Source organism: Strigops habroptila, chromosome 3, assembly GCF_004027225.2.
Source record: "Strigops habroptila isolate Jane chromosome 3, bStrHab1.2.pri, whole genome shotgun sequence".
In the NCBI taxonomy this organism is placed as follows: domain Eukaryota; kingdom Metazoa; phylum Chordata; class Aves; order Psittaciformes; family Psittacidae; genus Strigops; species Strigops habroptila.
Genome location: NC_044279.2, coordinates 82,839,769 through 82,911,857, shown reverse-complemented (window position 1 = coordinate 82,911,857; position 72,089 = coordinate 82,839,769). Strand labels below are relative to the sequence as shown.

The following is a 72,089-nucleotide window of genomic DNA, read 5'->3' as shown; positions in this document are numbered from 1 at the left end:
TTGCTGGCACATGGCAATTCCAAACCAAGTCAGCCATTTAGAGAGACAATATTTGTCAGGAATAATACTTGGTGCACGCAGCCATGAAAATTGGAACCAGATCTGGAGCTCATGTGCTGGAAAAATAACTGTGATTACAGAAAGAATACTCTTACAGGCTACAACGTTGACTCGGGATTACAAATAAGGATTTGCTGTGCGCAAAACTCCAGTGCTGTGATTGCTCAGTTATGGAAGTGAACTGCACAGTTGTACCTCCATATGCAAATATAAGCTTACTACCACTGCATCTGTTTTGCAAAGTGTACTGAATTACAATTGTTCTACCTTTTTCATCTTTTAATATATCACATACAAAAAAATGACTTACAAGAATATTTTCTCTTGCAGTTCTCTTTTGCAGACCATTTTAATTTCATTAATTCACTTAGCAAAAGATCTGCCTCAGATATGAGGAGGCCAAGGAAGACATCAGAAGCTAAAGGCTTAACACACTTTATTGCACATGGTAGCATTACGTTCTGGAAGAGTTCACATTCTTTTCTTAATAGTTTTTCCATTAATTTCAGTCTCACTACAGCTAAGTTATAAACTGGTACTTGTCAGAGTCATTCTTACTATATATCTGAGGTATATAATGATTTATTCTATAAATTTAACAAATCATTATATATCTAATATATTATTAGCTTTTTAAAATTATTGTAGCCTTCCCACCTTTCAGTATGCTGCTGTTCTAATTCAGTTCATAGTGATATAAACAATACTGCCTAACAACTACTGCTAAAGAGGTCATGGAGCTTGCTCAGATAATTTTTCTTGGTGCTGCTAATGAAAAACTCGAGTTCAGAGGTGAGCAAGAGTCATTCCTAACTTTGTTATTTTAAATGTATTCTGGTTGGCATTGTCTTCCACCATATTTACACAACAGTTTTCCTGATTCGTGTTTTGCCTACCCGTATTGCTAGAATTCTTGTTTTGAATGACTAAGAAGATACAATTGACATGATTGTTTTAGATGCTGCGATACTGAAAAGAAACATCTGACTTCTTCAGTTTTCTCCTTGCACTGAACTGCAGCAATATTTTTATTAAATAATTTTCTAATTGAATCCATGCAGCATTTGTTCCCTTTTAAGAGAAGGGAAGATGGCAGCTAATTGTATGCTTCATACCAGGATGGGAGTGATTAGATAATTGTATATTTTTAATAGCAGACTCTTCTAGAGCAGTTGTTTCCGTGGGGGTACTTTATATGTTGTCCCTTTCTTTTCAGAGCTTTTGCTTTGTAGAAATATATCCTTGGGCTTTTCTTTCTCAGGCTGCCTGAATATTGCTATTGAAAAGTTGTGCTCCACGCATACCAAGGAGAAATTAAATATAAACAAAAACACTAGGAAGAAAGCATAGAAAAAGATTGCACACGATGATAAAACAGTGGCACTTTTGCATAGATAGTACAAAGCACACCCTGCACTAATGCAAATGCCAAACAGAGCAATTTCTATAATCCTTCAGGCATATTCATCACAGATTTTTTTGGACCCAGAATTAGCTTGGGGAGTAACAAAAGAGATTAAAGCAAAAAGATTAAATGAATAGTAAACATTGCTGAAACTGAAGTTCGGATATCGACATTGTCATTCTTGCAAACTTTTCCAGTGCTATAAATCTTCCCACATTATGCTCAAAGATTTTTTTTTTTTTGCAGTGGCTTGATGAAAGGTAGCAGCACTTTACAATATTATAAATTGTGTAAAATAATTGCTAGCCTTGGGAATTCTCCTCTCTCTGAATGACATCTAAAATCTATGAAATTTAATTTAAAATACATATATCACAATTGGCGTGCCTAATTCTCTCCAACACTTTGCTTTCACATCTAAACTATCTCATTTTCTATTTTTCCTACACAATGGCTCTCTGCTGACTGGCACGAACTATTATGTCTATGTCAAAAGTAGCTGGTACAATGTCAAAGCTTTTTTCCTCTGCTAAACGAGGTCACAAGCAATTTAAAGCAATACGACTGGGAGTTCGTAATTCCTAACACAGAACACTGTATGCGTTAAGCTACTGACCAGAAGTCTCTTCAGAGATATTCAATCTGTATAATCCTGAAGATAGCTGAAACTTGAAGGCTTTAAACCCGTTTCCTAGCAGACTAGATATCCCTCTTGAAGCATGTTTATGAATGTTTTTTTCCATCTGTTATTCATAACAATATAGATCACATTTTAGAACCCTACAAATGAAAACATTTTTTAAAAAAGCATGTGTTTTTGCACAAGCACATATCTACATTACAAGGATAAGCGTGTTTTGAAGAAACCATGTGATATTAGCTCTTCTCTTCTTCCATTCAAGGACTACTGTATGCAGAAATAGACATTGTAATGTTGTTGAACAGCATAGATAAAATACATCTGAAAGTTCCACACCACAAATCCACCTTTCCTTGTTCTACACTCAGAAACCTTCCTAGCAGCACTAAATGTAATCCATTTTATTAGATTGCTATGAAATCTCTGCTATGTGTCAGAATCCATGATAATCCTCATCAATGTAACAAATCCATGGATGCAAAATAGATGGAGATCATGCTAATATCCTTCTTCTTGTATTGACTTGGTGAGAACTTGGTCATTTGTTCTTACCTTAGCATCTGGACAGGATGATTTCAGTACTACCATCTTTACTGCAGGGCAGCAACAGACCCACAGTTTTGTGTTTTTGGGCTTTATACCTCTGTCCTGGCACAGGTGAGGGGAGGGAGTCTGGATCAGGATGCAGGTGTTTCCTCCTGGGTCCCTTGATGGTCACTGGGGTAACCTTGGGTATCTCAGCCCCCTCCTCCACACTTTAATTTTCCTCTCTGTAAAACAAGAATCATAATACTGACCTCCTCTGTGGTTTGTGTTGAAATCCATTGATGCAGTTGCTGCTACTCTCAGAACCTCTTTAAAGCTGAAACTATTTTCTAATGTAGTTCATCTTTAAAAGACTTTTTTTAAATAAAAGAATCTTTCCTTTTTATTTTTTAACAGTCCGTTTAAATTCGTTATTTTATGAGTTCCTTTAGCTTAAATTGTCAGAGGTATTGCCTCTCTTTCTTAGCAATTCTTGAAGTGGTAAAAATATCGGTTAAGTATTACAAAGTAACTAATTAGGCCTCCAATTACCATTAAAATTGTGTTTTTAAACAGCTATCTACTGAAATGAGAACCTTTTGATCCTGTGGCGGGGCATGAAATCTCTCACTGTTCAAAATACAAGATCAGTTTACTCTTACATTAAATGGCTCTATTTATATATAAACTATTTCTAACTAAACATTACAAAGGAGTCTGTATTATCACAAGCAATTATGTAAGAAATAATCAAAAGACTTTTCCCCTTCAAAATGGAATTTGAGCCTAGCTATTATCAAAACACTTCCCAACTTTGTTTTTGTTACATTAGTAAAGACTTGTTCAGAAGCCACCTTCAATAAGATCTGTAGAATACCTTGTATATATTTAAAAGGAAGGTTATTTTCTTGAGGAAAAAAGCTCTGGGAGATGTCCTAATTAAGAATATCCTCTCAAAACTCAGCAAGGAGGAGGAGGAGGTCGCCTGTTCTTTAAAAAGATACTGCTCTTGGTTGATTGCTGATTCTTTCTTTTCTTTTTTCCTTTTTTTTTTTTTTTAAACCTAAATGGCTGCTTTAATTACAGTCTGCAGCAGCTTCTCCCCAAATTGAAGGTTATTGTCAAGAACTCTCTGCAAGACAATGCTAAAGCAAACTGAAAGATATAAAAATACATCCTGAAGTTTAAGCAGTTGAGACCTGGAGGCAATAAGCCCAGTTTTATGGTGAAGAAAAACCAGCATCATTCTCATTAGCACTCATTGTGCCTGCCACTTTCTGAATGGAGCCGGTAATTGCCCAGGAGTCTATATAATTAGTTGTAACCCTTTCTTTAATAAGATAAGGAATCAGAAGGATATGAACTATCATCTTCTCTAGGTCTTAGGCATGCAAGGAGCCTCTAAATATACGAGAAAGAAGGGCACATTTGTGTCCTTAACTAAATTACCATAATAAAGAATAGTAACGTCATTAGCAGCCAGGTTTGAGCTGGTGGTGAAATGTGTGTCTCTCTTTGCACAAAGCTCGTGGTGAGCAACCCAGGCACACCAGCAGGGAGGAGGAAGCATGCCTGATCCTTTGTGGGAGGCAGCAGAGCAAACCCCACCGGCAGCTGGGGTTATGGAAGGCGTTGCAGGCACGTTTTCGTTCCCAGGGCACAGGGAGCACTGAATGACAAGCTCCCCTGACAGACAGAGAACGTGGAGCTGCTGCTTCCCTTGGTGTTGCAGTGCTGGCAGGCACTAGCTACACTCCTCCTGATCTCTGTTTTCAGCCTATTCCTCTGGTTGTTTTGTTGTATTTTTGACCATAAGTCTGAAAAGACTCCAACCAACAGTTCCTGCCTATGAGGAAGAGGGTCCCAGCTACAGAGGTAAAAGGGGGTTAAAAAGACAGAAAAGAGAGGGAGAGAGGGAGCATTCCCTGCACCCTTCTTATTGAAGCTGTGCTGTGTACAGAAAATGATTTCTCATCCACCTAGAGAGACCCCCAAGGAGAACCATAACCGTTTGCTGAGACTTGGATGCCTTTGCCTGCAGCACTAGGTGCGTATTTTAAGGACTCCCATCCATACACAGATCTGGTGTGATTGTTTAACTTGTGAAATCTGAACACAGCATAAGGTGATACGACTTAAACCAGAGTCGTGGCTCTAAGTAAGAGAGAAAAATGGTTGTAGTGCAGTAGATAACAGCACGAGAAGCTCTGTACAACATAACTTTCAGTCAGATTAAAGCTACGTTGGGTTCCAGATTCATATGATCCTCTACTATTTACATTAACTGTTTGGAAGCTGGTATTGATGGAGCCTTTAGAACAGAACATTATTGTAACTCCTGAGTCATGTATACTGAGATCATACACCAATTACTTGATCTCCTTCTGCAGTTAGCTCCAGATAGATTCCTGTGATTATAAAAAGGGGTAATTATTTTAGAGGAACAAAGACATTATTTTCCATTATTATAAATCAAGTCAGAAGAGTTCACTGTTACATCTTCCTAGAAATAGGGATTACTTTTCTATTCCTCGCTCCTGATTATAAATACTATTTCTAATCATGCATCAATTTAAAGTTAACTTCAATGAACTTAGTCTAGATGTACAGTAGTCTAAAGGAAATTTGCTTATATTTGAGGATTATAACACTGATAAGTTTTCTTGGCAATCTGAGATCTCCCCATGTACCTTTGTCTCTGGACAAGGCATTAGCCATTATACTCTCTGCCTGTTGGACATGCCAGGTTCCAGGCTTAGATATTTTTATGGCCATGAATCTGATTCCCCTCTGATCAAGAAAGGTGGGAAATGCTCAAGTAAATATGAACTAATATGTTCTGGGAAGGTACATGTGCTTCAGTTTATTTACGCTGAGCAGAAGCTCTGCAACTTTATACATGAGCATGTATCATGCTCAGATTTTATACCTATACAGTCCTCGCAATGATTAAATCAAGAGAAAAATATGCAAGAGGAGTAAATGAGTTTTCTCTCCCACGCTCTTTGGTGCTGTCTCACTTGCTTCTGAAATCTCACCACTGCTTCCCATAAAGCCAAATCGTGCCTCTTTACTTCTCTGTAGCGAACACCAGCCAAAGTCAGAGAGCAGAGCAATAAGGGGCTGGAATATGCTTGTTCGTACACCCCAGCAATTTGGACAGAAAAGCAAGCTAAAAGGAGGCAAAAACTTACAGTGGAGAAAGCCTGGCACACCATACATTTAGGAAGTCCATATGGAAAAAGACATGAAAATTAAAGTTGGGTGCAGATTAAACTTTCGGTCTTTGAAGACTTTGGGATCAACATCTAAAAGCTACCCTGACCCAGAAATCTAGAGGAGGAAACTGCATCAGATCAGCTAAAAATCCTGAGTGCTCATCTTAAGCTGTAGGTTTTTATGCCTTTTACTTCTGTTTTAACTGTTAATTTTACTTTTAAAAAATGAAGTAACAAAACTAAAAAGAAAATGCCTTGATGATTTCAAACTTTTCAGGAAATTAAAATTAGATATCTCTCTGAATCTGTGCTTTCCACTGAACAGCTTCCGTTTAGAGGAATTGCCACTTTCAAGAGAATTGCGTAAATAAACCAGATCTTCCCTGGGTTTTCTAGGAATCCTGGTGTTTTTAGCAACAAAACCTGTCTGAGATATGCAGCTTTCCAAGACTTTCTGACTGAACTTTCATCAAGATAAAATTTGAGGAACGAATCAGTTTTACCCAGAGGCATCTATTTAATTGTCAGAGTAACACTCTGTTACATAAACGTAGTATGTTGCTAGTCATAGTACTATTAAATAGACCAGGAGGAGAAATGACATCATTGCTGGTCCCAAATGCCTCCTCAGAGCAGTTAAAAAAGAAGCAATTTCTAGTTGGGAGTAAGGATAGAGTGAAGGAAGCTTCACAGGGCTTTGCAGTGAGGCTGGTACTGCTTTTTGTAGTCAGTAGAGCAGAAGCAAGGATGGATTTGTACTGCAGAGCATGCCAGGGACAGCACTGGATGCACACAGAGCTAATGGGGAACATGCTCAGAAATGAGCTTTCACCACAACAAAGAAATTAATCACAATTTGTTGGTACGAGTCTGAAAATGATTTCTCTGGGTCTGTATTGACTGCAGTTATATTTGCCTCTGAGTCTCATCAGCATTTATAGTTCTCAAAATACTGTAATATAAACATTATTTCGTTGGGTCAATCTACCACTGGATTTAAAGTCCATGAGAAGAGAGTGTATTTATCTTTGAAACAGAATTGAGATCAAAGCAGCAGCAGTTTGCCAGCGCAGGCTCCGATGCTGTGTGGTTAAGAAAGCCTGCAAAGCCAGCAGAGCAAAACCAGCCTAAGAACAAGACAGAGCGAGTGCTCAGGGCTCCCTCTGTAATCCCTCCTTGGGGTTGGGATACACCGCAGGTTTAGTGCAGAGCCGCAGCTGGGACTAACTAGTGATTACACTCCGAACATACTTAATCTCTCACACACATGCATCGTTTCTTCTCCTTGAACCCAGCTTGAGTACAGGATGGACCAAACAGCATGAAAGGACAGCAATGAGAGAGCCTGCAATCAGTTTTTCATCTGTCTCTTAGGATGAAAGAGGAATATGTGAGTCATTTTCTTGTACAATGGAGAAGCCTGAATCCCACTGCATCTGGTTAATACCAAGGACCGTTCAAACAGTATTCCATTGTAATTTGTCACAGACTAAAACATGACCATGAATGTTTCCTGGAGTACTTTTTTTATGGGTTTTGAACTCAGTAAGAAAATGCTGTTCTTTCAGTGGAATTTCAGTTACAGAACTCTTCTACTAATGGTAGAAGAGTACTAATTTGCCTAGTAATAAACCAATTCCATCAATAAATGATAAATGATTGTCATTATTTCTACACCTATATATTGAATAACAGAATACTGAAGCACAGTGAAACATGGGCTTGAGTTTATTGCTTTTTCTGTCTTTTCAGAATCATGTTTTGAGTCTTTTTACACTAATGTTTCATAAGTTGCTATTGTAGCAATAAAAACAAAGCAAGGGAAAACGTTCAGGAGTTACGCCTGAGGTTTTATAAACGATACTGAATTGTTCTTTCTGAAATGCATACAGTCTGGTGGGAGGGAAGGAGCTTTTTCTCTTCTCTTCTCTTCTCTTCTCTTCTCTTCTCTTCTCTTCTCTTCTCTTCTCTTCTCTTCTCTCTCTTCTCTCTTCTCTCTTCTCTCTTCTCTCTTCTCTCTTCTCTCTTCTCTCTTCTCTCTTCTCTCTTCTCTCTTCTCTCTTTTCCTCTTCTTTTCTCTTAGGTTTTTTTTTTTTCTTTAAACCAATATGGAGATTCTTGCTGTGTGAAGCAGCTTTCCTTTTTAATCAGCCTGTTCCATTTTCATAAAGATCCCTCACCCCCCGCCAGCTGATGAATGGTTGGTGTATTAACAGTTAGCTAAGCAGTATTCCATCACGCTCCATTTGGATTGCTTTAGAGTGATTCTCAATTCCAGCAAATGTTAGTCTGAACAGATATCTGGGGATTCAAGTGGTGTGTAAAACGAGCAGGTAAGTTGTTCTGGTTTCTCCTGGACCAGATATATGATAGAGAGGAAGTTCTGCCAAGAAACTGGTAACTACCTACCTCGAAAAGAAAGTCGAAATGAGCACCATGCTGAACATGGTACATACCTCCTGCTGGAAACTAATTTTACTTGTGAACCACAAAAACATGGATGGAACAGACAAAGAGACCCAGTGCAAAGCCTACATGAGATCGTCCTTCACCTTACATCAGGCTACCAGCATCTGAAGGGGCTCATCAGTGATGGGACCACCTCAGGCACCCCATGCTGCTCCACCTCCCTGAGATCAACACAGCCAGGTCTCACTGCTTAGACTTGGTCACATAAACTGGACCGGCAGGCACGGAGCTGGCACAGATGTGACCGGGCGTGTTGGCCCAGGCAAGGAGCTGCACCAACAGGTCTCCACTGCTTCAAAGGCCAGCTTGGGAGCATTGCCTGGCAGTGACTCCGTCCAGCGGCAGGCGGGATGTTTATCCATTTCAGGAGAGGGAATGCAAGGCAGTGGCATATAGAGAAGCACCTAAGCTTCCTTGGACTCTCTAGCCCTGGCCCGGTGGTGGCCCCATGCTGCTGCCTCCCTACCTGCTCCACAGTGCTCGTGGGATCTTCCTGGCTCTGGCGCGGGGGTCTCTCCACTTGGTCGTCTCTCTGAGGGCGCTGTGTAAGTTCAGGAGCACCTTTGGCCTCAGCTGCCTCTTCCTGCCTGCTCGGCGCCTGCATTAATTCACCCTGTAGGAGCCAGCGCAGGGCAGGAAAAGCCAGTGTTGCCTCGGGGCTAATAAACATGCTGACCTGTATGTGGATGTTCGCACACTGCATTCCCACGCACATCCCACAGTATTAATGTCTGAGGGAGTGTACCTGAAGAGTCACAGACTTCTATTTGTCCTAACTAACAGGGAATGAAGTGTGCCATAAGCTGGCTGCATTTCATATTTAGAAAGAGACTCAAGCTCTTAGAACAGCCCTGAACGACAGAACCCAGTATTCCCAGGAAGCCAACCCTCCCTGCAGCCGCGGTCCGGGAGGTGGGTACTTGCAGACATGCTGCCTACCTGGAAGGCTGCTGCGCTCCAGCAGCTGCCAGAACTCAACATAGTGACCAGGCTGCAGTCCCAGCCATGCTGCATACAACAAGCTATTGCTGGTCCTAATTGCACAACATAGGCAAACATCCTCAAATAAAAGAACCCCACTGCAATAGCCTTACGTAATTTCAAACTAATGACACATGGATTAAAGTCCACATCCTAAGGGAGCGGTCACAATGTGCTGGCCTGCTTCCTACCTTAATTCTACCCCAGTATATGCACAGTGTCCTCAGACCAGCTGTTTTGATACAGGTGACATTTTTTCTAGTATGCCTCTTGCTATGCCACCTTTCTTTGAATATTAAAAGTTTCTCAGCCATATTAAAAATGAGCTACTTGTGTTTCTTTTTGAACATTTTATTCTCATCACGCGTTCTCACTTCTCATTTGTCATTCAAAGCTCAGCTCTCACTCTGGCCAGCCTGGGCTGCCACTGCTGCTGCTCACCATGGAGCGGGATGTTCACACAAGGTGTTCTGCAATCCTGCCTGGACTATCTGAGACAGGAATAAACACCCACACAAAGCCCATCTCTTCCACATCCATTCTTAAAAACATTTTGTACCTCGAAGCATTCAAAACTTCAGCTGTTAGGAACAAAAATCAAATACTGTTATAACTTCTGCTGCCTCCCTGTCTAGGCGTGTTGCCAGAGGTTGGTACATACTGCTGTGGCGACAGGCAGCGCATTGTTCTGTTTGTCCACTCCACGCTCAGCAGCCTAATTAGGATGCCTAAGTAAAGAACATGGCAGGTTTAATTGAGAGTGTGGTTTTGCCGTGTGAGGAATGGTGCCCACAACCTAGCGGTCCTGCTGTAATGGGAACGCAGGAGCCATGGAATACTTTGACCATGGTGTTACCTAGTTGCGGCAACTTCCTTCTAAAGGAGTAGGTTAGGAGTGGGGGAACATCAGGTTTAAACCAGCTTGGCTCTACTTGGCAACTTGGCTACTTCTAGTCATTGTCCATGTGATCTATAAAAGTCACAGAGTAAAACAGAACCAGCAGGGTAAGAGCTTGATCCTGGGAATACAGTTTGGCAAATTGGGAGCTTAGGAAATGCAGGAGGGAGTAAATTGGCAAGATTAATTTTCCTTTTCACTGCTGTGCTGCATGGCAGTCCTGAGACGAGTGATGGTAACAATCCCTTGCACCCCTGTTCTCCTTTGTGCACACTTTTAGTTTTGAAAGCACTCGGTTTTCCAAATACACATTCCTCATTTCTGACATCTGATGGCTTTGACTAATAGTTGAAGAGATGGGGAATTGATATTCAAGTTTGTTCGTGTTGTTAACTGGTAATAAGGAAACAATAAATGTTAAAAACAATGTTTTCAAGTCTTGGGATTGTCTTGTCTGTATGCAAAAAGACCTACTAGCTTCCCTACAAGGATCAGGGACAGCTCAATTTGTTTTTTCGCTTGTTGCAAAACAGGTTTTTAGCAGATGTGAGGAAGTCCTTTTCTCTCAAGTAATACCTTTACTTTCTGCACTGTATATGTTTTGACATAAAGAGCTCTGGTACAAATCTACTTGGGGATTAAAATTTGTGTTCAGCAGCTGGTTGCTCAGTGGTCTTACCCTTAAAGAAAAATTATTAAATACTTTTTCAAAAATCACAACGTGCTTTTTCCATCTCAGCCACTTGTTCCTGGCTGATCTAGTTAATACTGACCAACATACAAAATATTAAAGACGAAGACACCGTCTTTGGGTTTGGAAATCCTTGAACCACAAACTGCTGGAGAGCATTCAGAGGAAAAATCATAAAAAATTTATCCAGTTCTTATAGTCTTCTATTCACATCTGATATTGGCTCATTGCTAATGACAGCTTGCTGGGCTGGATGAATTTCTGATGTGTCTTGAAATGGCTGTTCTTAAATTCATCATCCCATCATGGCAAAGGGGAAAGACTTAACGTTTTTAAAAGCAGGCTTCATGTGTATAAGCTGGCAGCATGAGCCAAAAAGCACCATATCAATTCAGGAACAGATTCTGCTGCCTTTCCTTCAAGCGAAGGGAACCACACTCTTGAAGTACTGCTATGGAAATCAGTGTGACTACTCAAGGCGGGAGTCTCTGCCCCATGCAAATAAGAATGTCCCTGAATAATTTTGCTCCTTAATTTCACATGTTAAAAGAATAATTAACAAAATCATTTCAAGAACAACTTCATCTAGTACTCTTGTGGGAAATCTCCAAAGAAGATGAGCAGACTCAATTAACTACGGTGTTACCAGGGCAAACATTCCAACAGAGCCAGAAGGCACTTCTGCCTCGTCCCTGCTTTGCCATGATGCACCCACCAATAACCTCAAGGTTTGTTCTAGTAATAAAGTGTTTAGATGTGGCAATTAGATATTATGAAAAAACTCTTCCCTGTGAGGGTGCTGAGGCGCTGGCACATGTTGCCCAAAGAAGCTGTGGCTGCCCCATCCCTGGCAGTGTTCAAGGCCAGGTTGGATGGGACTTGGAGCAACCTGGTCTAGTGGAAGGTGTCCCTGCCCATGGCAGAGGGTTGGAACTGGATGAACTTTAAGGTCCCTTCCAAACTAAACCAGTCTGTGACTCTATGATTCTATGAATTAATGAATTGTATTTTGAAGACTTCCAAGACTACATGAACCTTTTCCCCCCTGCCATGTTTTCTCTCACACAACCAAATCTTGTATATCAATGGTTGTGGAGCTTTTCTGCCTTTCAGAGAAGTGTAACTGGAAAGATATATATATAGACAGCTCGATCACATCCAGCTTCTGAAAAATTTCTATGCTTTGAACATTGTGCCTGCAAAAACATCTTGTCTCTCAACACCATGCACACCATCAAACGACAGCCTTCAGAAACAGACAGCCCCATTGTCAAAAAACTGACAGCTAACCAAGGCACAAGGAAGATGTTAAATACTATCAGAGACAGAAACATTCAAGCTGCTTTATCTTCCATTCAATTCAGAGTATTACATTCAGAGAAAACTGGCACCAGAACATGAAAGCTGGGACGCGTGCTCAGTATTGCTTCTCCCAAAGTTGGAAGAACTCTGGAGTCTTTCCATAGCTGTCAGTCAGATTCCTTGATAAGCCTATTTATTTATTTATTTATTTCAAGGGGAGCATTTGAAAGAGCTGGTTGCGGTAGCAAAAATGAGCACAACTAGCTCTCCCACGTGCCTGGCCAGTCGGGCTGACGCTGGCCACAGGAAGGTAGTCCTCTGCCCACCCATACAGATGTCCTAGCTGAGGGGCCTCCAGAGCAGAGCGGACTTGCCTCCGCCAGCTCCAGTTTGAACAGCTGCCCAAAGAGCTGGAGCTGGCGGCTCGCAGCTGTGTGGACGACCTCCAGCAAGCTCTGCTCGAAGTGCAGAAAGAGCAACTATAAAAAGCAGGGGATGAGTTAATGCCAGACAACGGGTTATTCAAGGCGGGACAATTGCCAAATGCTGGGAGAGACCCAGGGGCTTTTCCTGCCTTTGTTTTAGCCCTGTTAAGTGACTGACAGGGAAAACATTTATTTAACTCAATATTCTGCTTGTCTTTTCTGTAAAGTGGGTTTTTTGGTTTTTGTTTTGGTTTGTTTTTTTTCTGATTTACTGGTAAAAAGTAACACCTTTGATAAGAGCAATATATAAAACAGCAATATAATTATTACATTATTATTATTAAACCAATCTCGAGCACTGTGGCATTGCATTTTGCCCAGATATACTACTGAATAAGACTGGATTGTTTTGTGCTTGGGGAAAATACAATGGTAAACTGAATAGCCATTATAATGGAAGAATAGATCATAATAAAGGTCCACTCTGACTTTATAATCTATGAATAAAGCCTTGAATTTTAAACAGTCTCCCTATGAGGTTGCTTAATGTTTGCCAAGACATAGCAAGTACTCAACAGCTGTGCTCACAGCCTTAACTCATCATGGGAAGAGGAGAATTCTATTACTTACCTTATTTTATTTTTTTAATAATCTATTTCCCTTTAGGAAATGCAGACTGAAAACAAGTTACATGAAATAAATTAAAGGGAAAAAAACCCCAAACCCTGACCTGAAACCACAGCAGCTTATTCTGTTTTGTCCTCCAAACTCTCCTCTCCGGAGTTTTGGCATTTTCAGAGTATCAGCTTCACCAAGAAATCTCTAATGTCATCAGGAACCAGAAGGCTCCTTTGCTGGCAAGCTCCTTTATTAAAGACACCGAAGCTCTTGCGAAAGGTTCTTTAAAAACTTCCTGCCCTCTCTGGCAGTTCCAAATAAAACAGACTGCCTTTCTGAGTACAGCTCTGGCAATGTACACTATCATCACCATTCCAGCAGTAAAAAATGGAAAATCTTTGACATGGTCAAATGAAATATTATGAATACCCACTTTAACTTCCCCTGGTTTGGCCTTTCCGTTACACCCCTCTGCTGCTAATCTGACCACACTTTTCTGTGTACTTCCTTCTCGTTTGGGAAAACTAGCTTTGCATGCAGAAAAAGAAATTAAAAATATAGCAGCCTATGTAGAGGTGCTGTTCCTCAGCATGAAGTGTTTATGATCTGCCCTAGGTCTGTAATGAACTTCATTAGCAATACAAGCATATTCTTAAATCAAATCACATTCCAACTGCCCGGCTTTGACTGGAGAAACTGCAATAGGTGCCTGGGACAGCTTTTCAACTTTTTGCATTTTTATTTGCTCCCAAATCAACTCGTGAATCCAAAACTTCTAGCCTTAAACCCACTAAATTATTTAGCTGAAACTTTGGAGTTGGGGATTTTGGGGGTTTTGATTTGCAAATGCCTACAGCCCCCTTATGAATTCAAATTGTCTGATAATAGGTTTGCTTTTTTCTTTTTTTGGTTACCTTTTTATGAAGCCCTTAAAATTCATTCATGAATCACGAGGGTTTTGCAGACCACAGCTGGAAAGCCACTGTTACAGAAGCAGCAGCTTGCCCACATTATGCAAGTCAGACTTCTCTGCAAAGTACCATCATTTAAAAAACCAAAGTAATAATAAAATTTAGGAATAGGAATCAGACTGGGATGAGGGTTTTGGGAACCTGGCCTGTTTAACACAGGACAACAGCAAGTAAAACAGAAGTTCTGTAGCAGACTAACACGCAATAAGAACAATTCTGAACACAGTTGTAGACTTGGAAGCTGAAGATGTCAGTCCTCCCAAACAGGCTAGTCAACTGAGCTGCACACTGCTTATTTGTAAAACCATTTGCTTCAAAACGTTTCTCACAAAGAATCTATTTCTGCCCCCCAGAAACAGCAGATTGTGTTCTGAATAAAGCCCTTCAGCAAAGATCGACTCTTACTTGAAATGCACATCCATGAGATACACCCAGAGGCACTGGATAGGGATCCAGCGCCCTTCTGCCAGTGCCTATTAGTGATTCAGACATAAACCCTGAATTAGTGCTTCAACTGAAAGAAACCGTTAAACCAGAGATGACTGCTTCAAACCTTCCAGATTGGAAGTGGCAGCAATTATTTTTCTCATTCATTAGCTCTATCTGGCGTGGCTGTCCCCTGAATCATCCTCCCAGTTTTTCAAGGATACACGAGAGCAATGGCGGAAAGCTGCTGTAGCTCTGGCAGTCCCCTATGCAAACACTGGAGCAAGTCCCAAAAAGCAACTACAGACAGACTGGGGAGTCCAAGATGAACTAATGAGGCACAGAGATGAAAAAAAAAGGCCCAAACCAAACCACGAAATCCTTTACTCTGTTCTCAGTTCATCAAAAACGTTACAGGAAGCAAACTAAATTCCTGCAAACACAAGATTTTACCACAAGTCCATTAGAAGTTACTTCTCTAGCTTAAAATCTACCTGTAATTGTAGTTCTGTGATTTGGCTGGCCTGATACAAACTTGCAAGAATAGAATTGAGAACATTAGGTCTTCCTGGGACACCAGCAAATTAGATTTTTGTTCTAAAGGTCAAATTGTTTATATATTACCTATATATAAATTTGGAGACTTTAATAAAATGATTTGCCAAGTAGATTTCTCAGTCCCATACCCTCTTTCTGTGACTCTTTGTAGCATAAAATGATTAGGATTTAGATCAATGCCAAATTCTCACTGCTGTCTCTCAGAGGGCCTCCAACTGAAAAGCTTTAGTTCACTGTGCCAACATTGGAAAATACATATAATATACAAGCCAAATTGTTCTAAAGTTCCCACAGAAGATGTGAAGCGCTATTCAACATGACTGTTTACATTCCATAGAATAAGAGATTAAAACCAGGTGCTGAATAATTTTATTTAAATATTATTACAGTGATTATCTGAAGAAAATGTGTCTCTGGAACGTAATATAACTTACTCAAAGATTAATTTAGTGAAAATGATTCTTCGCCTCAGTGAAAAGTAGCCACTGAACTAATGCGTCTCGTACTTTGTTATTTCAGCCATAGAGAACTTAACAAGAGGGTCAACAATTATAGTGAGAAATCACAGAAATACACAGAAAACAAGCCAAAAGGTACCAACAATTTGTCTTTCTCCTAATCTACTAATCAGTCGATCAGTGAGCACCAACTGCTGGAAGTAGCGTGACCTGGACTACATGGACGTAAATTTGAACCATGATGCGCAGAAGGGACAACCAAACTCTTCCTTCACACTCAACCACTCTGCAGAGAAATGAGAATGGGTGTATCATCTAAAGCACAAGTGAGACAAGATCACAGAGGCAAATGGGATTATTGCAACAACTGGAAAACTTCTCTCTCCTCCTTTCTTTAACAGCAAATTCAAAGAAAATGAGTAGTCACCATCAGTAAGTGAGCTTTTGCTTAAACTGGAAATACTACAGAGAAACACTGATTGAAGAGATAATTAACAAAAACCATCTGAAAGGTAAAGAACTTAGCAGCAACTGAAATATTGAATTTATTTGCCCTCCTGGTATACACAGTATAAAAGGGTCATTTTAATCAAAAGAAGATGCAGTGAACTTTCTCTTGCAAATGTTCAGGATTGAGTCAGATTACTATGAAAAAGATCAGTTAAATAATAAGCGGGGTCATACAATCATAGAATCACAGAATGGTTTGGGTCAGAAAGAATCTTAAAGCTCACCTAATTCCAACCCCCTGCCACGGGCAGGGACACCTTCCACTAGACCAGGTTGCTCCAAGCCTGGGTCACAGGAATTTATGTCAGGGTCTGAGGTTTGCTAGCCTAGACTGCCTATGGATACATACATTGTGTTTCATTAAGTACTACATAAGCTAATCAATCTTTAAGCTTAATAACCTTCTCCTGAGATGTCCCAGGAAACAAGGTAGTAAAATTAAAACAGTTAAGATGTCTGCTGAAAAGCAAATATATTTATTATGCACTTTCATATACACAGGGATTTTTGCTTAATATAATACAAGGAATAAAATAAAAATTTTACAATGTGAAATTCATTCAATGTACATTAAAGGCTATTTACAACCCACTCCAGGAAAAACAGTCTATCTGCAAACCAAGTTAACTGAGGAGTTCAGATGGGGGATATTAAGCATAACAGACATTTGCATAGCAGAGTAACTGATGAGGGAAAACACCTTTTTATTTTTAAATAAATGGTAATGTTTTCAATACTGATCACAGAGAAGACAAAAATGCATCCATTGTGCCTCTGTATCTCTCAACGTATTTCTCTTCTGAAGAGTTTTTCCATATGCATACAGTATTGACATCCATGTTCACAAACTAGTCCTTTTCCCTACTTCTTGCATCAAGAATTTCAGATGTCTTGTGGAGATGACCTTGGAAGGACCAGTGAAATGGAATGAAGAGAAACACGATTTACATTTTAGTCAGGTTGTTTAGGTTGTGAGAACTGTGACATCGCCGGAGGAAACCATGCTGAGTCACGGCTATGCAACTCCATTCACCTCCCCTTGACTGTACAAACGTGAAAGAGCAGAACAAAGCAAACAACTGGGGGAACAGCAAATTTCTTTGTATGCAACCCCCTCACAAATGATGATATCAAAAAATCACACACAACAGCAATGTGGAATTACACAGACCTTCTGAGGAAGCAGGTGTTTTAAAGCAATTCATGCTCTGCTCCAAAATTATATTCAAAATCTCTAAGAATTGTCATTCTGAAAACATTTTCAACAGGTCTGATTTCTGCTGATTCGGATATGAGGTTTCTCCAATAAGTGTTTCAAATGTAAATATTATTCACACAAAACCCATCAGGCTATCTATAAGTTGCGGCCCCTTGTGAAACTGGCCATAATTTTACGTCCTTTGTCCACAAGGTGCAATTAATAACAACACAATAAAATTAAATAAATATAACCTCAATGACAGTAAAGGTCAGTAGAAAAATGTCGGCATTCAGGGATCCCCTTCTACAGAACAAAACATACATCTAAAACTAAGAAAAGTTGTGTTCTTGCACAGTATTGCAAATGTACTATACTTGAGGTTCAGAACAAGTTTGCTGAGAACATTTTGGTACTTTCTCTTTACTGAGCCACCAACCCTCTCAAGGCCATTCTGCCAGACTCCTGTTATGTTTATTTTATAATTGTCCCACGGGGACAAGAAATTCAACACATGAAACATTCAGAATAATCAATATTGCCGTGTGTCAACTTTTAACATCTAATTTTACTAGAGGCTGAATGCCTGACTATAAAAGATTTTTTTTACATTTAGTAACAAGCAAATAAGAATGGAGGTGCAAGATATTAAAAAAAAATAACATTCTAATGATTGATAATCGTAACAAGAAGACATGGAGCCCTTTAGTGCTTCAGAAGATGCACTACATATACATCTGGGGCTGTTTATTGAAGTTTAAGTAAGGATAGCCATACATCTAATTAATCCTCTATGAAAAATAACCTCAGCTTTTTATCATCTTATTTCTGGAATGATCAGAATTTGAGTATGAAAAAGATGAAACCCAAGCCTTTAGAAGAAATACTCACATACAAAAATAGGCTTATTTTCTAAAGAGCAAGGCTGTGTAATGGTGAATAGTAGAATATAGCTTGCATTTGTAGGAGAAAATAACCCACTTGTTTCATTTTACCACTCACAGAGCTGTGCAAGCAAGATGTGCACATTCAAAGGAAAAATTTACTGTTCACTTTCACAACAATGGCCTTGATTTCGCTCTCTTTCATATAAGCAAAATTCTTCTGCTGTAAGAGTGGGGAACCAGCTTTCCATTATCCATAGATGGACTATCCAGACCGCTGATCAACCATGCTCCAGGTACAGATACACTCACACTGGCTCTACCTAACCCATCTGAAGCAGTAACCACATTCATACAAGTTTGTGCTTTAAAAGAGTTATTGTCTCAGGACAGGGCTAATTCAGTAATCTCTGTACTCCCCAGACAACACTATTACTAACTGTTTGGCTCTTCCACTGTACTCTCAATGCATATTCTCTCAGCCTCAATAACAAAGTGTCTGTATTTTCCATGGTTCGCTTACTGACATTCTCAATACAATCCTTTACCTTGGAAAAAAGAAAGAGCTGTTTCTAACGTATAAAGATATACATGAAAGCAGGATCAGACCTTTTATTTAGCACCTAAAACATACCCATATTCAGTTACCTCTCTACTGTAACAATAACAGAGGCTATTTAAGATCAAGTGTCCAAGAGCAAATTTGCCTATTGTTTTCAGTGGCCGCATCCATCCAGATTTGGAGCTGCAGTACCAGGTAGTGGATTTTGCCTCTTAAAAATCCCAAACATACTGCAGATGGTTGCAGTCTGACTTCTACCACTGAACAGCAATTACATAGACAGAACACACAAGTACAGTATTTATAAAATACTGTTACAAGTCTTGTATTTCTGGAGAGAACTTGTCGAAGAACACAGGGAACTGACCATACATTACAACAATGCAAATGTGACAGACTGTTTGCTTATTTTCTTTAGCCACAGGAAAATAAATACAAAAAGCACTGCCTTTCCATACACAGTTCACTGTGGCACATGCACCTCTACCAAGCGTTCTGGAATAGGAAATCAGAATTCCTTGTTCTTACCATTTTCAGCTGTTGTCAGAGAAATACAGCATATATCTTTCTGCAATTAAAAAAAAAAAAAAAAGTGCTCATTCTGTGTATTAAATACAAAGTACACAAAATAAATTTTTGAAGCACAGAGGGTTATACTGAGAAGGCAGCCTGAAAATGTAGGCACGTTACAGTAATTAAGGTAACTGTACTGTATAATCACATTCTTGAATTTCTAGGTGGACTAAACAAGCATTGTATGCTTTCATCCCAGCCAGCTGATAAATCGTTCGGAGCAGAAGCGCTTCTGTTCATAGCATCATGGAATTGGCCTGAAAGTACAAAATAAAAATATTAAGGTTTGAAAGACTCCATAATATGAACAGTGTTGTCAAAAAGACAGCTATATCATTTCTAATTGAAGTTAAAACCACACAACACCACACCAATAACGAAAAGTATTTCCTGCCTAACTCGAATCCCATGATTGATTCCCTGTGCTCTATCACCCAAAGTAGCTACCAGGTCCCCACAGGAGGAGAGCTTCCCAAATTGAGCTCAGAAGTGGCAGTCAGGGAAGGAAAGCCATTCCTCCAGTGCTCCAGTAAAGCAGTTCTGATATGATTCTCCACAGGTGACTAATTTATTCACTGGTCAGGGAAATTAGTGTTTTTGTGTTTGCGACTTGGCAATAACGGAGGTAAATTATAGCCTGCACCAAGCAATTCACAATCCACACAAAGTTGTTTTAAACTTCCATGTTTAAAATGAAGCGGTGAGAAATCACTAGAGAAAAAGCAGAAGGAACCATTTAGGTATCCATCACCTCATATGCTTAGCCCCTTGCATAATCAAGTACTTGACAAAATTCAGTACCACTGAATTTTCAATAAAGCACTATTTGTTCCAGATACGGCAAAGCCCAACTCGAGTTCTAAAATTATATATGGAGTGTTCACTTTTTTTTTTTACATGCTTTGTTTATATTTTGAAATCAACAAAGATCGAAAATTCATCAAAACTAGTCTTTTGATGATAGGTCAGGTCAAAATCAATATATCCTAGGTCAGAACCGTATAATTTATTTACAATACAGTGCAACATGAAAGCAAGCAATGAATATCAGGCACAGGTACATAAGAGTTAGGAAATAAAATCCTAGATTATACATTTTATTATGTTTTATGGAGGCAGGGAAAAAAAACTCAACTTTAAATCCTGTTTAGACATGATGTAGAACTGTGGGAATCTGAAATCCTTTTGACTTTTATAAAAGATTTAGGGCCCATGCTCTCTCACCTGTTTACTGCTTTCTCCTGTTCTGCTCCTGTTCTCCTGCCTCTTCACTTTTGCCTGCCCCAGAGCTCATCTGACCCCTCCCCAACACTTGCATTTTACTAACGTACAGGTTCTAGTATATAGCTTTTTAAAGCATTGTATTGTTTCAAACATTTAAATTTAACCAAAATGCCAACACCAAGGAAACATCTTACTGTCCTGCACAATATTCTAACACTCTGCAATTCCCAAGAGATCTCAGCTACATCTAGAGAGATGCAGTCCATTAAAGTGAAAACCATTTCCAGGACATTTTGGGAAAAACCCTTACGTGTTTTTGACAGCTGAAAGCCTCCCATTTGTGGATTCTGCACCACCTGCAATTGTCCTAGAAACCTGCAGTCTGTGCTGACCTGCAGAACTGAGTCAGCTAGCAAGAACATTCTTGCTCTAAGGAGCAGCAGTCTGATCTGTCAAAAAAGCAGCATTTACAGAAACAAAAAAATATGTTGTCAAAAAAGCAGCAAATAAGCAATGAGATGTGCATACATTTCAAAGATGCTGCTTCTTTGAAATTCAAATAGAAAATATATTAATTATTAACACATTCCAATACCCTCAAAAAGATAAACCTCAAACAGGGAGAAAAATAGTTCTATTTTAGCTGACTCACTGACAATTCAGGTCTGAAAAAGCTACGTAAAATTCCCTTGAAATGCAGTATAGGAGAGAATGTGAGAAATCTAAATGAACTCCACTGATTAAGAACTACAGAATGGTCAGAAAATTAGTACCATAACACAGATTCTAATCTTGCTCTGAAAAATGCCATCTCTTTTATGGGAGGGTTACCCTCACAGTAACAGAAATATAAATCCAAAGCTTTAGCTTAGTGTTTTAACTTTTTACATTTGTAGATAATTATGCTACTGAGATTTCACATTTAAAACCCAAACTCACATAAGTGGTTGCCTGTAACTTACAAGAATCTTCAGAAGCTTCCTGAAAATCCATTTTTGTAAATTAAATAATTACTGGATTTAAAAATAGCATGTATTAAAAATCCCAGCTGTCCTTACGTTTGAAAAGAAAATTCCAAATCAATGCTCCATGAAACTTGCTGGTTTATTCAGTCACATATCAAAGACAGGGAGGTATGATTTAAGCAATCAGAACACAACAGAAAATATGATGGTGACCAATTCCTCTATGGTTGATGCTTTTAAACAACAGCAAAACAAGTATTTGCCAGGTTAAGATTTTAACATTCATGGTTTTCATTAAGAAAGCAATTCTGATATAAGCGACAATGAAACATAATTTTAGCGTATTTAAAATGCACATGATGAAAAACATTTGCGCATGATGAAAGCATTTGCTTCCTTTGTGCTCGGATAGGTTACCTTTTATAATGGTGTTTCCTTCTTGTAGTTGAAACTTGGGTCGCTACCTTCAATCTGAAGTTTTAAGGCTTGCTTAAGGCTGAGTTCTGTCTCTGCAGGAGGATAGCCTTCCAGAACTTCCTGATGCCCTCTATCCTGCACTGCTCGTGGGACAGAAACCCTACCGAGAAAAACCTGATTGCTCTGAAGATGGTAATTTGGATTTGTCATAATTCCATTTCTCTTCTTCTGCTCTCCACTCTGTTGGTGAATTAGGAACTGCTGCTGAGATCGACCAACTTCTTGCTGAGCTGGAGGGACCAAAATTTTGCACTGTGGCTCTGTTGGCATTGATTTAAGTGGCACACTGGTCCCAGATTTGGCAATAGGTACTCGTTTATCAAACTGAGTCATTTCATACTCCAACACTTTTGGTTGGGTTTGGTTACTTTGTTTTATTTTCTTTCCAGCTGACCCAGATTTACTGGAGTTGTCTGTTTTGCCCCCTTTGTTAGCTTTAGTTGATTTCAAACTAGGTTTTACTTGGCTCCATTCAAATTCACTACTTGGTGAGTTATGATTTTGACTTAGGGAATGAGTTGTGGAAGAAGGAGAAACAATAGACTGCCTACTTCTGCTGCGTGGCAGGGAATGCTGCTGTATTTGCTCTGTGAATGACAGGCTGTGGAAACTATCAATGGGCACTGTCTGAGCAGTCGCAGTTGAAGACGTGGTGCGGAGAGAAGAATTTTTGGAACTTTTCAGAGAATTATTTGATAAAGACGACTTCTGACGGTCAACTGTAGAATCAGGTGACTCTGAAGGAGAACTGAAGGCATGAGCAGGCCCATTAGATAAGCCACGCATACTAGGCTGCATATCTCCACCAGTGCTCCCTGAACTATTTGACTTCATTGTTAAGGACTGCATTTTAGAAGAGACGGACTGTAAGGGTTTTTGCTCCATTGTGTGGACTGGAGATGGAGTGCAACCATTCAGAGTAGATGCACCGTATTTTTCCAGTAATTTAATGATCTGAGAGTGTCCATTTTTAGCTGCAACACGCATTGCAGTGCGCCCAAATTGGTCAGCATGATTTGGATCAGCACCATGCTCCAGTAATATTTGGACAACATCAATGTGCCCTTCTTGGGCTGCAATGCAGAGTCCAGTAGCACCTTGATTACATGTATGGTCAACCAGAGCTCCATGCTCAATGAGAAGCTGTACTACCTTCACATGACCTTGCCATGCAGCAGACTGCAAAGCTGATCTCTTCTCATTATCTGCAGCATTCACGTCCGCATGGTATGTTATCAGCACCTGTACCATCTCAAAATGGCCCTGCCAGCAGGAAACATGGAGCGCTGTTCTTCCTTCAGCATCACTTGCTTCTACGTTTGCACCATTTTCTAAAAAATACTCAGCCATCGTAAGCTGGTTTTCTAATGCTAAGATATAAAGTGTTGGCCGGCCATCAGCATCTTTGTAGTTTACATCTGCCCCATGGCTGAGCAGCAGTTCAACTATATCTCTGTGACCTTCTAAAGCAGCAACCCGGAGAGCATTTCTCCCATCATAGCCTCTCTGATCAATGTTGGATTTATTTTCCAGTAATATCTGCACACAATCATAGTGGCCTTCTTGTGCAGCTAATATGAAAGGTATGCGTCCATCATTATCAATTTCATTTGTTCTAGCACCTTGTTCTATAAGAGCTTCACATATCAACCTGTGACCTTCAAAAGCTGCCATATGCAAAGGCGTCCAGCCTGCATCATCTCTGTGATTTTCATCTAGCCCCCTGTCCAGCAGAGTCCGAACTACTTCAACATTGCCTTGTGCAGATGCTATGCTCAGAACAGTTCTCCCTTCACTATCAATGCTATCAACAGCTGCACCCCAAAATAAGAGAGTATTTACAACTGATGCGTGGCCCATGGAGGCTGCTGCCAGAAGAGGTGTACGACCATTGTTGTCTGTGTGATCGACATCAGCTCCTCCTTCTAGAAGTAGATCGACAACATCTACATGTCCTTCATAAGCAGCTACCAGCAGTGGAGTCATGCCATCTTTATCACAATGGTCAACTTCAGCACCACGGTCAATTAGAAGGCTAACCACTGAGGCATGTCCCTTACTGGCTGGTACACAAAGGGCAGCGACAGATAGCGCAGTCCTTCCATCCACATCCTCGTGGTTTACCTCTGCACCATGATCCAGCAGGTGCTCCACAATCTCTTTATGTCCCATGTATGCGGCTGCAATCAAAGCTGTTCTGCCCTCATTATCAGCTTTATTAACTTCAGCACCATGTTGAAGCAGATTCAGCACAATATCTTCATGTCCTCCCCAAGCTGCTGCTCGCAACGCTGTTCGGCTATCAGCATCTGCACAGTCCACTTTGACTCCAGCATAAAGGAGTGCAGAGACCACCTCTGTGTGCCCACCCCACGCTGCAGATCGCAGTGCTGTCCAGCCATCATGATCAGTGTGATTAACATTAGCCCCACAACCAATCAAGCAATTGACGACTTTGGTATGTCCCTGCCGAGCAGCTAAGGTAAGTGCTGTTTGCCCATGAGTGTCTTCTATCTCTAAATCTGCACCCCGTGAAACCAGTAAGTTAACAACATCGAGATTGCCGCTGTACCCTGCATTGGCCAAGAGCGTTCTCCCATTGGAATCACACTGGTTTACTGATGCTCCGTTGTCTAACAAGGTGCGAATGGAATCTTCTCTCTCCAGAGCCTGCCGAACAATGCAAGACGTGCGGTCGTCTTCACTGTTGACATGAGCACCAGCTTTTACCAGCAGCTGTAATACTTCTTGTTCTTTAGGAATTAGGGTTGACAGCGAGTCTTTGACAGGTGTGCCATTCCATATCATCCATAATGCCAGCTCTGAAGTCTCCAACTGTAAATTGGAATTAATTAGATGCAATGCAAACTCTTGAGCTTCTAATGGTGTTAGATCTTTTGCTCGGCAAGTGTAACTCATTGCCAGCATTCTGTGCCCCTCTGCTGCATTGCACAAGTATTTTTGTGTACAGTGCTTCACATCGAGCAACCATTCTGCAAAACTGTAATGAAACAAGATTTTTGTATTTCCAAGTCCGTCAACAAGGACTTTTGACAGAACATCCAATTTGCGTTGAAAGTCTTCCATTGTCAGCATCATATTTTTGGTCCACACTGCATGATACAGTTCCGTTGTGGTTAATGGCCTACAGGCTGCAAGAATGACATTAAGAATAGGCTGGACCTTCGCAAATTGTTTTCTCACAAAAAGCCTCTGACAGAGCCAAAGGTAGAGGCCATTTAACGTCCCTGGAATATCACGGATCTCTCGTAACATAATAAAATTCTCCACAACTCCATCTAGGACACGTTCCAGATACAAAAAGCAGCCGCTGCTTTTAATGTGAAGCTGATTCAGCATTTCTGCAGTTTCTTTTGTGAGATGTTGCCTCAGTGCTTCTTCCTGATCTAAACGATGCAGAATATATTGCTGCACATCTTTCACAATGTAAGCCTTTCGGAGATCATCCAGACTTATTTTTCGAAAACCTATCAAAAAGGAAAAGATATATTATTATTACTTCTGATCTAGTTTTGCTTAACTCAATGTTAAAATAAATAAATAAATGGCAGACATTTCTGGGTAGGGAACACCACAATAATAAATTTTGTGTGTACACATAGTAAATGTAAATAAGAATAGCAAAGAACTTGGATAATAGACACATTTTTATCATCATCTATTATAAGAAGCAATACATGCTACTAATGAAGAAAATGTTAAAAATCACATTGCATCAGGCATTGTGCGCCTATCTTGGACAATAATAAATACCTAGGCAAAACCACCAGAACTGCAACTGAAGTAAGTTTATTAAGTAGTATTATATTATTAAAGGAATAATCCCTTCTCCAATGTGGTTAACAATGGAATTCCAAATAATTTTCAGCTATTTAGATACCTATTATATTCATATAATTATAGCAGAGGTTATTCACACCTGGTGCATATGCATGATGAAATGTACATAAATCACTGTAACTTGACCACCTTCATTTCTTTTAAAAGATAGCTTTTATGATATAAGAAAGAAACACCCTCAAAAGCAGTTTTTCAGTATGCACTGAAAATTACCTAGTTTTATCAAATAAGGGCTCAGTTTCAGATGAACACCCAGGTTCTTTGGTGACTCACTCTATAAGGAAACAGGTTTTCTCATTGTCATATGATCTCATTGTTCTTCCAACCTGTTTACTCGTTATGGGAAAAGAGGAAATCATTTCACATATACATACTGTGTATACATACTGTGTACATCTCCCTACCCGTGTGCACGTACACCCTCCCAGCACAAAGCAAAGAACACTATTCTTAGCAGCACATCCAAAGAAGTCCCTAGGCCAGCCTCAGCCTTAAGGCTCTCAGGAATGAGGTGGAATGAAGATTTAGGTGTATGGACAACACAGCTATTACTGCCATTTAAAAAAATGTGCCTTGGTAGTGCCAAGTTAAGCATTTGATGAGGAGCTACCTTATTTGATTAATGACACATTGCACTGTTTGAACACTAGTTTTCCGGAAGCTATGGGAAAACCACAGAGGTCACAGGCACAGCAGTTTAAACTACTGTGTTTTAGGGCAGAACCGTACCTCACTTCTCCAGGAACAGGCTGCAATCTCTTCCTCCAGCGCAGCAGATTGCAAACATTTCCTTATAGTCAGCTCAGCTAGTCATAAAAACACCCAACTCTGCTTCTCAAACCAAAGCAGTTACTTAACCTCCAAACTATACGGAAGGAAATGCAACCACAGAGCAACACATTCAATTTTGGCCCCCTCTCCATGGAACAAGTAATTTTAAGTGAGACTCCAAAGAACGTTACTTTCAGATCTATATTTTTTATTGTATTTAAACATTCGGTGGATCAAACTGCTCAGCTTGTGAGCTTGTTCTGACTGAAAATTCAGCCTGGTAACAGAGCTGTGTTTTTTGTTCCCGAGTATCTTCAGCAGAGGTTCTGAATGGCACATTAAGCTCACTCTGTTAATTGTTTAGTCTACAGGAGTATTGTACAAACACAACAGATTAGAATTAAGAGGGAAACTGTGGCAGTGTTACTAAAATATTTATTCTTCCCTTATTAATTATGGTAGCACTACAAATCTAACAGGAGTGAATCAATAGAATACCTAAACCAAAACAGAATATCTAATCAAAAATCATGCTTCTCCCCAAAACCAAATCACCTTCGCACAGTCACTTCTGAGGCTAAGACTACACTAATAAGATTGTTTCCTTCAAGATTTGTGAATGAGAAGGCCACGAACTTCAAGTAATGTCCTAACCTGACCTGCAGAATGGCATAATTCATCAATTTACTATATATTTGATTAAAATATTCTGTACATAACTTTGTAAAGCCCTTAATTCTTGCACATAAGCCAAATAAGAAACTTCACTGAATAAGAAGAGACAGTGCCCTGTGACCCTGCGGATCCCAAGCTTCCACTTCAAGTGAATGTCTGTTTCTAGGTTAGGATCCTTTAGAAGGTACAGAAGTGAAAACAGAGGCATTAAAACCAGGACATCGCTTGGTCCATGCCTTCACATTTATATACATACTCAGAGCTGTAAACAGACACACGTATCCCTTTGGTTGTCTGGTATGCAGGGAACAACTCTGTTTTGCTCAATTCAGAGCAAATGCAACCACTGCATCCACTCACCTTTCAGCTCTCTGAACCTCTCTGTACCTGTCAGTTGGCTGAATAAGAATAGGTAGAGCGCTCTGCAAACTCCTCCTTAATGTGGTTAGTCATAAGTGACTCTGCTCACAACATCCCCAATCTCTTCCATTAATCCCATGCCCACATCCTTCCTTCCAGTATATATCTGCTTAGGTAAGCTATTTTTATTTTTAAATTACTTGGGTGTTTTTTTCTGTTCTTACAGGAATCGATTTCATTTCCCCACAAGAAAACCTCTGATTGACTCAAGACAGCAACCCTGAGATTTTTCAGCTCATGTTCGGTGTTGCCTGACGACTACACTTCATGTCCCTTGATACCCAGCCTTCACATGAAAGCTTGCAGGGTGATAACTGTTTAAGCATCTTTGTCCCAGTACGTGTGTTTCAGAAGCAAAAGACTTCCTTATATTGTAATGTTCTTTGAATACCAATTTTCATTTTGCTTCCCAAAAAGTGAACGAAACTATTTTGGATGGGATATAAAAAACTGCCGATCTCTCAAAAAAAAGTAAAAGGGTTAGTGTGTTTGATTATTGGGGTTTTTTTTCCTCTTTATATGAGACTGTATCATTACTTTATTCCATATTAGGGTTAAAATATTGCCCTACTCTCTACTTAAGATATACCAAATGTCTAAGCACTTCAGCCAAGCAAATAAATTTCAGAAGACTTCAGGACAGTGAGTACTCCAGAAGTCAGTAATTTAAACAATTTAACTGGCTCTATGTTCATGGCAGCTAAAAATTGTTTCTTTTCCTTTGCAATATTTCCAAACATTCCTTGTTAATGAGATCCTCTATACTGAATCTGAAGACCTGTCTGTATAGCAAGCAGCATGCTACACTCAGCTCTTCACACGCCCCAGGCATGATACACTCTTTAAGGCCTGGGATTAACAAACTGCCATTGTAACAGACTTTTGAACAGAAATAGGTTAATTTTAACCACTGCACCATGCCATAATAGAATAAGCAAATAATTCAAAGAAGGCCTTATAGATAGAACTATTATTTTTCAAAAAAATCTCAAATTCTTGCTGCTAGCTTGAAGGAGGAAAACAAAGCTGTGGTTTTTTTCCCCCAACAAATGAGGTCATTTTACATTCCTAAACAAAGATCCTGCAAACTTGCTTTTCAACCCTACCAGATACAATAAGTCACTTTCATGGGCAAAAAGCACCAAAACATTAAGAGAAAGCTCATTTTGTTTCAGATGCATTCCCATGAACTACTTAAGCTCAGCAGAACGGGAGACAGAATTTGAAGTCCCACGACCCTGCTTTTTGCATTGTTAAAATTCTTACAACACATCACTTTGAACCCAATGGGAGCTCCAATATGGATTTTCTTGATTTATTAAATTCCTGGCAGTTCTGTAAACAAATCAGTTCCAAATATATTTCTTGGCAAGATCCAGGGTCATTCAAAGGGAAAAAAAGAAAAAAAAAAAAGTACTATCTTGGCTACATAAATAGTTTTACAGTATGTCAACCTTTTCAAAATTTAATAATAAAAATAAACCATTACCTAGCAGGTTCCAGAAAACACTTAAAAATATTCTTCTACTTTCATATATTTAAATACATTTACATAATTAAATTACAAAAGTTTTAAATGCATTTTAATATATTTCATTTAACTGCATTGTTAGCTTTAAAATAATCAAAATGATTAAAAACACGGCAATGGTTTGGCATTAATAATTGACGCTGCTGCTCTAAGCATATATTAAATTAGGTATTTCTATAACCATTTATGCACACCTGCTCAAAATGAATAAGGTATCCAGCAGAGTAAGATGCACCCGAAAACTCAAGCAGAACACTTAGCTTTTAGTGCACTGGCATTATAGTATGCGCAACAAATTTCACTGCATGTACCCCAGGTGCTAAGAGACATCGACACTGAAATCTGCTGCTCTCCCTGGTCTGTGTCATTGCACAGAAGTTTATTTCACTGGATTTACAGGTAGCAGTCCATTCAAAACAGTTTAGTCTTCCCTCTTCAATTGCAAAGCAAGTAAGTTCAAAATGCACACATAACTTTTTATAAGGAAATATGAAATTCCCTAGTATCATGTTTTAAAAGTGGTAATCAGACTACTTTGGAAAAGACCAAAAGTGGCAATGAGAAGAAAGGAAACAGTAATTAAAAGCTCCCAGTTTCTTTCCCAAGCCTTCTAAATAATTTTTTTTCCCCCCAAAACCAAACCAGAGCAACAAATACACTTTTTCAAAGCTTTAATATTATAGAAATAAATTTTACAACCACATAAATATATAAAAATTATATTTACAGTAAAAATCAAACTCCCGTTAAAGACTTTAAAGTAACATGAAACCACCCAACTAAATTCCAACCTCCCAAAAATCAGACAACAACTTAGATTTTCTTTTTTGAAGCAGTCTCTCCTCAAGTGGTCTTATGCCATCTATTTTCTGGAATGGCAGCTAAGTTCAGTTCCAAACCAGGCCACTGATTTGATTTGGGGTTTCAGCAATATGACTAGCTGGGTAGCTTCAGCTACCGAACAGTTTGAGTTGAGGTGACAAATGAATGACAGATTGTCTACTTTTGCATATGGGTAAGAGGTTGAACAAAGCTTAAACTGCCCCTGAGGCTGAACTGAACCCTTTCATGTCCACTTTTGAGTCTTCTTATTGTAGTTTCCAGTATCTTTGTTATCTAACATTAACTTTATGGAAACTAGGTCTTCCTGAGATGTGACATCTGCATGGGTTGTACCACACCGGTGAACTCATGCATCTCACACTGGAAAGAATTCTTTGGATGAACAATGTCAGTGTTTAATTGAGGGGTATAATCAAGCCAGATGCCACAGATACTTGATTTATGTAGCAAAAGAAGAAATTAAGTAAATGCCTATTAAAAAAAGCCTCTTTGAATGAATAAATCGCACATTTGTACATACGAACTTTTCTCTATTGACCTTTATGCTATTAAACAAATTAGCTGCTTTTCATTCAAACTTAGCTGAATAAAATTACCTGATTTTAAAATGCCTGAAGTATTTAAACTAATATGATGGATCTTTAAAAAGGGAATTTAGTTTTGTAAGAACAACTGCTGTGCTTTCAAGATTTAGCCTCATTTTAGAAGCAGCGTTAGCTAATTAGCTGAAGCATAAAAATTTAAATTGTATGTTCTGTGCCACTTTCAGGTTAGAGAAATACAAGGAAAGATTTTCTAACATTATAATACAAAGATTGGAAAGACTGTTTAACGTAGCTGCTTGATGGTCCATACCTGTAGCCAAATGACTACAAGTCATTTGTGATGATGTGGGAGATAATGTCGATAATTATGGGCACAAGATAGAGAACTGTTAAATTTAGGGAAAAAGTCTGTGAGAAAAACAAACAGACATGATATGGCAGTTGGTGACAGTGCACATGAAGAGAAGGCAGGAGGACACCAGCATCTGTTCCCCTCCTTTTTTACTCAATTGGCTGGCTTCTTCTCACTGTGGAGGGTGACTGCAGACTCATGCAGGCATCATTTTACATTTGGTTGATATTTTTGAGGTTGTCTCTACAGCCACGCAAAGCAAAACTTTTTTTTTTGTTTTATTTCTAATTCATGAAAGCTGAGAATCTGAGTAAGGCGAAAAATCTGTAGCACACTGTGCTACTACAGAACCTGGGAATACAGAAGGGCCAAGAACACAAGCTGCAGCAGATGCAGACATGCAGGCGCAACTATTTAACTTTCATAAGTAAGTTGCCCACAAAAGAGAAGGAGCAAAGAGGATCAGAACAAACACCCCTCCTTCTTTTCTCATTCTTAAAGGAGTAGAGATGATGAATTCACCACTGGCAGTGGCAAGATGCCAGTGGATGAGAAAGACTGGACTCTCTTCCATGTCATCACTATTTTTGGCTAGGGAGATGCTTGCAGAACACTCATCTGTACTGGACACCCAAAAAAAGAACATTGTCAGGACCAGGCCACTGCAGCAATCCTGCTCCTGGTCATTGATAACACTTGCTGGCAAATAGGTTTAGCTCTCATTTCAGCAGATACCTGGAGGAAGTTTTCACTGCATGAAAATTTTAAGTGAAAACTGACTGTAACCAAATTAATATTGGTTTATATATATATATTTCATATCGTACTCTGAATTTTTTTGCAGAAAAAACTACAGGTGGGACACATTTTCCTAAAATAATCCTGAAAGGATTCCAACCTTCCTAAGTTAGAGTGAAACTGTTTTTTTTTTTTTTTTGTTCCAAATTAAAGAAACAAATTTAATGAAAATTTACAGTGATTATATTATCATTATGGTTGCAAACATTTATTTACTGTGAAATTGGAAGCACTAGAAATTCAGTACAATAGCATCCCATTATACACCACTTATTTCTTCAGTCATGAGTGCAAAAAGTACTTATCATTGATCCTGAATTCTGCATGCCCACCAATTAAATAGCTTTATAAATTGGCTCAGCTAAAAGTAAGCATCCAAATACCATAAAGGAGAAGAAAAGTTTGCCTCAGTACAAGCATTAATGACAGTCTATCCTTGTCAGGCTAGAACCAGAAAAGAAATCAACATTATCTCAAGTTTTCCAACACAAAGTTGCAATATATCTGAATTTAAGAGAAGCTTCAGCCATGCTCCTCGCATCCTCACTATACCTTTCACAAATTTGACTACTGGCTGTAAACAGGAAAATCATCCACAATGTGTTAAGCAGGCAGTGGTCACATTGGCTGTAATGTCACAATTTTCTTTCATAGTGGATAAAAGTAATTCTTCCAAATAGACCCTAAAATTTCTTCTCAATTTCTATCCAATTATTGGAGATTTATTCTTTTTCTGCTGTACCTTTTTCACAGTGAAGATGGGATTTTAATATCACAACCCAACTTTATGTTATTCATCAAGTCATTCTCTGTGGAAAGGAGAAATTAACTCATTCAAATTACATTTATTTTAAAGACATATCCATTAGTTCTGCCGATTTTTCCCATCACGAATTCTTTCTGGAAACACACTTAGAAGACAACAGGGATTTTTTAGGACTAGTCTAAAATGTTATATGATTCAATGGAAAGGAAATGAAACTGCTCTGAAAGAAGTTATGTCTGTTACTTTGGCAATGACAACTTATCTAATCAGCCAAGCTTTGACAAAACTATTCCCATATGAATATCCAAAGGAGGCCTGTGAAGCTACCCCAACGTTTCTTTTAGTTCTCACATGCTCCCAAATACCAATCTTCACGTCTGCCACTGATTAATGCAGTACTTCATTCCAAAACGCAATTATCCCATTGACCTTTTGCCACTGTGGAAACGAGCAAGCCTATGGGTCTATGTTCTATAATCACATTTTTGTCCTAATTGTGTCCTTAATACACACAGGCTTTATACACAGGCCTGGAATCCAGTCTAGATATTGCCCTTTATTAAATTTCAGAGAAATTCCAATAACAATGTCATTATAGTGAAGAAATATTCTCATGACACAGTAAAGCCTGGATGAAGAAGTTGTAAAGAATTTTTTACTGTGTAACCTTTGCCAAAAGTAAACTCCAAGAATCCACATCTACATTGTTCCCCTTTTAACTTCCACCTTCAAAGATTATTCCCTGCTTTCTGAAAATACGGGCAGAGATTTTAATGGCAGATGAAAAAAATATTCCTTTGAGGTTGTAAGGAATGGGTGTACGCAGCTGACATACTTCCACATCACCACATCATTTCAAAGCTTTTTCAAAGTAGCAAAGCAAGAGGAAAAGTCAAAGCAGAAGCAGCATATTCTTTGCAGAAGTACTGCAAAGACGTAACTTACCTCTAAAATATTCGGCTGATTTAAGCGTTCTATAGTCCTTAGTAAACCAGAATGTGTGTTTTTTCAAATTACCATTGTTGTGATTGTCATTTTTTATAACTAAGCATGCGTCAGTATTTTCAGCAATGACCAAGGGTCTTGTGAATACCACAAGGCACAGGTAGCAAAGACTTCCTATGCTCTTTACTCACCTGTAAACATTTTTGTAACAGCTTTACTCTGCTTGCGGGCAGAACACAGGAGGAGCAGCCAGGGAGGGAAGAACTCAAAGTGACCAGCTAAAAGCTCTGCTATTGTTCCAGATAAACTTGTAGAAGTCTGTTCACCCTCAGAAACGTTACAGCCCTCATCGACCGAATCCACAAGCAGGAAGAGGCTCTGCTGAGGGGGCTTCATTCCCAAGAGAGGGAGCAGAATACACCTGCAAGGAATGTGAATCAAAATCAGTATTTTCAATACATTTAACAAGACATTGACTATCATATAGTCATTCAAGTTGAAGCTATGATCAACTTAAAATGCAATGTTACTTTTTTAAACAGTCTAAGAAGCTTTTTAAATAGTGACCACAGAAAATACTGAGGTGGACTGAACTAACAGAAAGAAAAATAGTTTGCACAGTCAGTGATGTAATTCTTGCTTAGACAATATTACTTCTTAATGAACTTTATATCAATACTTTAAAATTATGTCATGTTGTTCAACGCTGATTAGAAGACTTGCAAAAGTGATGCTTCACTAAGAAAGAAGCCACTTGGCCTAAAGTTTAAGAACTTCAATTACTGCTGTCTCTGACAAAGCTTTTGCTATTGCTTATCAGAAACCAGCAGCAAACAATAGATGGTTGCAAAACAAAAGTCGAAATAAAAGACACAAAGTTCGAAGACTGGAAGTCTGAATGAATAACAGTCTTACAAAGAACAGAATTACTGCCATACCTTTGCATATGAAATGCAAATTAATTTTAGTAGCAAAGTAACTGAGTAGTTACTTTGATGTCTTAGGTTTTATTTATATTGAACGTGCCAAGTTCCTATTACTAGAAAAGGATTCTCTGCATCCTCGGGATGCTAGCATCTATACCAATGCATCTGATTGTGTAGCTAAAAATTCCAAATGTGCATGTATGGTTGCTACCCTTAATGATACTCCTTAAAAATATATTTAACTCTGCATTTATGTATATTTAAATAGCTACTACACAACTGCAATGTGCCTATCCAGTATTTCCAGGCTACAATACTATTATTTGGGAAACTTATAACGATTTATGACTATAAGTTTCACTGTCTAAATTACCTTTAAATATATTTCATAAGTAAACTTTGACATTCTAGTAAAAAGATTTAGAAAATTAAAGGAGGTGAGAAAAAAAAGTATCTAACAGTTTACTCTCTTTTGAAGATTCGTTATTTGCATGTGTCCAGAAGGCATGCACACCAGAAGTACTTTTTTCATTTACTCAAGACCATAACAATTTTTTCATCTGTTTTATGGAAAAAATTTATCTTCAGAAGACTTTGGTCGACACATTATTACGTACCAAGCATTCAAACTGAAATATAGACAAATCTTGCCTGTTAATGGAATAACACTACCCATTTTAGAAAGGATTCATAAGCCCTGTTAGTAAAAGGTTTCTTGTTTTCTGATTGAGAAAAATCAAAATGGAAACAAGAGTGGTGTGACTTTCATGTCTGTCAGTAACACAGTAGAATCTAGCATAGGTCATCTATTACACTTGGAGAAATTTCCCCAAAGGTATAAACGGAAGTACAAAATACTTGTGTTCTGAAAGTATGCAGTATTAGATGGATTTTAAATCCCTAGTACTTAAATCCCCCCTCCCTTTTTTTTTTATTTTATAGATGAACAAGACTACTGAGAACTTTTTGGTACTTCCACAGCTAGTTACTCTTTCAGAAGATGCCTGAAGTACAACTAAAATCACTGCTCACTAAGCTGGGAAGTTAAGCAGCTACCAATTTACAGAACAGGAAATTAAAGTAGCCATAAGGTTAAAATTACTTTCCTAAGTGATGCCAATCCCACAATGAAAGGAGGCAGTTGGAAATGACCACATTTTCCACCCCTTCCCTCACCGGAATGGTTCCTTACCCCCTCCGCTATTTATGTCAAGGCATTTTCCCCACAACATTTCTTTTTCTAGAAAAACCAATTTTCTTTTCGCATAGCTCTCGATATGAAATTACTTTTCAAGTATGAATGTTACTATGAGATATGAAGAAAGGGTAATGATAGCTTAAATTAAAATTTCACTTAAAATCTGTGTGACCCTAACAGAATGCCTATGGAATGCCTATCACAGAGGCATCTGACAGCATTTTTGTGTCGGTATTTACCTGGTGGGAATACACCAAAAAAAAGCTAACTGTCACATCTGCAAAATGTAAGCACTGGGCAAGCACTAAACTGCACTTTCCCAGAACTCTCAGGGACCGCAGCAAACAGTGCTCCCAGGACTTTCTGAACCAGAAATTCAGTCTTTGCATTTAACATCCCTTAACTGAGCACACTCCACAGGTTTGTCCAAGTCTTCTACGACCTGATTTAAGTCTCTGACACCCACAACATCCCGCAGCAAGGCCTTCTGCAGGTTAGTTACACACTGCATGAAAAAACTCTTCATAGTTTAAAATCCAAGATGTCCTTGTTTCCTTTGATACCCTTCAGCTTCTGTACCGGATGGTGAGCAATTATGCCATATACAGCTTTTCTGTGCCATTTATATCTTCTGCCTTGTACCACAGCCTCTCTGAGCCATTTCTTTCTAAGCAGAAGAGTCACAGAATAGTTCGGGTTAGAAGGGACCTTAAAGCTCGTTTAGTTCCAACCCTCTGCCATGCGCGGGGACACCTTCCACTAGACCTGGCTACTCAAAGCCCCATGATGCTTTGTAACAAGCCAGTCCACAGACCCTTGTCTTCCTGTGCTCTGTGGTGAGGCACTGGAACGGGTTGCCCAAGGAAGTTGTGAATGCTCCATCTCTGGCAGTGTTCAAGGCCAGGTTGGACAGAGCCTTGGGCGACATGGTCTAGTGTGAGGTGTCCCTGCCCACAGTAAGGGGGTTGGAACTAGATGATCTTAAGGTCCTTTCCAACCCTAACTATTCTATGATTCTATGATTCTATTTCACAATATTTGTATTTCTGAATCTTAACATAAGATTCCACTAGGGAAAATATACTCATGTATACATATATCTACATGCATATAACAAATAAGGCACAACGATTTCTCCCAGCTTATAGCAATATTGTTATTATTATCAAGACACCGATAGGGCATCCTCTTTCAGTGCTCTACAAACAGTTTGATAAACGTGTGATCTTCCTAGACATTTTGTATCTCTTGAGTTCAGAGTAGATACACCAAGTAACATAACAGTGAAACTACTAGAGACAGAAAGTTCTGTGCTAACTTGGGAGAAGTCCTGTCATGTTAACCACCATAACATGACTTAGTAATTCCACTCCCCTATAATTTCTTGCTTGCATAGGAAAATTACATAAATAACACAGAATTAACAATGTCATGAAGTACTTCCGTAAATGGTGATTCACGTACATATTGTTGTAACAGATTGCTTAATCTGCCTAGCGCCTCTCAAAAGATTAGGAGTTGATTTTCTTTACCTTCTGAAAGGATAACAGACTTACATCTTTTCTATTCAATACAGGTATAAAAGTGGTCATCATGACAGAAAATTTCTTAAATAGAAATCATGATTTAAACCAGCAAAATTAATTAGTCAGTAAAAATACAAAATCTTTCTAAAAACCAGCACAGTTAGGTATTTTAAATGATGGCATTCATCTTAGCGGCAGTGTAATGACTTATTTATGCAGAGCAAAGATGTTTTACATGCTCACTAGCAAATAAGGAGTCCTCAGAACGATGAACCATCCCACAGAATTCTTCAGGATTGCTACTGAGTTGACTTTACCCACGCAAACATGGATTTCCACATATGGAAGGAATATATGCAGGCTTTGTTGAAGTTCTGCTTATGATTATCCTTGAGATATCCACAAACATACCAATACACAACAGAACAAAGTAGAAAGATAGCAGCATTGTCCACAAAGGCTGAAAAGAAAGGTACAGTGGAATGTACATACTTGCTTAAAAAAAAAAAAGAAAAAGAGAAAAATAAAAGAACAAAAAAAAAAACCAAACCAAAAGGCAAACACACATACCCCCCAAATAACAATTGAGTGGCTCTAGCAGCAAAAGAAGTTATAAATCCTAGTTTCTTATGTGTTCCTCATATTTGATTGTCTCTGGTGTACAGGAAATTTGGTTACGTCCCCATTTAAATTGTTAGATGTTACAGCATGAACATAACTTATCCCTAAAAGGGGTCCTTTTTCCATGTCCAGCTGCTAGCATTCACTACTGACAAACACACAGAACAAGTGTATAAAACTCATCTCTTAAGCAAGCCAGAAGCTAAGAAATGAAAAAATAAAGGGAAGAAGAAAAACACTGGCCATTTATCAGCTTCTTAGTGCTACTTTTAGCAAAATATTCAATACTTCAAATTTCATGAGAGCAATGACTGATTTGGAAATGTGCTTTACTGCTACAGCTTAACTACTACTATAGTTTACTACTTCTCCAATTCTTATGTTTCTTTTTCTACATCAGTATGACAATTCTTCAAACTGCCTTTTGAATCATCTTCTCGCCAATAGCTTATAGTTTAGCTCTTGTGTTCAGTTACAGCTGCTGACTCCAAGTGGAACCATCCCAGAGGCTTGCACCGGGAATTTACAAACTCTGTTCTTTTCAAAGCAAAATTGTAAAAAAATAGAGAATATCTTTATCCCACACATAGCCTTCTTTGCTTTTCTCCTCCTGCTTTTTTCCAAATGCTTTTACACCAGATTCCTTGAGCAAATTCACCAGCTATTTGTCATAGTCCTAGTCTCTGCATATTAAATTAGCCTTTCCTCACCCCCCTTCTTTATTATTGAGGGGTCTTCCTCCTCATTTTAAACTATTAGATGCCTCCAAACATTTTTCTTCAGAGGAAACAATCCCTGTAAACTAGAGCTAGAGAGCCAGCTTCAGGATTAATTCTGAGACTGGGCACACACCCTGCCCTCTCACAAAGGTGGAATGAGAAACTGATTTTGCATCCGCAGACCAAACCAGTAACATTTTCAACAGGGTTATGGAGGGAAGCCTACTGTCCTCTTCCAATCTTTGCAGCTACTTTTGCTGAGCCCACACTGAACCTCCAAAATGGTGTAAAGTTTTTCTTATCAGCACTCTGCTGTGTGCTGTCCTGTTTGGAGCATGCACAATGTTATCACTCTGAATGTGGCTGGATCCACTGTTTGGGTTGTATTTTTTACTGCTGCATTTTGCCAGATTGGAAAGAACAATCTCTCATTGGCAGTGCTGCAAGGTAAAACCCACCATTACAGGACATGAGTACAAGGAAAGTATGGCCAACATCCCAAACTGATTTTTAAAAATGGTGCTAAATGCTCTGAGTGATGTTTATTGATGTCAGGTTAGGTTGCCCTTACCCTCTACTTCAGCTCATCTGTCTGTCTCTGGTTTTGGGAGTTTTTAGGAAGCTGGCATTCTCCTGCTTGAGTTCACCAGCACCTCCCTGCCAAGATCCCCACAGAACATCTTCTTCCCTAAAGGCTATTTACATTTCAGAAAGGAAAACAATATTCATTGCCAGTAAAACAGTTCATATGTAATGTTTACAATTAAGTTAATATTAATGTCACTATTCTGAGTCACAAGAAACGGTAGCAGGCAATCACATGGAATAACAGGAAGTAGCTGCAAATTCCAAGAGAATTGCAGTTCCTCAGAACTGAAGTAATTCCTTGGGGATTATAAACATATGCTGAAAAAATGTATTCACAACACTTTGAATGAATAACTTCAGCCATTGCTAGCAACGTGATAGAGGTAATCAACTGCTATCAGCAATTGAGGTTACACTGAACTTTACCTGAATTTATTATTTTATTGGTAAAAATTTGCCAACAGAACTTCATTAAACATTCACCTTACACGAAAGAGGCAACACAGAGCTGTCCTCTGTAAGAGATCTGAATGCCTTGTAGAGGTTCTAAGGAAATTGCCCACTTGCACGTTTGATCTAAAAGAATTATTGAAGATTAAAACTATAGAGGAATATGCCTATATATATTGGATGGATATCTATGCGTGTATGTAAAGAGTCTAACAATAACTAGTGTATAATAAAATAGACAATTCTTCAAACATTAATCTCAATGTCCAGAAAAACAAACAAGCATCTTCCTTCTCATGGGTGGTTTACAACATGATGTATTACAGAAGTTTACCATGTGATTTTTAAGACACTCATTTCCATTTATGTTGTATCAGAAAATACAGAAAATGAAGTACATAGTGAAACTGTAAATAAGCCAACTATATTTACATAATGTTGTATTAATTTTTGCCAGCAACATAGGAAGTTATGGGATTTTTGCCTAACAATCACACAGAGACCTAGCAAAAATCTTCACAATTCCTGCTGCTCATCTGATGAACTATTACCCTCCTTCTGAGAAGACTCTCCACAGCTGCATTCACACCGAAAATAAAAACAGAGCATCTTCACAAATTACTTGCAATACCATTTGTAGATTAGTGAGTTTTATTTTGTCCTGTGACAAGGCCTTTATGTCTTATGGATGACTGACAGTAAACAGTTTATTTACCTGCCTCCTAATGCAGTCTGGCTAATGATTAAAAGGGAAATTCTAATGGTCAAGTCCAATAGCTGCTTTCTGTATCATCACCCCCATTCTTGGCACTATATACATGCATAATGCAGGCCTTTGCTTCTTACTGATCACTGGCAAGAACATCCTGAAAAATATACACAGAGGACCTTTAACTAAGAGTGAAATATTTGAGGAATACAAGGGCTGGGAAGCCTAGAACAGCTCTACACATAAAAAACTGCAAGATAAAGCATATGGCTAAGAAGGTGAAGTGACCCAATTTGATGTGTGCACACCTGTGTATGTGCCAATGGCAGGTTACCGAGTACCCATTCTGTGATTTGTCAACACGATAAAGTGTACTACGACTGATTATGACTTTCCGACAAAGTGCAATACTGGAATTACACACACTCACAAACTGTAGTATAATATAGATTATTGTTTCTAGTAAATTTATTTACAGGCTGGACAGAAAGACAAACTGGCTCTAGTAGTTCTACTCAGTCTTATGAAGGAAGAGGCAGAAAAAAGAAAAGGAGAGAAGAAGGGGAAAAAAAAAAAAAAGGCAAAGCAAAGCCCTGGAAATCACCTATTGGGAAAGCTCCAGGTACAGCACAGCGATGTAAATTTAGGGTCTGGTCTTTTCAGCAGGAGTGAATTAGAAACAGCAGGCAAGTCTTGTGCAATTCTGTACCTAATTTCGCAACGTCTTGTAGCAACCTGACTTTGATCTGTAATTGCAAAGCAGACCTGCAGCCCCACAAGGAGACCACAAAAGCAAGCTCTAGAGCATCAGGCCAGACAAAAGTGGAGTTTATCCTAGAACCAGCGGCATCAGCCACACACAAAGAGAGCATGCTGGACCCCTGTGTATTGATTAGAGACCTCCTGCTGTCTCATACAAATATAAAGGTGACTTTTGTCTATAAAAATTGCCAGCAGATCTACTAGTCTACTAGAAACCTTAAAAGCAAATATTTTGGTGTAATAGTTGGACTGACTAGAACAGTTTGCAAACAACTCAGCTGTTAAAAGGACAGACAACTGTAGCTGAAACCCATTCACACCTGCTACCATGAGCAGGTTGACTCTCGCTATGTGTTTTTAAATGCAGTATATTTGCCATATGTGCTAACATACACAATATGTTCTAAACACTCAGTCTAACATAAAGAAAAAATCTGTGTCCTTACGTAAGGTAAAGAGTAGGAGAGTATAGGAAACAATACAAATATTTTCCTGAACATGCAATGTAAAATAGTAATTTTTTCTACACACACTCTCCTAGTTCTGTTTTTTAGTGATGAAGACATCATTTAGTCCACTTCACTGCCTACAGCCGAATTAGTTCTACATCTGTCATCCCAGAAATACACTAGCATAGGCATTCCTAAAGACTTCCACTGATTGATACTCTGTCTGCCCAAGCAATCTATTCCAGGGCTTCAATATTCTTATAATTGGGAAGTTATCCTCTTCCGCCCATATGCCTAACCTTAGTTAACCTCTTTCCCAGTGATTTAAACTTCTTGTGTCCCATAGATAACAAAAGGGTCATAACAAGGAAGACAGTAGTATCCAAAATTTATAACCATTTCCCTCTATTCAAGTTAGCCAGACCATTAAAAAATGCATTCAAAAGAGACAGAGACAAGACATTCCTCTAAGAAAGCCAATGTACTGTGTCAGTTTGAAAATGAACTACTGATAATTACTCTCCAAGTACAGTTACTCAACTCTTTTTGCACGCAGCCAAATATAGTTTACCTTGCACATGGCCTGTCTGCACGAGTCTCATGTAAGCATCAAAGCCTTCCTGGAGTCAAAATGACATTTATGATTATACCTTATCCACTATTACTCTGTCTCTTACAAAAAGAAGTTGGATTAGATTTGTCAAAACCAAGCCATGACACACCACGTTAGCTGTTTTTCAACTCCTGTTATCTTCCAGCTGCTTGCAAATAGTTTGTCTAATTATTTGTTCTGGCATTTTTTATTTCAATTGACACGCTTCTAATTCCCCGCACCTTTCTGTCCTTTTTTAAAGCAAGACATTAAATACACATCTTTTTCTTTCAAGTCTGAATTTTCACCCATCCTGATAAAGATAACCTGTCCTTTCACAATAGTAACAGTTCATAGGCTGAACAGTTTGAAAACATCTCGTGTACTCTATGTTGTTTGTTTTTCTGTTGGTGGTTTGGTTTTTTTTTGCGCTTTTTTTTTTTTTTGCTTTGTTTTGTTTTTTGTCTCGGCTATGGTTTTCTGTACTCATACCTTTGTTGCTAGTTTTAGTTATGTTAGCTGACTGCAAAATGACTGTTTTTAAGAAAGGGCAAATACACAAGCATTGCACATTTTAGCTTTGCCAGTGCTATGAGTTTTTCCTCCTTGGTGACCAGCAGACCAACAGTTGGTGGATATTGTCGTCCTTCTGCTAACATATGTATGAAATTATTTATTATCAAACAAAACACACCTTGCAAGAACCATGAACAATGCACTTCTAACTTTCACTTTTGCCCTTATTCACACATTACTCTTTTACTTTCAAATTCAGTAGTTGATTTACTTTTTTTCTGCAGCCTTCCTCCTAGTGTTTAACACATGCATGATGAATAGCTCAGTTTCACTACACTGGACATTTCATATACTGCTTTGAGATGTCAGTGTTCTTTCCAGCTAATTTCATTATACTTGTCTTCGTAAGATCTCAGCCACAAATAATCTGAGGTCACCAATATCTCCAAATCCACTGCTTTTATTTTCTCCTTCTTTCTTCTCCTCTTCTAAACATCAAGTATTTAAAATCATTTCATAGTCACTGTTTCAAAAAGTTGTCTTTCATTTTCTCAGCTGGTTCTTTCCAATCTGACTGAAGCAAATTCATGTCTTCCCACTAGCTATTTTGTCCTCTGACATTAGAAATACGGTCATTGACAGAGTCCTACTTATATCATGCCTTCCCAGCTGATATTCGTCTCCTATTTGTTTTGTTCAAATTTTTCAACTACATAGACATTATCATTCAAATTCTATGCCTTGAATAATTCCATCTGATATTTTAAAGAAGCTCAGCGTACTTGATCTTGCTGGTTTGGTAGAGTAAAACACGTGTATTTACGAAAGACATGGTTTAAAGGTGTGGGAATCTCTCTTAGTTACTGACAACTACTATGCCAAAGCAGGTAAACTTTTAGACACACATGGTCTAATTAGGGTAGTCGACAGGTAGTTTTATTTACGGTCCATAAAAGGTAAAACTTTTATGAACAAGCCTTTAAGTAGGTACCATGTGTAGTGTGTATCTTTTATTCACAGATTTTTCAATGGCTTTAACTTCTTTATTTTAGAACTACAAGCAAGCAGATGATATACAAAGCTACTCCCAACCAACCTACTTTTTTTTTTTAGACATACCAGTTTTACAAGTTATCCTGACAGATCTTTTAGAGTATTTAAGTCAATCTTGACTCTGTACTAATATTTCCGGTTCTGCTTGTTTACCCCATACCTTTTTTCCATTAGTATAAAGACACCTAAGGCATTTGATTAGTACCTCACTTATCTTCCTCCTTGTCCGTCCCGTCCCATGACCCTACAGGAATAACCCTATTTCCTCTCCTCTCCACCCCCAGTTTTTTTAAGCTGTTCTCTAAGTTACTGTTATTTATAATAACTCCTGGAATTTATCAGCCACCAAGCATAGTTTAAAAGCTCTCTCTTATTAGTGGGGGAAAAAAAAAAATCAAAAAAAAAAAATCACTGCTTTTCCTTGTATTAAGCATCAATGAAATTCTCATTGTTTCCACAACTCAATCTCTTTTTTAAGAAAAACAAAAGATCAAGTTAGGGGGTGCCAAAGAAAGTCCACTTTACACCAAATGCATGAGATGAAAGCATCGACTCAGACTCACCGAAAACTATTACTAGATGAAATGAAAGAATTACCTATACTGCACCACATTTTCTATACCTGCAAAGTTAAGATAACAACTTATTTTGTAAATATTCAGCAGTCTGTGGTTGAAATGCAACATGTAGGAGTGGGGTACCACAATAAGAAAACTAACAAGTTTATATACGCAACAGAATGTATTAAAGTTAGTTTTAAATCATTTACCGAACCAAAGTTACAGCAAGTGAAATACATAGTCCTGCTTTCCTTATTAATTACCTGGTTCCTCAGCCATTTAAAAATTATTATTTGTCAGTCAAGAATGTATCTTCTTCTGTGAGCACTATCTGAACACATTAGCATACACCTGAATTGAAATTCTTGTAGCTTTTACAGGCATTTGAATTTGTTGGTATTATCCCACGTTTTGGAGATAGACAAACCCTGTTCCTTCTATCTCCATTTATGCAGAGCATAAATATAACTGAATGAACAGATATTGCTTTCTATGTATACGATTATATTGTTGACATGAGAGAAATGTTAGCCACAAAAACGGAAACAAAAAATACCCCAAACAGATGAGACTGGTAGAAAACTGCACTGAACACGTTCAATTGTGTGGCTTCTGTCAAGGTATATTCTAGTCTACTGTCCAACCAGTTCTATTATTCCATGACTGTGCAACAAAAGACAATAGCTTAATGCACATGGTACAGTCACTGTTATTACTACAGTTCAGTCAATCCCCAAATTAATTAGGTTTGTCCTATGCATTTGATTCCAAAAGAAAAAGAAAAAAGAAAAAACCACCAAAACCCAGCAAAAATCCAAGCACAAAGCACAAAGAAGAGGCGCTGCAGCGGTTATTTCAGCAGTAAGCTGTTTCTTTAGGAAACCAGGATAAACAACAATACACTCTTTGAAGTCTTGATCACTCCCTGATCTAATTGCTCTCTACCTACCTTTCTCATTTCTTGCACATCATCACAAAGCACCCCACACTTCAACTGTTGAACTAATTGTAGGATTAGACTGTCCAACCTCATTTTCAGAAAATCCTCTGCACAAATACCAGATGAAAAGCTGTCAAGATTCTACCTGACTAGTCAAGCACTTAAGATAGCTTTCCTCCTATGTTTGCATTGCCATGTATCTTTTTCCATCCTATTTTCTCAAGTAAAAGGGACTAGCCTAACCTTTAATTGCACTGTCTTAGCTGAAGAGGCAACAGATGGAGCAGCTTTCGTGTGTCCCATTAAAAATTATTCTCCCAAACTCCCCAAAGAAGAATTCATAGCATATGTTCCTCATGCATCACTCTGGGTCTGTATTAGTTACCTTCTGGTTTGTGGATTATTTTTATCCCCCAGCCCCAAGCACATACAGTTTCTCTTAATTTGACTGTAAATCTCCTGTTGATCCTTTTTGTATCTTCTCTGCAATTTACTTTAAAAAACATTGCTAGGTTAGCACCACATGAACCTGATTCTATTATCTTATAGCAGTCATGCGTTTAGCTTTGGAACTGATTCTGTAGCTTTATATTTAGTAAGATTTATTTTTAGACATAACTACAATGGAAGAAGTGACAGAAGCTTCCTCCTCTCCCCCCAACAATTTATATATAAAGTGTTTACTGTGGATGGCAACTTTATCATAATTTAAAACAGAATGAGGTACTAAGGAAAAAAGTATACCTGAAGTCATAAAAATCAAACTTAATGTGAATGTGCAGTTCCTGCTACAATCTTTTGGGGAAAAAATAATGGTTTTTTTCCTTCATTTTTTAAGAAAAATGAAGTGGAATGAGTGGAATGAGGCTGAAGCAAAGGAAGTGGCAACACTCCAACACAGAATAAAGCAATTGGAACCAAATTGATGCATGCAACTGTCAATGGAGTGAGATAAAGTTTAGAAAGTTTAACAAAGTCTTTCTAGACTAATCATAACTAACGTGTCTTGGTACCACTACCATCACGTACACCACTGCAACAGCGAGGGAATGCCAGAGAAGTGTTGGTAACATTCTTCTGTCTTAAACTCACTGCATTATTGACTACTTAAGTTTCCATCTGTTAGAGAAGGCAGAGTTGATAGTTCTTTGCTAATTTAGGGTAATTCAAATCATATATGGCACAATTTCTCCTAGCATGGATCAGCCACACTTTACCTACAGGGCTTTTTTTCAATGTCCTGTTGAACTCTGCTTCACGCAGAAAAAGAACAGACAGATCAGTGATTGTATCATGCTCATTATCGCTGCAGGAGAGTTAATGTAGTTAAACCAAGACTTATTAATTAACTGCTTTAAGATGGAAATCATGCTGCAATTTAATTCTTAATAGTTTTTCCTCCTGACATTCATTCATAGTTGCCCATTACTGTGAATCTCTATAACGCTGGTATTTTCCTTAACCAACCTAGAGCTTCTGACCACTTCTCTGTTTCTCCCAGGTTATTTTTCAAATGACCTTAAATAAGATGCTGGCATGCCCCCTTCCTCTTACTCTCATCTACAAGGTACTATAGATCTTTAGCACCCAAGCTTGCATCTGTGCAGCCAGATGCTTCTCTCTCCTTCTTTGCACAAGCACCATTATTACCAACTCTTATTAGTACATAATAAAGAAAAAGAAAAAATAAAAACCCCCAAAACCTCCCCCCCTCCCCTCCCCCACCCCCCAAAAAAACCAAACAAAAACCCAAACCCCAAACTAAAACAAAAAACAAGGAAAAGACATTGTTGATGGGCCATGGACTGGAAGTCCACTCACGTATGATCCTTTGTTCCCATTCGTCCTCCCACTCCTGCCAATTTAATCAACAGCATTCAAAACTGAGCCAAGAAGTTTGATCATCTTCTATCAACAACAAAGACTGCTTGGTCCTTGCTTTGTATGAAGGTGTCTGCAAACATGCAACCCAAGAGAGGACTTTCGTTGCAATTGTTTTGCCCCTTTCACTTCATCAGCTATATAAATTTCCCCATTTACGTTCCCTTCTTGATTTCATTTTCAGTTCTTCTTTCATGCTATCCCATCACATTTTGATGTCATCAAGCATACCAGGAACCTACCCACCTACCCATTCTTTGCAGCACCTCCTCTGCAATACCTTTGAACACCTATCTATGACTCAACTCTTACCTCAACATAATTAAGTGGGTTTTTGTTATCACACTTGCTTTTTTTCCAAATTATTTCTTTTTGAGCAGTAATTCTTCTAGGAGCAGAAAATCCTGCTCCTAGACAAAGATGGAAGATTTCTCACCATTCCTAGTGTATTATACACATCATCAAGCAGAAGAAACTGAAACCTCTTCAATGCATTGATTCACTAATACTTTCAGGAGGTGATATTTCAATCCTATCTTTTCCCAGTATATTAGACACACTAAGTCCCTTCTACTTCACAATCTGCCAAATCCTTTTCTTTTTTTCATTAAAAAGGAAGAAAAGAAAAGAAACTTAAACCCTTGCACAAGCTATGAACATGTGCATAGAAAACTGGAGGGATGGGAAATAATTAACAAGTGAGAGTTGCCACGAAGCTCCACCTAACTAAACAGCTTATAGGAAAACCTGTAAGGTTTAAGACTGAGCCACACAGATTAAAGGCAAAATGTTAATGCCTATAGAAGTAGAAGACAAAAAGGTCTATGTAAGTTGTCATTATTAAAATGCCTTAGGGAAACTTTCTTATGGTAATTTAAACTGAAAAGGTTAAAACCTTAAATGGTATTATGTTCAGTCTATATGCAGTGCTTCCATACAATGAAAGAAGAACATACAGCTTGCTCTTGCAGAAACACTAACTGTTGCTATGTGACCCGTTAACTCCATGGATTTAAAGGAAAAGCCTAAAGAGAAACATACCACAAAGTGCTTAAGCTTCAGGCAATGCTCAACTTTCTAATAATCTAGAGAGCACTCGAACACAACGTCTTCTATGAAACCTAGCATCAGTTAAAAGTCTAAAGCATCAGTTACACATTACATATACACACTAGGAATCAGAAGTCCCATCAGAGTGAAGATGTTCTCACAAGAGCGAGTTTATGAAACACCAATTTACGTCCTGCAACTTCACTTTCACTGAGCTGGAAATACAAACTGAAGCGGCAGATTCTTTTTAATCTCTTGTGCAAAACAAAAACAATTTCCCATCTCACTCATGAATTGGTCTGATTTTCAGTCAGTGTTCTGCCTCTCATTTTTAAATATAAAATAAATCATGTTACTGAATAATTAAAATGTAGACAAATGTTGTATTTACTGTTAAGTCTGTATAATATACATGACAAATACGTAAATACTTACAAATTAACAAACTCATACCACACAAAAGTGAAAGTCAGCAAAGAAACTGTATTTGTAATTACTTGAACTGTTGTAACTAGTAAGCTACACTGAAGACAAGTAGCATTTTATCACACATTTAGCACCAATACACTTGTAGTAGTTCACATCATCACAGTGCACCACTGCAAGGGAGACAGAATTACTGTTCAACACAATATATTTTTTTTGTAATGTTCCTTGCTTCTTTCATGCAGACTGGCTTGTTCACCACTTTTCTTCATTAAATCTCAAAAGGTCTTTTCATCTTGCAGCTATCAGCTTACATGTAGCTGCTTCCTATAAAGAGTTGTAAAAGGCTTTGTGCTGTTAAGTCTGTCTGCTATTTTTAATATTTTACATCTCTCAATACACAGTCACTAAGTGTAAGACTCCACGTAGGAGGATCAGTCTACAAGGGAGCTAAAGCCTGTAAAACTGCCCAGTCTTTCTGATAGAATCCATAGGAGTAAACTTTTTAAATTAAAAAATACCTCAGCCACTTGATGTTGAATGTACATATTGACACAAACTTTCATCACCAGCAATGAGATACTAAAATCAAATCGTAATTATTCCATTATAATTGAGTGCATAGTACTGTCAGTGAAAAGAGAGGCATGTGCTCCTTATGTTTTGGCATGACTATGTTTGACAGTCTCAAGTTTTTCAAAAAGCAGAGAAATTTAAATCTTTTCACAAATCTAGCACAGATCACACAGAATTGAGAGCTTGTCATTCCAACACCCAACATCTGTGGAATCTCAAACTGAGACTTAGAAACAGGCAGAACACTACATGGGAGAGACCACAGAGAACCTCTCTCACTAGAGCACTGCTTGCACTTCTCCTTTGGCATGCTGTAGGTGCTGAGATCTTGAAGAACCCATCAATGCACCCCAGGAAGTCACCAAAAAGGCACCTAACATAAAACAGCCTGCTGTGAGCTTAAATGAGCTTGCTTTTAAGTGAAAATGGCTGTGGCTCCTAGTAAAAGCAGAATTCAATCTTGTACCAGATCAAGCTCCTCTGGGCTAGGATCCAACTAGCTTCAGGATTCTAGTCAAGCATAAGTGAAAGATGTAGGAATGTACAAAATTCTGTGAAACTACATAAGTACAATGTTGCATATTTACACATCTGAAGCGTTGCTAAGAAAAATTCCTTTTAGATTCAGAAAACTTTATTTAGGTAAGGGATTTTTTTAATGTCACATTCTTAGGTGCAACCTCTGAGGAAAGACTAGCAAGTCAGAATTATGTAATTTAAAGATGAGAAAAAAGAAAATAAAGCATTATTCAAATATATAAAAGGCTGTATCCAAAAGGAAAGAAGGCATCTACTCTCCAAGTCTCTGGAGAACACTAAGTAGTAACAAGCTTAGATTACAGCAAAAAAATAAACCTCAGGTTAGACATATGGAAATTTTTTTCCTGATAAGAATTGTGAAGCATAAGAGAGAAGGAAGCAAGCATCTCTAATCAACAGACTTGGCTTCTTCTGCCTGGGAAAGGTGATGGTGGACTTGATTTTCTGAGGTCCCCTTCCAACCTTCTCTCTCAAGGTCATAATCAGTCACTTGCACATTTGAACTTTACATGTGGTAAATGAATAAACATACTGGAAGTTTAAGAACTTTCTTCTTTGAAGGGTCTTGTAAATTAATTATTGTGCATTCAGATCTTTCTTCACATGAAACAGGACACAGTTAGCCCTTGGCTTTGTTTCTACCATTTGTAGCTCTATGAAATTACAGCGTCTGACAAGATCTATGTTCACACCCTCCTTGTTACCGTGGCAAAGCTACAGCTACCAAGACTGTACCAGAGCTGCAGAAGCAGAGGGAGATGCAGCCCTTTTCAGAAGAAAGGAGAAGATATAGATAATTTCCAGACACTTTGAGACTTGGGTGACAAAATTTAAGGGATTTCTTTTCTATAAAAAAGATTAATACTTAATTACTAGTGTCATAAATTGAGAGAAATCCCAGCAGCTTACACAGATTCCAGTAGTCCAAGCTCAGACATCTATAACTGTCGCTGATGCGCTGCCTCTCAGTGTACCTTTTATTTCAATCCCTCCTAAGCTCCTGGAAAACCCAAACTTTTACTAAATGCATTTCATTTAAAAAAAAAAAAACAAACCAAAAAAACCAGTAGCAGAAGTATGTAATGTGGTTAATTCACTAGCAAGAAAAACTCAAAGTTTGTAGTGTAAAGTATCAAAGACTAACCTCATGAAAGTTAGGATACTCTAATTAATCTCTGGCCTCTAACTAAATCTCTTACCTCAGCCATTAAAGTTAACTTGAAACTTTGTTAGCTAAAGACAATGCAGTAAACAGTTAAAAGAGGGAAAAAGTAAAAAGAGAAAGGCAAGAACTAAAGAGGACCTGGCCTTCAACTTCACAGAATTACTCCAAAATTCACTTAAGTTATTGTGATGAAGAATGAGTTATTCTAAAACAGTGAAAAGATCACTAATTAACTGTTCAATAAAGCCTACACAATCCATGATAATTTTCATTATATTACTGGCTTCAAAGATCGTACAAGGAGTTGTAAAAAGAACAGCTTCTTCACACTTCATCTGTTATCGCATACAACTCAATTTCTACACCTGTTCCTTCATCTATGCTAACTAAATGGCAAGAAAAATGGCATTTCAGTACTGCAAACAACAGTCACAGAATATTTGCTAAACAAACCTGCGTTTTTCTACATTGTCAGACAAACAATTCAGAACTTGAAATAAGACTTGTTGCCCCTTATCATTTACGTAAGGGTAAAAGCTCTCTCAATCACCTACAGTCTGCAACTTTCTGATGATACACCACTCTTTTTACAAACAGGGAAGAAAAAAAGAAAAAAAGAAATCAGTTGCATGGAAAGCAAATGCAGGTGAAGGGCCGGAGGCGGGGAGTGTGGGGTGTGAGGGAAGGAAATGCTTGTTAGCATTGGTTGACAATCCTAGTTTTTTTTACACTGAATTCTGGTGTTAATGAGATTTCTATCATACTGCCAAACACAAAACACTAGAGGCTTGCTCCTTTGGAGTTTTCCTCCAAACAGGTAGCAGTAACTTTACACAGATAACAGCTATTGGCACAAGATTTGTTGTACTTCAATGCTGTCCAAATGAATGACTCATACAAGGCAGCTTTCACTTTTAATCAACATAAACCCCTGCTTCAAACTCACAGGCAGCATAAAACCTTACATGACCTCTCACGCTTTTTACAGTCAAGTCTACAGATATTTGCATATTCTAGGGAACTATAAAACTGCTTTACTTTATCCATCACTTAACATTATTGGTCACGTTCCACTACAACGCAAACCTGTGGTGCACACAGACACACAGCAACTATATCACAAATACTTAGTACAGCCTCACAGAGCACTACCTGCAGAAGGAACAATGACACTGAATTTAGCACCGGTGTGCATAGAAAAAGAAATAAATCTGGGGTTCTTTTCGTACTCAGGTATCCTTTTTGTCAGGGTCATAGTTTCCTCTATATTCGTCTTTGGTAAAGAAGATGTAACATCAGCTTGAGAAAAATTCTATGAAGTTCTACGCTGAAATTTGTTCAGCAGCTTTTTTTTTGTTCTTTTAAATTGTTCTTTTCTTGGGTCCCTACCAATCAGGGACGGCTACTTGCATAGAAATGCAATTTCAGCAACACAAGTAAGTGGAAATCTGAATTCATAGCTTCATTTTCTCCCCAATAAAAGTCTCTTTGATCAGGGCGTCTTACATTAAAGTAATTGTATGAGAAATACTCTAGTAATAAAGTTTTAGGACACTTCGCAAGTAAATCACACTTGAACATCACTGACCCAAATTCAATATGTGAGAAATACGTATGTGAGAAGTCTCACAAGCTTTGAAGTTTCTTGAAAAGACATGCAGAAGACAGCAAGAAATTTCACCTGTCAGTGACAGTAAAGCAGCTCCATCTGCACCAACCTGCTGGGAGATGTGGAAATTTATCATTTTGGGGGGATTTAAGCTTGTACAAGACCAATGCAAACTAAAGGTGTTTAGTGGAAGCTGAAAAACATGATGTTATTTAACAGACGTGCTATCTCTGAATTCTCTGAAACTGGCTCAGGAGCTCTAGTCATGAATGTCTTTGAAACTCAGAGTTGACTTCTTTCAAAGCCATTAATCTGCAGGGTAAACCTAGGTCTACACTTCCCGTAACATCCACTTTCTGGGCTGTGAATTAACCAAGCTCTGCCTTCTACCACTAATCCCAACTGTAGCACAACAGGAATTATGTGCCTTCCTCTGCTGTCTGAAGGTGTCTAATGACATCTCCTTTGTCTGAAAAAGGTAAACCAGAATCATAAGGGTAAATGTCTTTTTACAGCGTAGTCTGCATGAATTTCTTGGTTTATACCAGAGTTCCTTTATGTTCTCATGGCCTTGGATAACTAATAGCTGCCTGTACTCCTACTAATTGCTGGAAGTATAAACTTGTTGCAGCAAAACCACTACCAACCCCATTCACAACCCTAGAGACAGTATGGCAAAATTTGGGTTATTTGGATTTTGACTCTTCTATTTAAATAGGGAAGAATAGCCTAATAGACCTTTTCAATACAATTCTTTCAGTTTAATGCATTTCTTCTTACTTTTGGAGTCTGTAATGCTGCAATTTCCGTTATGCTTTCTGCTTCACATTCACCCAAAATTTGAATGTGAGGCTTCAGCATTCTCCCTTACATTTAAGTCTGCTTTCTGATCCAGTACTGCACGTGTGAGAAGTGCCTCAGAAGTGGTGCTGGAAGTAGCAGTTCTCTCTCTCAGCTGTCAGTGCAGCAACAAATGCTTGTTAAATATATTTGTATAGATCACCCCTCACGGCTCTTCAAATCTGCAAGACCTGCCCCTGAAAGAATTTTTAGGGCATGTTAAGACTAAAAATACATGAGAAATTTTTAAGAGAAGACACCCAAACAGGAGAAAAGTCTTAACTCTCCAGGTCATCACTTGCACATGTATCACTATGACCATCAGTCGCTGAAAACCTATTTAAAAAGCATTCTTCAGAAAAAGATTCACTATTTTAACTAGCGAAATTTATGTTGTTTATAAGCTGGCACATTACAAGGCATTGGAAAGCTTTTATGTCTGACTATTTCTAGGACAATTAGCACAAAAATAGAATGGTGTAATCTTGTTCAGCACTTTTGAAGAGAAGTCTTTCCATTTTAGGCCATGAATACATAGCTGGGCCCAGAGCAGCCATGCAAAGCAGAGCAAAAATTTGACAGTATCCATAAACAAAGATCTTTCCCTTCTTCTACTGAGTAAGTTAAAATAAGGTAAAAATCAATGGAGCATTGAGACGAGAGCTTTATGCTGTTTCAGTGCCTTTACACAATGTGAAAGGCAATCAGCTGACTGTTAAGTCTTCCTAGAACTCATTTCACATTATAACAACTCTCACTGAACAGAAAGCATATATAAACACACCAGACCAGAATACTGAAGCATTCAGCTCTAAGTCTTAAGAAATCATGAAAAAACACTAAGTCGCATTTTTGTTAAACATTTCTTACATGCTTTATATAAATTAAAAAAAGTTCAGTTAACACATGATCAAGGTTTTTGAAGGTGGGAAGGGATTTCCCAAGTTCTTCTGGTTTGTGGACAGTGATTGTATCATACAGGCAGCAGAACAAGCTCATGGAACTGCTGTCAACAGCCATCTCCTGGTCCCCTGCCACAGTGCTGAAAACTTATATTCCCAGTACAGCACCTTGTCTCTAACACCTCATCTCCCCCAAATCTGAAATGTGAGAATGAACACAATCTACCACAGCTGCTTTTGAGAGCAGGAGATCAGGGTAGGTGGGCAGCAAGGGAATACGTGAAGAGCCAAAAATAAAGAAAGAAAAATCTTCACTGAAGCTGTCATACTACAATGTGAGTGATTTTAGCATAATAAGAGTTCACAATCACTGCTGCAAAATTTGAGAAGGGAAAGGCTAGTACCAGACGTTGTGTCATATTTTATTTTTCCAGTAATCAAGAACGCTGTATATTGACCTAAATACTCAAACAACCCATCATTAAACCCTGTGCTCATAAAAAGTACTTATCCAAAAGGCTGACTGACTCCTAAATATTTTTCATATTTCTATATTGCATTTTTGCCTAAAGACATTTACCTAACTCCTGTTCGTTGCAGTAAGGCAATCATATTTAGAACAGAGAAAGGATTCCAGCTCTTGGAGAGAACTTGCCTGTACCAAATTAGTAAGATTTCCTTCTAATGGACTTTTAAACAAAAACAGGCTCTTACTCACCAGATTAATCCACTTCCATGATTTTCAAAGACTGCCTAAAGCTAGATGGCCAGGCTCCTATTCCATTTATAGACCCTTGATTTCACCCAGTTTTAAGTCATTAGAAATTGAGAGGACTTAATACTTCTGAAATTAGGACCTTTATAGCTGCTAAATGTTGCATCTCCACTTAGCAACAAACAAAAAAAAAATCCAGAATTAGCCTTGGGTTAGACTATTTGTTTTAAGACGCTACACTGAGAACAATGTAGACACGCATCCTGTTTATTCAGTGGGCAAGGACATAACAGCCATCAGACCTAGAAGGCTCTTTTACACCAACATGACAATGTAAGCAAGCACTACAGCTCAACCTCAGTACTTGTTTACACACTGTTAGTAGTCAGGAGAAAAAAAAAAAAAAGGGAAATTTTTTATACTGCAAACATCATCCAATAAACCCTTAAGTACTGCAAAAAGTTATATCTCTAAACAAAACTGAAGAACTTTAGTTTAACTAACATTCCAGTGAAATTGTATACTGGCAACACAATCAATTGAAGCTCTGTTGCTAGAGACAAGCCTTCTCCTTTCTGAATTTTCCTTCATTGTGACCCAAAGGAATAAAGTCCAAATAGACACATGCATGGGAAGGCTGCGCTCAAGATAGCACACTGTTCTGAGCCATCTATGGATATACACTCTTACAGACGCATTAGTATCCTTACAGAAACAAAAATTCCCAGTGACACACTCGAGACACTTTGGTTTGTTAAGGAACACCAAGTAAAAAAAAATAAATTTATTTATCTTAGATAGCTGACAAACCTTCTAAGGGACAGGGTGAGCACCCTTGGTAAATTTCTGATCCTTTCAACACTTTGGAGTATTTATAAAATAAGTAGCAAGGAAGATTTGATGTAATCTGTGCATACTGAGAGAAGTAACATAAGGAGTTAATTGACAGTTTCCTACCACGCATTTTTAGACAAACATAAAACTGATGTGCTGGATCAGACCCAGAGATCCATTAGTCCAGTTTCCTCTTAGACAAAGCATGATATTGGAGGCTTTTCCGAGGGCCCTGTAAGGCCCGTTTCAGGTCTAAGAAGGACAACTGGCCTACCCTTTGGCATGTGAAGACCACTGACTAGGTATCTTCCACTCTGAGGCCAATTACTTTAAAGTCTTTCTAAAACAACGATTACAACTGAGGCTACTGATATACACGTGTAAATAAACTCACCCTTAATAATAACTTTTGTTTAAAAACCAAGTATTTATTTTGTCAGCTATAAGGACAAACTTAGATTTTTCCATGGTAGGTCTGCAAGCTCTGACAGAGATAACAAGCCATGAAACAAACATGTTTTAAACCGTCTGCACCACAGACTCTTTGGGAGGAACGCCTAAACAGAAGCCAGCATTTTTTAATTTGGGTTTTATTTTCAATAAGGTTTTTTTTTTTTTAATTTAATTAGTTTTTACCTTTTAAATGCTTCAGCAGGGTTCCTCTCACATTCCCCAGGTTGCAAGAGACTTTGAATAGCAGGATCTCTTAGTTTGTCCTCATATCCCTGGATCAGTCCACTGCGGCAGATCTGTGTAACTAAACCTCTAATAAACCCTCCGACACACAGTGTGTCAGAGTCTTGGGCCCTGCAGAAATGGAAGGCTAGAGCCTGACGATGTAAGCCTCTTTGTAGGTTTGCAGGTGAGCTTGGCCAGAGTAACTCAGTACAGAGGGCCGTCTTCCCACTCCCGGGGCCTCCTACCAGCAATACACCCCAGGCAGCTCCTTTCCCGGAGAGAACACCAGTATTATTCCCAGAATTTGCTACAAGAGATGATTTGTTGGCAGCACTACTGCTGCAGTTAGCTTTCTCCTGAAGGCAGTGCTGAAGCTTGTGGAAAACCCACTCCCTACAGTAAAACTGCTTTCCCTGCAGCAAGCTGGTTTGAGCCATTTTACAAAGCTTCTTCTCTTGGGTTTGTCATAAGCAGCAGTAGTACACCTTCAACATCTCAAAGCAGCGAGACACTCATTCATCTTGCACAGAGAAGTCTTCTGCACACAACTTGACAGAGGTTAGGGTAATCGGTTCTTACAAAACTTAACAGCCTCTTCTCAGGACGGGTGTCACTCCATTTGTATGCTTCATTACAACCAACATAACACCATCACAGCTCAGCTGACATCATGAAGCAGTGTCTGATACCAACACTCAGCAATGCTTCTCATATGGCTCAGAAGTTCACACAGCTCCATGGCTGCATCTGCAGTTTATGCAGTTGTGTGTGTTCCCAGTATACAGGGGAGACAATACATCTGGAAAAACTGAGGGAAAGCCAACTTTTCAGTGTATACTAAATGCCTTTCAGTTCTGGGCATTAATCTCTCTGGATATACATCCAGAAAAAGCTGTCCAAAACAAAATGTTCCTTCTGGGAATTTTATAGAGAAAGCGATTTTTCTTCAGAGCTCTATATACATCCCACAAATGTGGATAAGTACCACTTACTAAAAAAGAGTCAGTTTGGACAGCAAGCTTTGCAGACTTCATACATCTGGGTGAGTATCTGAGAAGTGCTTCAGAGTAGGGTTCCTTACACAGTACAGACAACAGGAAAAAAAAATATGTTAACGGCTTCTCATTTCAATACATTCGTGTCTTCTCCAGGAACTTGGATTCTTACTGAACCTGTTCTCAGGTATCTTAATCGCAAGATGTCAGAAGAGACAACATCTTCCCCTAAAGCTCTGAAATAAAGAAGACAGCACTTTTAACCCTGCATGCAAGTCATAATGCAATTTCAAATGCAGACAACAAAGAGTGAAGCAAGGACTTATTCTTTATTTTTGCTACTAAATTAATCTAAAAAGCTGTTTTAAAGACAACTGTTGTGACAAGTTACAATAAGCCACGCATAAAAAACCCATAGCAATAAACAGATATGACAGTGGACTCAAAACCACAGGAGTCTTGCATTTTCTCCTGAGGAGAACTGAATACACCCCTTCATCTTGGAAACATTCTTCCTAACAAGGCTTCACCACCGAATTCTCTCTTCCTCCTATTTTTCTACTGCCGGCTGAGGGGGTTTTTTGAAGTTTATTTTTCAGGGGATCGCTGCCGCCGGCTCTTCGCACACTTCTTTGTTCCGGGCTCGCCGGCAGCAGGGCGCCCGGCAGCCCCGGGGTCGCGATTTAACACCCGCACCGCGGGCACCTCCCGCCCCTGTCACCGCTCCGCTCCCCCCGGCCGAGCTCCGACCCCCAAAACCAACCCCTTTATCCAGGCTGGGCTTCAACCCGAAGCTCGGGCTCCTCTCAGCGAGGCACAGACACACACGTACGGCTCACAAGTCACTTCGGCAGCGCCCCGGCTGCCCCATCGCCTCCCCCTGAATCCCCTCCCCGAGTCAGGCGAGCAGCTGCGGGCTCCCCGCCCGCCCTTCCCCTGCTTCCCGTGCCCCCGGCGCGGAGCACGCACGCCCTGTCCCCGCTCCCCACCCCCAGCGCGCACACACCGGGCTCCGCACAAAGATCCCGGGCACCGCACCCGCAGCCCCGCTACCAACGCCTCGCACCGGTGCCAGCCCCCTGCCCACCTCGGGCGGCAGGTACAGCCCGGCCCGCCCCACCCAACAGCCCACAGCCGCCGCCGCCCCACCAGGGACGACCGGCGGCCAGGCGAGGGGCCTCTCCGCCGCTGCTCGCTCGCTCACCTCCGTCGTCGCCTGCTCCTTGCAGGCTCTCCCCGCGGCGGCTCAAGCGCGCCCCTCTTCTTCCTCCGGGCGCCCGGCACCGCCGTGCCAGGCCCGCGGCCACCTCGCTCCGCCGCCGCTCAGCCCCTCCGGTGCTCTCCCCGTCGCCTCCCTGACCCCCCTCCGCCCGGCCCGGCCTCTCCGCCCCGCCCCGGGCCCGCCCCCTTTCCTCTCCAGCGTGTGCGGCGGCGGCGGAGGCGGGGGCAGATGCCGCCCGACATCTGGGGCGAAGTAGTCCGAGGCGGAGGGAGATGGGCGGCGGCCCCTCCGCCAGCACCGCCGCCGTGCGCGCTCAGCCGCTTCACCGCACCGGGCTTTGTCCCGGCCTCCACGGGCCGTCCCGCCTCGTCTCCCACCTCCTTCAGCGGCCGCGGCGGCGGGACCCTCCCGGCGCGGCCCTGCAGGGGGCGGTAGCGCGGCTCCGGCCGCCGACGGGAGGGTCCCGCCTGCCCGCCGTGCTGTGGGGCGCCGGCCCCGGCCGGGAGCGGCGAAACTTGGAAGATAAAGGTTGTGGCTGGAGAAGCCCGGTCGTTAAACCGGCCGCGGGCCGCCTCGCATCCTGGCCCCGCTGTGGTGTAGAAACGGCGGCCCTCTAACCAAAGACCTTGTTTTTTTTAACCCAGCGCAGGCCTCGGCTTTTCTGCCCTTCTGCCGCACCATCGCCTTTTCTAATTTCGCCCTGAACCGGCCCGTTTCGGGCAGAATTCCATTATGCCGGCAGCAGAAGCGTAGCCTCACTAAATACATAAGCAGTTTTGAACGGGATCCTTCCCCACCCCCATCGCTTCTGGCAATGCACATCAGCAAGAAAAAAACAACCCGCATTTTTCCATGGCACCAGGGCTCCACTACAGCCAACAGTGACGCTCAGGCTTTACAGTTTGTAGCTCCCTACAAACCCTCGGAAACACAGACCTCATATCATAAAAATGAGGGTAGAACTTGCCCCTGTCCACCCATGACAAGAAATTGACAGCTCTCTGTTTTAGGCACATGACAGCGAGCAAAGGAAAGGGTTTTCATTAAAATCTGCTCCCCTCAGAGCTGAGTGCATTATTCATGATGAGGCACCTTACCATTAACTGTTGGCTCAAGGTCTTTATGGTTGCTAAACAGTGCCTTCATTTTAGCACGGCCCTGTGAGGTGTCGTATACCCAGTAATTAAAGTATTGTTGAGCGCACACTGAATACATCCATAGGATACAACGGGATGATTTAGGGCCCTTCAAGGAGCATCCCGAGATTCTTTGTAGGAGCAAAATGAAAAATTGGATTAAATTCAATTGGTATAGTGAAGAGCTTAGGAAAACAAGTCTGCCTGCTTCTGAAAACCAGTAGAACAAGTTTGAAGAACCTTTGGAAGCAGTGAATTACGAATTTGCAAAGCAATTGGGAGTGGGGGAAGAACAGAAATAAGATCAGTAGTAAGAAAAATTTGTGTGGTTGTTTTGTTTTGTGTTTGTTTTTTTATTAACCATGCAGCTTAGGCACATAGTCATCTCTAGGTTTTTTTTCCTTCTGCTCCAGCTGCACCATTCTTCCATTTTGAAATACTGTAGAAACTCAAGACTTCCAAAACTGATGCTAATACAAGCGCTGAGAAACTCTGAACTGTAAAATCTGTTCTTATTTTAACAATAAACGAATGAAGATACGTAACATTTAGAGTGGTGAATTGCAGGTCTGGTCAGCTGAGTTGGTTAGAGACAAAACAGAGGTTGACAGGAAGAAATTGTACAAGACCCACAAGAAACAATTGCAGATTCAACACCTTAAGAGACAGATCTTGAGCACAAACGTTAGACTGGTGGATGATCAAAGGGGAAGAAAAAAAAGACTAAATTGGACAATTGTGAGGAAGGCGCAGCTTCTGCTTGTTTATGACCAAGGCGCAAATGAAAACCCAATGTACATGAAAAGGTGCTGCCAGATTTCACAAGATCCAATATAAATATACTGCAGCAGGAGGAATAATAGCATGGTTTGCTAAAATCAGAAATATTTAAATGTAATCACAATGGAGTTCTAGATAATAATTGTAAAAATACTAATCTTTCCACACCAATACGTAAATCCTACAGCCAAACTGATGACAACAATTTAATTTTAGGATGGGACAGAGGACACAAAATAACTACCCCCAGAAAAAGCAACTTGTGGGTAAAGCTTCCCTTCAGGGTATCATTTCTACACCTAGCAGGAGGAGCATTAAGTACTTGTGGGAATGATGAGGGTAAGGAGGAGAGGGAGGAGGGGAATAGAAGTAGGAAAAAAGTCATAGAGCAGGCCTACAATGTAATTACAGCCTTACCACTGATATGATTTGTAGTCTTCCATTCAAAAGAAGGCAAAATATTGCAAGATTTGCAGTGACCTGCACAGTTCTTCCCAAAAGAGTGTACGTACAATCTAAAGGTGAATGTTGGTAGTGGCCTTGCATTGACCTCTGAATTACTATTAGGAAGCAAAAGTATATAGATACTTTTGATGATTAATCCTTTTTATTAAAAAAAAACAACCAACCAAACTTACCAAAAAAAAAAAAAAAAAAAAAAACCAACCAAAAAAACCCAGGAAAAAAACCCCAAGAGAAGTTCAAAGGGTTAAAAAAAGTGAGATTGTTATGAAGAGGCTCAGTTGCTTAGGCTGGGATCTTTCATCTGTACACAAAAAGCTAAGCCTCTGAAATCAACCTTCAAAAGCAAGAAAGGCATTTTGTTATCAAGTTTATTTGCATAGCACCTCCTATACATAATGTGACAGCTTAGATGACATCATCCTAGTGAATTATTATAGCTGAGGGTCAGATATTGCTGATACAATTGTGCAATGTTGTAGTTAGTGAAACAGTATCAGGATAAGAACCAAACCTGATTTTGTGGTTTTGTATAACTTAGTTTGACATCGCCAGCAAACCAACCATGATATAATTGGCTGCAACCTTGCAGGCTACAAGACTGACAGATAAGACCTAAAAGAGACATGAGGAAGATGAAACAGATCAAAATTTTCTATCAAACCCCCCACTTCTCTTTCAGCTTCAGTGGTCTGAAGCTGTGGTAGCCTTCTTTCTTAACCTGCCTGAGTTGCAGCACCTGTTTTTAAAATATGATGGGAGGTTTATGTCGTACATGGGTTTAGGTACAGTTTTATACTTAAACATTAGTTAAGGCAAAGAAAATAAGAAACTTTTAGTGAAAAGATTGCACAAAAAGCTGTAGCGTTACAAAGTCTGCGCTGACACTGAAAAACCTGAGGGGGTGGGTTAAACAAGGATCCGTTACACTTTCTAAATGATTTGCTGCATCTTTTTCGGGATATTAGAAAAGACTATGACATGTTTTTCCATTACTTTAAGTTTCCATACAATGTTATTTGGATACAAAAGTAGTCAATCGTGACGGACAAGAGAATGTAATTGATTGCAATGAGAAAGGCAGCATGAGGCTAATAAAGTCATCTAAATCTGAGCCTGCATATGTAAATTTTGGGTTGCTTTTTATGTATTTTGGAGCACTATTACCAGTTTGTCTCTTCTCTTTCATGCAAGACTCAGACCCTCTGTGGGTCCCATGGTTCAGGTGCATGCCCATTCCAGCCAGTTTGGAGCCGGCTCTGCACGCAGCAGGAGTGGAGCTCCAAATCCTTGCAAGCTTGAAACGTGTTTTGTAAAGCTTTTGGTAGGCAGTGATTCACATCCAAAAATAGAAGTTTTGCAAGGGTGGGCCTGAGGCATGATTACCTACTTAAACATGTAGTAGTCATTTCAACTACTTTTCTAACTTTCAAGTTACTGATTTTCATGCATAATTATGTATTCATTCAGATACTTTTATTCTATGGCAGGTAAAATTAGTGAAGTTGATGGTAAATAAAGATAGTGCAGACTTAGTATAATATAAGAACACTAATATTTTATAATATCCCAAGCAAATTCTGGAAGTCTTATCACATGAAATATTTAGGCAAAGGCATTTCTCTGATACTGATGTCTCAGTCCCAAAATCCATCTAGAGCGAGGTGCGCTTTCATGTTGAGCCTCTCAGTATAAGATGCTTCAACAAAATCATCTGAAGGTCCTGTACTAGGGCAGCCCATGTTCAGCCTAGCATACACCGCAATGTTTGTGGGTCTCTTTTGTCAGGGCTGCTGCTCCACTGGTTGCTTCGCAGCCTTTGGAGACGCCTGGGAGTGCTCTGTCCCACACACAGAGCTCTGCACCTCTCCTAATTGAACTCCGTGAGGTTGCTACTGGTCCAATTTTGAAACACAGCAAGCCCCCTCTGGACTGAAGCTTGCTGTGTGCCGTAGCAGCAACTTCTCCTGTGTCACACAATGGTCTCCACAAGTTGCACTCCATGTCATCATCCAGGCTAGCAATTAATATGCTGGAAAACATCAGTCCCTGGCATTGATCTTGGAGCCCCTCACTAGTCAGTGACTGCCATGTGGATGTTGCACCGCTAGTTGCCATTCTCTGAAGCAATTCTCTGTGCAGCAGTTTCCAACTCACCAGTTGGAACCCATCCAGTCCTCCAGGCATAATTCCTCCGCTCCTGAAAGAGAATGTTGCCTAACATGGCAAGGGTCTGGTCAGATCGCATTTACTATTTGCTGATCATGCTCAGAATCAGGCAGTCACTTGTGCTGGTAAAGCACAGTTTGCCTGGCTACTCTGTCACATACTTGGGAATGGACTCCAGGAAGGGTCTCCAAGAAACTCCAAAGGAGTCACTTCATGAGCTCCTCGGAAGCTCAGTTAAAGCTGACCATCCATAGTGCTGTTTTTTCTATTTCCCCCTCAAGCGTCATGACTTTCATTAGATGAAGGCAGTAGCGTTCTTTTACATAAAAATATAGCTAGGAAGTGTAAGAGTTGCTTTCAGCTCCTTCCTCAAGCCTGCCTCATTACCCAGTAATATGGGTAGGAGTAGTATCTATATAGTGAAACTGAATCTCACTGAACAAAAGATGCAAGAATGGTTGAGCTGAAGCAAAATTAAACAAAAGATCCTGGATAGGCTCATGCAATGGCTGGAACATTTAGCCAGGAAAGGAGGGAGCTGCATTCTCATTCCCCCTGAAAAGGAAATTGTTCCCATTTCCAGGCTGACAACATTAATTTCCAGGTCATTACAGAACTGCCACTACAACATATTCAAGTTGCACTTTGGTAGAAAAATGGCTACTGTGCTTTGGGTTAGAAAAGGCAATTATCAGCTCTTTGATAAACAAGGGCCAGAATCTGTGCCCTCTTTCAAATAACAGTATCTGTCCTGTAGCCACAGAAGAGGGAGGGGAGATGGTTTACATCCACGTATCCTCATCCTTTGTGCAAATACGTATGTGTATTGAATATCCCAGCAATGGCAGATGGTCATTTATGTAGCTTAAAATGCCCCATTCCCGGAAGTGTTCAAGGCCAGATTGGACGGGACTTAGAGCAACCTGGTCTAGTGGAAGGTGTCCCTGTCTGTGACAGGGTGGTTGGAACTGGGTGAACTTTAAGGTCCCATTCAACCCAAACCAGTCTGTGATTCTATGATTCTAAAAGCATAATTAAGACAAATTCAAAAGACATGCTGCCCATGCCTGGAAAAGATCGTGGATGGGAAGAGAAAGCAGGCAGGGGAGAGGCACATACCACCTGGCTGAAGGCACTTACCAGCCAGCAGCTCAACCTCCTGCGCAGCACAGGCATAAAGAGGCAGGGTAGGCAGGCTTACCCGAGCTGGAGTATCAGCAAGTGATGAATCAAAGTACAGCCAAGCTGAGCTGCCAAGAACAGAGCAAAACACAGCAGCATCATTGCAGATACCGTAATTATATGAATGCCTGGTAGCTTGGGTATCTTTTGTATCACATGTAGTTATAACTGATTATATCTACTACTACGTAAGACTATCATCCTAGTAGTACAATAGCTCATCAACGTTATGCTGTCAAGAAAAATGCTTCTCCAGATGGCTATTGAAAAAGAAGAGCCTGGTTTAAATGCTCGGAATTGCTTCAGGAGTAGCCTTTTTCTTCATTTCTCTTGACATGAGAGCATCATCCTCCCAGTGTAGACACCAGGATTACACATTAAATTTAGCCAGTTTAGCCTCTTGGGCAAAACCCTGGGCCTTGGCTTTCAAGATTTGATGCAGCATCTTTTTATATATATATATACACACACACAAATATGCATCTGCACAGAACTGGGAAGAGATGAATCTTTTTAATAATTGATACTCAACCTCTGATACTCATTGGGCATGGGTTTAGCTGGGACTCTGGAAAATGTGTTGCAATATTTAGGCAGCTAAACAAAAAAAATTCCCAAACCAACTGCTTTTAGCATCTATGAATCACATGCTGGTGTAGTGCTCTGGAGTGCTCTAGTCTGTCCAGCCTGTGTCATCCTAACCTTGAATATTGCTGTGTATACAGGACCTACAGGAACATGGATATACTTCACCTTCCTCCTACCTTGAAGTAATAACTTCTGACAATGCACAAGGCCAGCCAAATTAATAGTAAAGTATAACATTCTGGAAAACAGGTGCTGCAGTAGATAACCAGTTTTGTTGGATGAAAACATGTGAGGAACCAGAAAGAATTTAAATGTCATTAAATGATGGCATGAAAATATCTATGGATTGGAAAGAAAAAACCTGTAGCAGTAAGCCGTAAAAAAAACCTAAATCAAAGTGACTTTTTATGCAAGTTGGATGATCGTTATCATTCACAAACTGGGCATGAAAAAAGTAGTCAGTTGCCCAAGAATATAATACTTATATGAATAATCAGAATTACTACAATAACTGAAGACTAAGCTAGCGCAAGATTTTGTGTAAGCTGTGACATCTAACAACCCGATTTATGCGAGCAATGACTAAGCTATAAACTGTGGGAAATTTTGTGTACAAATAGCTGAAGTACATAGTATGTATTCCTCATGTAATCTCACTGTTCTCATCAGTTTGTGTTACAGTGTCTGAATGCTTGCCCTGACCTGCGCTGTGATCTTGAGCAAGTCATGTCACCTTACCTGCTTCTATTTCCCCATAAGTAGAATAAAAATAGTAAATCTTTCCTATCTCCTGTCTTATGCCTGGTCAAATGGCAAGTCAAAGCAAGATTTGCCAAAATATTTTCTACCACACTTCAGTAACACAAGGTAGCCATAAACTTGCTCTTACTGGCTAAGTTTGACTGATGTGTCATTTAATCAGCATAAATTATCCAGGATAAATCATAAGTACTAAATAACCAAAATACTTTCTGTATCTGCTTTTACAAACTTCTTCCCTAAGCTTATAAAAGCTCATAAGCTTTTATGCAAGAAGGCATGGTGATATACTACAAAGAGTCAATTAACTCATGTAGTTTACCCTGTCTCAACACTGTTTCTTGTTACTTGTGAATTTATGCATTTTAAACACTTGCACTGCAATCCTAACATAGACAGGCTGCCCATTTGACAGAATCCCCTGGGTCAGTAAGCACTTGCTGTTGCATTTTTGTTGTTTTTCTGAATTTGTGGGTGCTCTGTAAAACGTCTTTAGAAGTGAGAAAATGGCAGGATTTTATTTCGCCTGTCCTTTTAAACAAATTTCACCTGAGCAGGAAGCAGCCTGTTGCATCTGAAGCTGGGGAGGCATTCCGCCATTCGTTGCATTAGCTGCAAGACTACTACATCTATCAAATGCAAGTTCCCTTTTATCTGTCAGCTAAGCTTTCAGAGTTATCAGCATTTTGGAAAATAATATAGAACGCAATTGTGCCCGTCTTTATTTCTTAATGTAAGGCATGCTTAAAATAGAAAATACAGATCCTCCTTTCTTACGAGTTGTCTGAAATTACACAAAGCACATACAACATAGGCCTGGATGGGGTTTTGAGCAACCTGGTCTAGCGGAGGATGTCCCTGCCCATGGCAGGGGGTTCGAACTGGTTGATCTTTGAGGTCCCTTCCAACCCAAACCATTCTGTGATTCTAAGAACGGCTGAGCAAGAGCACTGGGGGAGCCAGGAGCAAGCTCAGAGCTGTTTTGGTGGCCCTTGCGGACAGCATCCCTTGGAGGAGTCACAGGGCAGCTCTGGTCTTTGCCCTTCCTAGGGCACCCACGGCTTCAGCATCTTCTGTCGCTGCATTGAGATCTACTTGAAAAGTCATACCCATCACTTGTAGTATTATCTTTATGCTTATAAAGTTAATAAATACAAATAATTGGCATAATTCTAAAAAAATGTAATATAAACTATATTTTTGACAAGCTGGGGCCACTAGAATGTTATAGACACTCAAAATTAAATTAGTCAGGACAAATTGTAATCAACAGGGAAAAAGATAAAAGATTTTGTAATCTGTTTCATTGCATCTATGAAATCACTGATTAGTCCTTTTCTAACACATTTCTAAACAGAAATCACATGGTGAGAGGATGAATTTTTAGAGCATATTTTGCTTAGATTAATTGCAGATTGTCTGAATCTAGGAGAGGAAGCTAAAATACATTCCTAGAAATGTCCTGTTAGACTTTGAAAATAAAATGAAAAAGAAAAATTAATGTCAATTGAAAAACAGCATTTGCATTTTGTATGGAAGTGAATTTAGTTTGATCATTGGTGTCATTTGATAACCAGAATTGCACTCACTTCCCGTAAATAGGCTCTTATTTTCCGGACTATGTATTCTAACAGATTTTAAAGAACCTGAATAATTCTTTTTATAAAGGAAATAGAAAAGAATCAAATCATGTTTCCTCATGCAACACAATAAAATAACTTAAAATTTTAGGCACATATTAGAAGAGAAGGCTCATATCAAAGCAACTAAATCTTCCACCTGCGATTTTCCAGCATGGAAAGATTGGTGGTTTATGGGCTGAAATTTAGTTCAGCACATCACAGTATAGATTTTTCGGTACCTACCAAACAGAAGTCACATTATTTACTTTTACTTTACAAGCTGAGGTAGCTCAGGAGAGATTCAGAAAGTACATAAAGCTGATCCTGGGCAGATACTAAATTTGGGTATTAAAGGGTATTTGTAGAAATTTACAAACCCCATTCTTCTTCATAGGACAACAGAGTGGGTTTTCACTGCCCTACAGAAAAGAGTGGGGTTTGTGAATTTCTCCTTTATGTGTATAGATGCATATAAAGCTGCACTAACTACTGCAGAATGAAATAGAAAATGCAGGTAGCTATCCTCCACAGAAGCAGCAGAATATCTTTTTCTGTATCTGGGACGCATGCAGTAAGCCACAGCAACCTGAATAGTAGTAGTAATACCAGTAACAGCAACAGCTTCCATAAATACCCTCTTTTACAGCAGTTGGCAAAAACTTATCCTCAATTAAAAGAAACAGACTTTTCCAAAATAGTTTGGATTTCACTGGTGTTTGTTTTGGACCAGTCAGTGCACTGGGAACCTGGAAAACAAACGCGATGATGGCTTTGAAACAGCTCTTCATCACACTCAATGCTGCTGAGGGTTTGGGTACGGGTTGTCTCCATGAATGCCTCATCTTCATAACATCCTGTTAACACTTACAAAGCAGACAATGAAATTGAAACCTGTGAGAAGAGGTGAAGATCTGGCTTATGCAGCAGATAGTTTATGACAGTGGTTTATGACTATACTTAGACGTAGAGCAAGCCTCATTTTAGCTTTATCTTTAAAGCAAGTCTCAAAAAAAGTTAAAAAAATAAGAGTTGACATTAGAAGAGAAAAAACATTAATTTGATGATACAGTGCCTCTGAAAAAAATACTAGTCTGTGTTGAAAATGGCAAATCAGATTACCAGTCTGACCCATTCACCTCCTTATAGGTGAATTCCTTATAGGTGTGATCCTGAACCCACAGGAAGACTGGAAAAAAGCACGAAGCCCATTTAGTTACATAGGCATAACCAGCAGAAAAAGGGCAAAAAATAAGTTATCTTCAGTGGCTCTACTGAGTCTTAGCAAGAACACTCCAGTACTTTAGTGTTGGATATACTTAGAAACATTAAAAGGTGGCACATAGGACCTTGAACCTGAGAACTTAGCAGAAGACAAAAGAATAGAAGCATTTAAATGGCTTAAGTGGGTGATGGGACACAGGCAGAAGGAAAGGGAGATAACTTTAGCTGTCTAATAAATGAGAAAAGGGAGAGATGATAAACAGAGCCCTGAAGCCTCCACAGATTAAATTATCTGGGTGGGAGGAAGGTGTGAATTACTGGGGAAGTGCAGGGACTAAAGGGATTTTTGTATTTGCTGGTGTGAAGTAAGTTCTTCATGTGATGTAGTGGAAGTGCTTGGAGATGGGTCCACCCATATACATGTTATCTGAGGCCTGGGGGATAACTCTTAGCCTGAGAAGGAACCTTCATTGTCTTGCAGAGACTGTGAAGTGAAACAGAAGGGCAGCAGAAAGATCAACCTTGACATACATAGAAAAGTCATTAGTCACCATGGCAAAGACTATCTTATAATAGGGAGAACTGAAAATAGTCTGGAAAAAACTGAGGAAGCTGCCTCTGCAGCAGATTGATATGCTGCAAACATTGCTAGAAATCAGTCACATACTCATGACACCAACAGGTTTGCAATCTCATTGCCAAGAGTCTCGTTTTAAAATACTTTTGCTACAGTTTTCAGATCAATCTGTATTTCTCAAGTGGTAAGAATCTCCTTGGTGGCTCCAAATCCATTATCTTATCTGCCACAGGTTGCTACAGTTTTTAGCATATATTTATTTTCTCTCACTTTGACCACTGATCAAAAGGGTAATCACTGTTACACTTACAATAAATCAAAATGAACAGATTAAAGCCAGGTTTATCAGAAGTTGTCACGTTTTGTCAGAAAAGTAGAAAATCAATTCAATGACTTTCTAATTAAGAATGATAAATATGTCCCTATATTAAGCAACTATATTAACTCCCCATGTTAAGACACTATTTTGTGTCATTGCCAAAATAAAAAAGTAATTGTTTTCCTCCTTTGACAAGTATTTAATATTTTCAGAAATCACTGGAAGTCAGGTAGACGCTGCTTTGCAACAGCTTATAAGGAAAGTGAATAGTTAAGTAGCTGTTTTCAAGGAGTTTTAGACTCATCATGTTTTCTCTTGCACTATATTCACAGCAATAAATTCAGTGAAAGAAGATTAAGTGTTTTACTGCTAATGCAGAGTCTTTTTACCGGAGGCAGTAGCATTCATGTGTATCAACTGCTCCATAACCCTATTGACATAAACAAAAATCAGATGTGAATAGTACACAAGTACAGTGGTGACCACAGCAGTTGTCCCAGCTTTATCGTTTTATAGCAAGACTCTGTGCTCTCATTTAGTAGATTTCACACACGCCCCCCCCAATCATTTCATGCTTACATTTTCTTCTTAAGCCATGCACCTTAACCACGTGAATGGGCTGGTTATGTTCTTTAGCGTTTTGACTGCTTTCTCAGAGGGTTACAACCACTGGATCCTCTACTATCTTGTTAAGTAGCTAGCTTGATTTTCCTAAATGCTTCTTGAGATCCACCCACACCACAAAAAATAATTCCCTCCAAATGAAATCAAATTATATTTAATCGGGACACTTAATTATGCCATGGCAATAGGTATTTTTTGAATGCCACAGATTAGATGGATTAATCAGATGCTCAGGAGGTAGGCGGTTGATACTAATAAGACAAAATTTGTTTGCGCTGTATGTAACAGACAATTCTGAAACTGCCAGCCAGATCAGAAAGGAAGGATTTGTGTTGGTACTTTTAATGAGAAGTAGATCAGGAGCTGCTGTGCAGTTGAAACAAAAACTAAAGCGATCACCATTTTAAGCCATGCAGAAGAGTGCAAAACCAGTTTAAGTTCTTAATAAATACAGAATCACTGGATGCTGACTGACAGCTTCAATATTATCTCACTATAAATGTATAATTAGTTGGGTAAATCAGCTTTCTGAGGAACATTATTAACTATATTAGAATTGCAGTCAAATCAGGAAATCGGATTCCTAAATGCACTGAAGCCAGTGCCTGTTTTATACACAGTGTCTGAGAGGGAAAAAGGATAATGAGCACAAGTGGAGTTAGGTCAGTACAACACAAGCATTTTATGAACCTAGACCAGGATTTTCCTTAGCTTACATCTCAACTGGAACTGTTTCCAGCTCCGCAACAGGGTAAAACCCCAGGATAAAAGCAGTCCCTGCCCTGGAAGCAGCATGCAGCCAGAGCAGGGCGATCGCCTGAGATGCTGCAGGGAGAGTGCAGCGGCATCAGCAGTAGTCATGGGTATGGAGTCAGAAGTATGAGTGTATATAATTATATTCATGTTCTGATTATATAGCCAGATGACTCAAACACATGTTGCTGCTGCTCCTAGGAGCATAGAAAATTTGGACCACACCAGTCACCGCAAAAAAAAAAAATATGTAATGGCTGTCATCACACTGGTTTGTAAGCAAGACACATTGTCACCTTTATGAAAATCTACTTCATTAAGAAGAACATCAGTGTGACATTTTCATTTAATCCTAATGACTGCATAATTATTAATTACAGTAGCTACAGAAGCCAAATCCCAGGGAAGCTGGAATGTCAGTCATGTCATATTCTTCACAGTTGCCAGGTACTTTTGGATTCCTTTACCCAGGGGAAAAAAAGAAAAAATAATAAAAAAATCTAGCCATTATTTTTTAGAAACCATCATCATGACTATAGAAGAGTCTTCAGTGACCAGCAGAATTCTTATGTCAGACGTAAGAGAATTATAAATAGCATTTTGTTAAAAAAATGTTAAGATTAGGTATGAGGAAGGAATTCTTTATTGTGTGATGAGGTCCTGGCACAGGGTGCCCAGAGAAGCTGTGGCTGCCCCATCCCTGGCAGTGTTCAAGGCCAGGTTGGACACAGGGGCTTGGAGCAACCTGCTCTAGTGGAAGGTGTCCCTGCCCGTGACAGGGGGTTGGAACCGGATGAGCTTTAAGGTTCCTTCCAACCCAAACCATTCTGTGATACAAACCAAAGATCTTTGGAGTCAGAAAACAGAGAAGAGGGAAGTTCAGAAGCCTTGATAGGGAAATGTAAAGTCTATACTAAAGGACATGAGCAGATTTACAAAACTTTTTTCTAAAGGTGAAAAAACATGGATGTTTTAATAGTAAGAAACAAGATCCTAGAATAAGGGAATTTAATTACAACACCAATTATACACTCTTTACAGAGTTCTGGGTGATGGAAGACAGTGTAGCAAAAAGAAGGACAGTGTATGCTTTAATTAAACACAGAACATAGAATGGGCCGTCTAAATCAATCATTATTTCTAGGAGGCAAGGACAAGTGCAGAGCTGTGCAAATGTGTGAACAGAATTTTGGGTAAAAGCCCTGCAGATTTGTCTGAGGATAATACTTTGACAGATGCTGAGTGGGACTGCTTCTCCTTGTGTTGAACTCAAAGGCAACCAAAACCAAAACAAAACAAAAAAATTACTT

The 72,089-nt window shown here is 39.4% G+C and overlaps 1 protein-coding gene across 1 annotated transcript; it reads right to left on the bottom strand.

Moving 5' to 3' along the window:
- Positions 1–19,306: 19,306 nt before the first annotated feature.
- Positions 19,307–58,708, bottom strand: ANKRD50 (ankyrin repeat domain 50). Its single transcript, XM_030479807.1, has 5 exons — positions 58,570–58,708; positions 56,329–57,601; positions 33,737–33,966; positions 21,979–25,526; positions 19,307–19,629 (listed from the first exon to the last, which is right to left on the bottom strand). Exons 2-4 carry the CDS (start codon positions 56,805–56,807, stop codon positions 21,982–21,984), a joined length of 4,254 nt encoding a protein of 1,417 aa, XP_030335667.1. The 5' UTR covers positions 56,808–57,601; positions 58,570–58,708; the 3' UTR covers positions 19,307–19,629; positions 21,979–21,981.
- Positions 58,709–72,089: the final 13,381 nt, after the last annotated feature.

Bases quoted from the DNA above. Each gene is read 5' to 3' on its own strand.
- ANKRD50 (XM_030479807.1), bottom strand. From the start codon at position 56,807: ATGGCTCAAACCAGCTTGCTGCAGGGAAAGCAGTTTTACTGTAGGGAG. The intron at 33,967-56,328 runs GTAAAAACTAAT...CATTCCTTGCAG, and splicing joins CCTGCTGAAGCATTTAAAAG to GTGTATTCTGCTCCCTCTCT. The intron at 25,527-33,736 runs GTGAGTAAAGAG...CCTTTTTGATAG, and splicing joins TGTTACAAAAATGTTTACAG to GTTTTCGAAAAATAAGTCTG.